Source organism: Amblyomma mixtum, chromosome 4 (assembly GCF_055824585.1).
Source record: "Amblyomma mixtum isolate Tamu chromosome 4, ASM5582458v1, whole genome shotgun sequence".
Classification (NCBI taxonomy): Eukaryota; Metazoa; Arthropoda; class Arachnida; order Ixodida; family Ixodidae; genus Amblyomma; species Amblyomma mixtum.
In genome coordinates this window covers 80,428,162-80,500,250 of record NC_143015.1, presented here as the reverse complement: position 1 = coordinate 80,500,250, position 72,089 = coordinate 80,428,162, and the positions used below count along the sequence as shown (strand labels likewise).

The following is a 72,089-nucleotide window of genomic DNA, read 5'->3' as shown; positions in this document are numbered from 1 at the left end:
TTTGCCAATCACATTTGCTCTGTAAAGTCAGTATTTACGCACTTAGAAAATTTATCTTAATTGCTAATATTTAATTGCAAAACAAAAAAATTGCCTATGATGTGCGAGCCGTCTGGTAGGTGCATGTAAGTGGTTCCCTGGCCTACCTCAAATATTTTATCTTTTTACCCCAGGCAAAGTTAGCCTGGATACCCTGTTTACTGAGCCTTTCTGTATCACTTGTGTGGCGCTGGAAATTGTTGTATATTAAAAGCTCCCTTTCCCAAAGCCTACCAGGCTCTTTGTTTCACTTAAGTCGAAGATGACTATTATTTTACGAACTACGAGCTTATGGCTGTGCTCGAATATGCAATAAAAAGTTGGTTTAGATATCAATAAACATTTTTCTTTACTGGAGCACTAACTCCAAGCGCGCTATTCAAAAACTTTGCACTTACACCACCCTTACATACCCTCAGTAGGGGAACAAATTGTTCTAAGAAGCTAGCGCCTTCAAATACAGAATAAGCCCTGGTGGGTAGAATTCCTATTAATGCCAGCCACATTTTCATCAAATCTGAAGGAAAATTGCGATGTAGTGGGAATTTGTTGCACGTAAAGAAACCCAACTTGCATTGATTTCTGTCTATATCTTTACACAATTTTAAAAATAGGTTCTTTGATTTAGTGGAGCGTTTTTCATGCGTAGCACTGTCAGCGGTGTAGTACATCACAATGCAGCAAAGTTGTGCTAACTAGCAGGTGGTTAACTAGTATTGAATAGTTAACTTCTGAACTATTAGTGTTGTTTCTTTCTTTCTGGAGACTCGCTCAGCCCACCCTACGCAATTTCTACATCCGCTTTCAGAATTCATAGCCTCAGTTTCTTTCGCAGTTTTCAGTTCTGGTTTTGGCTATTTCGCCGAATTACGCGCATTGCAGAAATTGTTTGCCTACCGGCTTTACGACAGATTACATATTCTGGCGCAGTGTACCCAACGTTTGTTAGGCCGCACCACCGAAGGTAACTGCGTTTTCGAAATTCTAAAAACTGATATGGATAATATTTACAGTGTGCTACTTCGCACAAAAAAATGCTGCACTACAAAAATGCGCTTTTCTAACTAAAAAAAAATATTATTTAAAAAATTGTGTAAAGTCTTAGGCGGCACATGCTGTGTGCAGCTCTAAAAAGAATCAAAAGAAAAGTTTATTATTATGAGCGATGGATCAAGAATGCTTTGTACCGTTTACCTTAATCGACAGGTGTTTGTTTTCCTCGCATTTTTGAAACTATCCATAAAATATCGCAAATTGCGACCAAACACGCGTAACCAAATTCCTGGCTTAACTCTTTGCGGCCACAATGAGTGCTGAGTTAAGTGTTCAACGGCCATTTGGCGCAACGCGTTACCTTGAAAGCTGTGGGACGGCCGGACGCCTAATTATACCTCAGAGGAAACCACACATTTCTACGATTTCATTTTGCTATTTCGCGATGTTAAATCTTCACTGTGTGTTCCAAAATACTTAAGCCACCATCGTGAATATTCGCGCTAAAGCATAAATTTTTCTCTCCAGAGAGAGGACTCCTTCCCTGCTCACCTATAGGAAGAAGAGCTCCTAAAACAACTGTACGCCACATTTTTGTTTCTTCTCCACGCTGCCTAAATATACGCGAGTAACTCTAAGACCATAGAGGACACATTTTTGAATTTCTGGAATTGGCCACGTAACTTTTTACATGCATCGCTTTTCACTTTCTAGACACCTAAACAGCATGAAGGCAGATTCGGAAGCTGCGGCGATCTTTTTGTCTCGCAAACGCACATTGCGTCGCCTTATCGGAAGTCACGTTTAAACGTTATTTGTTGTCGCTGAAATGTATTGTCAACCCTTGGACGATATATTCGCCTTTCTCAAACGCTCGAGGTGAATTTCGAACAATGCAAGTTTTTCTTATGTTACACAACGTACTGTTCTGGTTTTTTGACTGCCCTTTGACATTTGAAATAAGCGTTTCTATAGAAAGGACCAAAGCTGCAGCGGCGCTGCTTACCGTCCACGCTCCAGCTGTGAGCAGAGCTTAAAACAAAAACCTAAAAAACTTCAAAATTCTTTATTAAGGTTTGTCTTTTCTTTACCTGCTCCCTCTGTTGCTGGGTCAAGATTCTTTCCCCCCCTCTCCTCGCGGCCAGGATCAGCGACAAGCTCCCGCATTTTTCCACGAAGGATACTGCCCGGCCACGCAGCTGTCGATCATCTCAGCTCAGCTGGACACGCCTGCATATCAGCATCCATGCGATGCCTAACAAAGCAGAGGCCGCATCTGGATATTGTATTTTCCTACCGCTTACATGTTTTGCGCACTCTCCATTTTTTTGTGCGGGTCCCAGTCCCGGGTCCCAGTCCCAGTCCGCATGCTTATTTCTTGGTGTTTTTTTACCTGTATGTTTTTTGTCTCTATCTATTTATTCATCATTCTCGTTCACCTGTTCTCTTTTCAACTCCTATAAACATGGGATAAAAGATCAGCCTACGTAGCTGGATGAACCCCACGACATATTGCCTCCCATCGAGTGGCGCTTATATATATATATATATATATATATATATATATATATATATATATATATATATATATATATATATATATATATATATACATATATATATATATATATATATATATATATATATATATATAAGCGCCACTCGATGGGAGGCAATATAAAGATAAAGATAAAGTCACCAGAACTTGAAAAACATAACAAGATTTAATTATATATATATATATATATATATATATATATATATAATTAAATCTTGTTATGTTTTTTCAAGTTCTGGTGACTTTATCTTATATTAATCAATCAGCTGCCAAGAAATAATTTTTCATACATATATATATAGGTTGCGAAACCATAAAGTACTTGACTGCTTACAAGAGTATATAGTGAAGTATACGCTTCATTAAAGGAAACATATTTATTCGACTCGGCGTTTCGATCGGAACAGCGATCTTCCTGAAGAAGATCGGTCTTCCGATCGACACGTCGAGTCGAATAAATATGTTTCCTTTAACGAAGCGTATACTTCGCTATATATATATATATATATATATATATATATATATATATATATATATATATATATATATATATATGTGTGTGTGTACACCTAATATAATGTACACCTAATAAAATAATCAAGCGCAGTTCGCGGTTTCTCCAAAAGGCTCTCGCATTTAATCTTTTGCTTCTTGATGTGAAAACTTTATGGACATACAAAAAGGCAAAAGACGACGACTGAAAAGTAAAAATCATGACAAGACGGCGTGGAAGTTTTCTTTCTTCTGCCATCTCTTTCACTGTTGCAGCTATGCCAAATCCGGAACGACTTCCCAAACTGCCCGTACTTCAGAATCTGAAGACAGCTACTAATACCATCAACGCTTAAAGTTAGGAGAAAAGATGTACCTACCTGCGATGTCCCCTTTGGGTAAACGAGGCTCCGCGCAGTGACCTCTTCTAATCTAATGCAAGTGAGGTATGTTGGGATTTGGGCGAATGCGGCTATAGTAATGAGATGCTGTGTGTGCTTTACGAGCTCCCATAGGTAGCAGACACGTGGAATGGACAGATTTGAATATTCATACTGCGCTTGTCTCTTAGACCAACTCTCAAAACCTCTCATTTCTCCTTATCTATGCACTGTGTTTCTCTAGGCAACTTTGTGAGCCCTTTTGTACCCACTTTGACGAAGGTCAGGTCATATAATTGGGAGCCCCAGCAGTGGCTCAGAGGTTTTGGAGCTCAGCTGCTGATCCGAAAGACACGGATTTGATCCTGGCCGGGGCGGTCTCATGTCGATCAGGGTCAGTTGCTAAGGCCCATGTACTCTTTGATATCAGCATATATTAAAGAACCCGAAATGGTCCAAATTATCTGCAGCCCCCCAAACCCCCTCACTACTGGGCCCCTGAGAGAGTTGCATAGCGATGCTCAACCCTAGAAAAAGAAACCAAGTTCAATGGTCGCATATTTTGAGCATTTGTTTAAATTTCTAACTACTTATTCCTTTTAAGCATTTAAAACTTTCTGTACCTGACTTCTACAGCCTTTCTCTCCACAGTTCCCTTCCCCAAGAAGAATGCCAAGTCACCAAACTTTTAGCATTGGCTAAGTTTTTTGTTTCGGTAAAAATATGTTTTTCTCTCTATCGCACTTTCATGCCCGTACTCTGGAATGCATGGAACGCGCGGAGTCGGACTGCTCCTCTGCAGCTCTATCGTAATTGACAAATAACTGCGTAACTGACGAGAACTACCGCATTAACAACAAAAGTACAACACAGGCTGCAATACAAAATACGAAACAGCGGAAGAGAGACTAAAATACTATGACATTCCAGACGGCAGACTACAGAATTACGACACACCACACATGACAGACTACAGATTTGCAACACACTACACAAGATGGGCTACAGAAATAAGACCCAAAGCTGACAAAACAATTGCGACATGTACAATATGAAAGGCAAGAGATAACAGATGTTTTCTGTCGTGTATTTTTGTAGTGCATTTTGACTGGGTTTCTTCCTTTCGTATATAACTGGATACTGAAAAGAATTCTGTCTCTCATTTGCAGTTATCCGCAATTATCACTTAGCGGAAGAGATAATTTGCCTCGCTTGATATAATGAGTAAAAAAGCTTAAACATAGTACCTGAACGAGAATGTCGGAAGATGAGCCGCCTTACTATGTCATACCAACTTCTCCCATCAGTCTGCGTTGTTGCGGTATAGCTCGTAGATTAGGAAAGCTTCTTTCAGACATAGCCGACATTTGACAACTTCGATACGATGAAATTACTCCATCGCGGACACGTAAATGTTAGCGGGTCGGGTTTAGTAATCAGCGAGTCGGGCTGGGTGTGCCCAATTGAACTGTTTTCATCGCCATCTACGTGACGACGAGGCAGACAGCACGGAAGCTAAGAGTTCTGTTATTGATGGAATATAGGGACTGGTATAAACAGAGGATCACTTCCGTAAGGAATCCCTTCGAGCGTAAGTTTATACATTTCCCATTATCAACGTGAAAGATTCCGTAGTGAGCAGATTGCTATAATTCCATGCTTCATTCTCGTCTTGCGGTTTACCTGATTTTTCGATTTCGAAAACTCCTGACAGAGCTGAGATCATCTGCAACACAGCTGCGTTGCCAGCCGCCCTTGCGATATGAAGCAGGGATCGAATGTTGGGGATTTTTAACTGTGCTCAGAGTTAAAATTGCCCACCGTGTGCGCGCTAGATTTACCTAGTAGTAAATCTAGCGGATTTGCATGCCTGCGTGTCGGCTATAATCTTGCGAATTTTGGCAATGAATCTTGTTTGAGATAAAATCATTGAGTTGTGAAACTTCATTTATTTGTGTACTTTCATCAGCAGGCAATACAGTCAGTGAAAAGATCCGTCTGTTCTCTATGACCTCTAAGACGTGAAACCTCTGCGTCATATGTCAGAGGAGGTTGGTGATCCTCAGATCCTAAAGATAGAAACTAAAGATTGAAGAATAACAATGGGTTTGACTACTTTTCTGAACCTACATAGGTTAAAGCAAAGTATGGTCCTAGTATATTCAATACAAGAAAATATACAATGAAATGCGTGATCGACGCGCTTCGAGATTACTGGTCACATAGAGATAGGCACCGAGTGATGCGTCATTTGAGCGGAAGGGCAAAAGTAATGCCCCAAAAGAGTGCTTGTCAACAAACACAGTCACGGAAGACGAAAGGCTGCCTCTGACGCATGTGCAAAATGCGAAAAGATCACCTGCGAGCATGACATTTCGGTGCCTATTTGATCCCCTCCTCCGTCCCAGTGACAAGGATATGAAACCAATCATGTGCCATGCGCTGGCTCTGTACTGGCTTGAAAATAACAATAACAATGAGGCTTGGAATTCGTTACCACAATGTTGCATTCTTTGTGGCTTTTTACGGTTACTATGCATTCGTTTCAAGGATTTGGCGATTCTATAAACCGACATGCAAGAATATTTCGTCTGTAAATTTTAAACCTACTATGCAGAACTCACATTGCAGTTTGGATGTCGGCTCTGGGAGCCCGCTGTGTCTGTGCAGTTAAAGGGGTCGTGAAATGTTCTCCGAAAATTTTAAACGACGTGTGTATTTGGAATTCTGACCCTTCATTCTATGGTATACCTTGGTTCGTTTCATCGTCTGGGTTGATTGAATAGCGAAAAAAACTAAATTTCGGTTTCCCAGCGCGCGTCCCCCTCAACTCACAGCAAACGTCATTTTAAGAAGCCAATCAGAGGCTTCTGTCGTCAACACAACATGGCGGCGTAGCGAGGCCTCTTTAGCCATAGTTGACCGAGGTTATAGCACGCATATTGACTCGAATGTGGCACCGTCGTCTGCCCAGAATGGAGTCTGCTAGCTGTCAAAGTCAAGCTGACACATGTGCGAAAACTTGGCCGGCGCGCCCCACCAGTCGCCGCTTGCGAACTGCCACCTACTGCAAGCAGGGACACGGAGCGGCAAGCATCTTTGCGCCGCTAGACTCATGCCCGGCCCACATCCGGTGTAACACTTTGCCACCGCACACCAGCGCCTGCGCGCTGCTTGGCTACTGAAGTTCGCACCAGAAAAGACAAAATGCGATGTTATCAGAAAGACTGCCGGCTGTACTCGGGCGGCGACAAAGCATGCCGGCCCACGTAGCGCGCTTTCGGCAACGGCGCTGGACGCGGGCGCGCCGGGCGCGCCGGGCGACGAACTGCACTGCTCTCTGGCTGCCCTGGTCGTCGCTAGGCCTGTTTCGCATCGAAGCCGCGGTGGACAGCGCTTCGGAAGTAGCCTGGTTTATAATAAAATGCCTGCTTTTGGCATCGCTTTACTGTCAACAGCATCGTCTCACAACAAAAAATATGGTCATTGTTGCGGTGCGCTCGGCAGCGGAGCTATATAGCGGACGCCAGGCGCGCAAGCCGGACCGTACGGCCGGGCAGCGGCAGCTGAGCGGCGGTTGTGACAAGAAATTTGTTCGTATTACAGTTGCTGCTTCTACCATCAACTCGGCATTGTTCAACGATCCTCAAAAATGATCTATTTTCCACACTTCTTGCTCCCACAGTTTATTATTTACGTGAAGAAAAATCCTTAGCTCATTTTTATGAGGCCAGCGGACGGGATACAGGTTTGCCGGCCGGCCTGCAGACTCGATCGGTGTATTTCACATTCGCACCAGAAAAGACAAAACAGCCATGCTATCAGAAAGGCTGCCTGTTATATTCGAGCAGTGGCAGCATGCCGAGCTTTCGGCAACGACGCCGCCTGCGGACGCGCCGGGCGATGAACTGCGAGGCTTGCCGGCGGCCCTGGTCGTCGCTAAGCCTACCTGGTTTTGCATCGATACTATCGATACCGCATCTGAGGTAGCTTCGGAACTGGTCACCGCTGTAAAAGGTACTACTCTCGTCACCCCTTTAACTGTGAACCTGTCCCATAATAAAATAAAGATATGCTCGATTTCCGCGACGCCAGCGGAGCTAGCAAATGCCAGCTATGCGAGCGGCGACCAGGCAGTAAATAAAGCGGTCATGGGATGAAATTTGCTTGTATCGCCGAATTAAATACTGCCAGAAACTTGGCATCAGCCAACGATCCTCAAAAATGATTCATTTTTGGCATTCATCTATTCCAGTGCTTGTTATGATCGTGAACAAATAATACTAGCGTGTTTTTCTGACGCCGGCGGCCGGCATGCAGGCTGACAGGCCGGCCCCGAGAAACGCGCCCCCAAGTCATTATGACGCTGGCGCTCTGCGCGCTCGCATTCTGCCCCTTGTCAGTGCGACGCGCCGCGTGCGGCCTGTCATTGTCAACGGTTGGGCGCAGGCGGCGAGCTGCTGTCATTCGTTGTTACGCCGCTCGCAACGGCACGTCGCGCGCCCGGCAAGTAGCAGTCATGCCGGTCCAGACGGCATCTCACCCCGGTTGCTAAAGAACTGTGCTCATCCTATCTCACAGTATCTATGCCTTATTTATAAAAAAATCTTTGGATACAGGTCTTTTACCACACGACTGGAAAATAGCTCATGTGGTCCCGATTCATAAAGGCGGATCAAGAAAAGATGTGTCAAATTACAATCCTATTTCTCTAACATTAGTTTCATGCAAAATCTTTGAGCACATCTTATACACAGAAATAATGAACCACCTGGTAAAGAATGATTTGCTGATGAAGGAACAACATGGGTTCCGGAAAGGGTTATCATGTACTACTCAACTTGTTCAATTTTATCACGAACTTGTATCTGAAGTTGACCGCGGGGGGCAAACAGACTGCATATTTCTGGATTTTCGGAAAGCGTTTGACACTGTGTCACACCCACTCCTTCTCTATAAACTAAAAATGTTGAATCTCGACACAGCTGTTATAATATCGATTCAGAATTATTTGCTCGGCCGCCGCCAACGTGTAGTCCTAAACGGTGTATGTTCAGATTACGTTGATGTGACATCAGGGGTCCCACAGGGGTCGGTCCTGGTGCCACTCCTGCTCTTAATTTATATAAATAATATTTCACTTGGTATCTCCTCAAGTATACGTCTGTTTGCAGATGACTGCGTTTTTTACAGGAAAATTAACAACGCCAATGATGTCGTTCAACTCCAAACTGACCTAACGCGCGAAAACGAAACCCTTTAAAATTTTCTTACAGCATTGGCGGTAATATTCTGTCTACGGTCAGCAGCTACAAATACTTGGGTCTCGTAATTACATTTGACCTCAGATGGAACGAGCATATATCATATATTTCAAAGAAAGCAATGCGCAAGCTTGGTTACTTGAGGAGGTCGCTTCGACAATCAACACAAGAAATCCGTCTTTTAGCGTACAAAACGTACATTAGACCAATTCTTGAGTACGCCTCAGTAGTATGGGACCCGTATACCCAGAAAAACATAACACAGTTAGAAAGCATTCAAAGAAAATCGGTCAGATTTATATTCAACTGTTATAGCTGGCAAGTATCTCCGACGGTTCTTCTAAACAATGCAAACTTAGAGCCATTAAAATTGAGACGGTATATGGACAGACTGAAATATATGTACCTACTATATCATGATATGCTGGGAATAGATAAGGATGTGTACATTAGTTTAGTTTCTAAGCGCCCAACACGATCTAATCATTCGAAAAAATTAAAAGAATTTTCTTGCAGGACTAACGTGTTTAAAAACTCATTTTTTCCACGGACAGTAAGTGAGTGGAATGCGCTCACCTCGAGAACAGTGGAATGCCCGACGGTCCAGTCATTCTGCGGCATGCTTAACAGTATTGAAGCAAAATAGAATTACCATCGTGTTGTTATGCGCAATGCCTTGAGTGCTTCATATGCATGATTGTTTTCATTGTTTGTACATTTCGTTTCTTGCTCAAGTGACTGAGCATGCGTGGTTGTGTCATGCTGCTGTGTACACGCCTTGTTGTTTTTGTCGCGCTTTACTTTTCCTTACTATTATTACTGCTGGATTTCGTCTCTTATTCTCACTTAAATTCTTGCGATGTTTTTTTTGTTATGTTAGTTTTCTGATGTATTGATATGCCCACTCCTGCCTAAGGCCTCAAACTGAGGCTGGCAGTATCCTGTAAATAAATAAATAAATAACACTTATCCACGATTGGTTTCTGAAATGGGAAATGTCTTTGAATACGGAGAAATGCGCTCATCTTTGTTTTTCCCGAAAAAAAAAATCAAAGTCCAAGCTCAGTATCGCATAAGTAATGAATTGATCCCACAGAAATGTACTTACAGATACTTAGGTGTTATACTAACAGATGACTGTTCCTGGAATGCTCACGTGGATCATGTGGTTACCAAAGCCGGTAGGGCACTAAAATTCATACAGCGGAGTTTAAGGTCTTCGCAGCCAAACCTCAAGAAAACTGCTTTTCTCTCTTGCGTTCGACCTATCATTGAATATGCCTGTATTGTATGGGACCCTGCACATCGGGTGTTAATTGAAAAACTTGAAAAAAATCATAACAGAGGAGGAAGGTTCGTCTTGGGCAGGTACGGGCGTAGGGATAGTTGTACAGCAATGAAAAAAGAATTGCAGTCGGAACCACTCGCTTCCCGTAGAAGAAAATTGAGGCTAAAATTGCTGTACTTAATAGTTCACGGAAAAACGGGGATTGATTCTGAAAGTTACTTCAAACAGCCCTTTTACGTTTCTCAACGACATGACCATTCCCGTAAAATTAAAGAGTACCGTACCAGGACGAACTTGTTTGCAAATTAATTTTTTGTTAAAACAGTGCAACAGTGGAACCGGCTTTCCGAAATGCAAGTGTGCTCTGCAAGTGAAGATGTATTTTTTGCCAATTTGTAACCCCCCTGCTATAACGCCTTCGGGAAAATGCGGGGTAACTCTTGAATAAAGAATAAAGAGCACGCGACACCTCTGCCTGCGGGAGCCCCGACCGTGAACCTCCGAACCCGGTCGTGGACTCGAGTCTTCATCTCTATCGCAAGGGGTGGGTTGACTCGCAGCCCCATCTGCAAATTATGCCTAACCCTCTTCACGCTTCTGGAATATATTTTTCTGCAGCAAAGAACAGAAGCGCGGAACCGATGCGCGCCGCGATAGCTGACTCGTTCGTATCGAGTTCATGTAAACAGAGAGTCGTCGATATGGGCTGACCTTGCTCAGCTCGATTCTCTGACTCAAACCACCGCTGTCATAGAGTTTCTTACTATTACCTAGAGGGAAAGCTGGCGACCCCTCTATGGGAGTTTGCATAGAGGCCCCTCGTGACCACTTCAGCCACCATGGGCGCTCAAAGCATCATGGGGCGGTGAGCTACTTGTTGCGGAACTGCAACTTTTGGCCAAAAAAATAATAAAAAAATAAAGCTGTTTGATAGCTACAAACGTCCTAGCATTCAATATCTTGTCTAATGATTGCAACAAACAAGCAGAAAAGCATTTAAGTGCAAAGTTTGCCCAAAATAAGAGACTAGGTTTGGTTTGGTTTGGTTTATGGGGTTTAACGTCCCAAAGCAACTAAGGCTATGAGAGACGCCGTAGTGGAGGGCTCCGGAAGAGACTACTCGCTCTCCTATTGGCCAAGTAGTGAACATTATAAAAACTAATATTTCGTGCTCAATAGGCGCGCTCTTAAAAGGAAATATGTTTTAAAAAAATTTAGTTGATTAAATACTTCAAAAGGTTTTTAATGGCATTTTGGAAAAGTGAAACCTTTTATTGGCATTGGGTGTATTGGGACGTTGGTTGTATTAACTCTATGGGGAGTCGTTGCGGTTTCATTACTATGGTTTTTGCACACTGCATTCGCGCGAAAGTCGTCTGCGCACACACGAACGGCGTTTTCGGAATGAAACATCTCAGTAGTGCCACTCCGTGTTCCCGAAAAATTACGACTGTGCCGCAACAAGTAGCTCACCGCCCCATGATGCTTTGAGCATCCATGGTGGCTGAAGTGCAGCGCCGCCAGCTTTCCCTCTAGGTAATAGTAAGAAACTCTATGACCGCTGTCAAGGAACACCACCTAGATAGGTTCACGTAAGCAAGGCTATGTCGAGCCGCTGATACTGAAGCCAAGCAGGATGGAGAAGCAGAATCGAAACCGAAACTGGTTTCAGGTCAGTGATTGATTTATGACCACGCGCTGCAGTTTAACAGAGTGCAATTACGCGTGCAAATAATTGGAAAACCTTGTTTCACTTTCTGAATTTCTCATAAAGCTATTATTTTAGGGCAAACGAAAGTTGAAGATATCTCTATATGTTTCTGAAGGTCTTAAAATGACGTAGTCGAGTAGTGCGTGTGCTGGCCGACGGCGGCGCATGGTCGTTTCATGAACGCAAAAAGGCAGCGATTTCGAACGGGCTTTATTAAATGCAGACTCAATATTGAGACGAAATATTTCGGAATCAGCATGTCTAATGTTTATGGAAGCAGTAAAAATTAAAACCGGGCAGCTTCATTTTCTTTTCACAACCCCTTTAACGGAAGGCTCTAGTAGAAGCGAACTACTACTGCCGCTTATGCAATTTAACGTCAGTCGTGACTGTGTTTCCCATTGGCGTGTGTTAATTGGACTATTTAAAACTAAATAGTCTGGGCATAGCTCATGCGGCTTATCTGACATTGCCAGACTGGAAACAGTCCCCTTATGCATACAAAAAAATATCATGTGACCAGGCTGCGACAGCGGTCGATCAGAAATGACCAAAAGGATGCTTTCTAAGGAAACTCTTTAATGAACGCAGGTCTTCCTGAGAGTAGAGCAGTGCTTTTATTGTGGCCGTGGTGCTATCGTACGGGAATAGCAGGAGTGCTCAGCAGTGTTGCTCAGCGTTCGAAGATGAGAATGATGGTCACTAATTCTGGTCTTCCGCACTTTTGAGCACAACTCCTCTCTACAGCTGCATTTCGCTCGGCTCTACACGCGAATAATAGACAAGGCAGCGAGCAACCTCCACCCTTTGGTTATCTGGCTTGCCTTAGACAATGTACAGAACAAGCGGGTCTCATAAAACGGCAGCTCTTCATACTTGAACAGGCTGGTATATGCCGATTTACGCGTCGTTGGAGTATTAGCTTTCATTGTAGTCGTTATGGCGGTATTGCAGATGGAAAGCTTCTAAAGCAGACAAGAAAGCTAACGTTGCAGAGCTTGACATAATACGCTCAAGGAATATGGTCGCAAAGGCCGATTCATGGCGTAGTTTCTATTTCGAAAAAGCATTCTTTTGTGCCGTTAAAAGTAGATATCGGGGGCTAAGATAAGGTCATGAAGAAGACATTTCTTCCCGAGTAAGAACTGTTTCAAAATAGGCTCCCCTGAAATAATGATGAACAGTGGCAGGCTTCACACTCCTGAAAATATTTACGTTCGCAGTGAACAAACAAACGATACATTGGTTTATCGGGAAACATGAAGTGGTGCTTGTGCATTGCGCTGTTTGTTGGCATTGAGCCCTTTCTCTACCTGAAAAAAATTTGGTGCACACTTTGTTACATCAGCAGATATACAGATCATTCGATGGAATACGTGCTTAACACGTATTTACCACGCCCAGGTGGACAGCGGCTCTGATATTCAGACTTGTATGAAATGGGACCCCTCGTAACTCCTTAAGATATGCAAATAAGGTGTGAGTAAATTAAGCAAAACGTACAGGAAGAAATGTGGTGATAAGAGTTGCATTCGTAAAAAGAGCATCTACAAAATTTAATGTTTTCAACAGTGTTTGTTTTTGCAAAAGAGTGGAACCAAAACCCAAACGGTATGTACAATCTGCAGAAACTTGCCTTGCTTTGTTTCGGAGCTTTTTAACTGTTGTCGGCCTGCTGGAAAAGAAGGACCGACTGTTCCACCGCTGCATTCAGAGTGAATAAAGAATAGATTCCTGGGAGCGCTTACGGCTGAGTCTTCACAGGGGCACCGTCACACTATCATCCTCCATTTCTTCTCATTGGTTTCATGAACGCAGTTTGAGATACGGCTACGTTACACGGGTGATGGTTTCCCTAAGTTTGCACGGACCCAAGCAAACAATATCGAAGAACTCACTATTGCCTTGCTTAGTCGTTTTGTGCTCGACGTTTTCGAATGAATTTGCCTAGCTGCTGTCGACCTTCTTAGGATGCAGTTATGACACAAACTGCGCCCAGAACACAAGGGAATCGTAAGTTTTACAGACGCTCAAATTCGCGTATAGAAGCGGATATTCAGGCTCGAGGCTGTCAAACATGTTGTCGTTTGATTATGATCACTGAGTTCCTCGGAACATACGCGTTTGGCAACCATTCGTAGTTTCTCGCTACTAATGAGAAAACGGAGCGCCATTTTTCGAAATTTCTCTCGCCCGCAAACTTGAAAACGAACTTCGACTGATTCCATGGCCAAGTAACATAGCCTGCTTTGCGTTCGTCGTGTTTGCGGCAGCTGACAGCAGTTGGAGTGCTACTCGTTTTGACGGCTCTTAAGTCTGTGACCATTCGCCACGGAGCGTGCACGTTTGTGAAGGGCGCGTTTTGGGAAATTCAAAAGGAAGTCTGAAGGCTTCGCTCGCCCATGTCGAAATGTCGCTATAAGAAAAGGGCAAACACACCTCAGCGTCCCTATGTGTCAGTCACGGAGAAACGAAGCGAAACGGCGCAATCAGGAGTCCACATTCTCCTCTAAGAGTGGCCACAGACTGAAAGAAAGAAGACAATAGCACGCACCGTGTCTCGGAGCCACCGGACAAACTTACTTTACATCCCACTCAGACCATGGCACACGCCCCGAACATCCGGGATAAGACAATTGACGGAAATAAAGCATATAAGAAGATGCGCTTGTTCCAAATGCGCAGGAAAATTTTCGGAATTAAAAGAGTACAGTAATAGAATTTCGTTCGCCTCTACATTCTTCCTAAAAGTATACAAGATGCTCGTATTTCTTCCTCTAGTTTCAGATTCCGTTGAAGCGGCAGAAAGGTGGCTATGAAGCTAAAGTTTAGTTATCATACCGTCAGGTATGAGGACCCTTAAATATGTTTGGTACTTCGCTCTTTTTGTCATTTTTGCTTTTGGGCTTCCGACTTAAGAGTTCGAGTCAGATAAAAAGGTAAAGCACCGATTATATAGCAGTATTTGTGGCTGGCCTGATCTGAAGTAAAATTTTTCATCTATCATTCAGCTGATAAAATTGAAACCGACCAAGCACTACAGGAGAAATATAATAAACTTTTTATCGTGCGTTGAGAATTTTGGCGTTGCAATTAATCTATACTGCTCACTTGCATATCATACAAAAGATTACATATGCAAGGTAGCTAAAGTGCCTCAGTTCCTTTCAAGGGGCACACAGGATTGATCCGTCACAACTTTTCTCTCAGCAAAGGTCAGTTATATATCCCCTTCTTGCTATGTGGATGCCAACAAGGCAGGATAGCAGGCATCTATGCAGAGAAAATTTCAGCCAAAAGTTAAGTTGTCACTCCACTCAAACCTGGGAATCCTAGAAGTAAAAGAACTCAGTGACCACCTCTGTTCAGAGAAAAAACCTAGATAGCCTCTGGCATTGGATCGAAAAAGCTTATGTTGACGGGCCGAGTTTACTAACCAAATCAGTGTGAGTGAGTTTACTAACCAAATCAGTTTACTAACCTGTGTTTTATTTTTCGTCGTGTGCAGGTTATGAATGCTCATTTTGGAGAGAGTGGTTTCTTTGTGGTTAGAACGCGGTAGCTGATCGATGCTGGCTAACTCAGTTTGCCTTCAGCGTCCGATTTGGGTAAAGCTTGTTAATCCCCTCTTCCATACCTTATTGCCATATTCAACCACAAAATAGAAGTTTTTCAGCATAACCGAAAAATTAACGAACAGTGCCACCGACCACATGAAATGGAAGGTCTTTCACTGACCAAGCTAAGAAGCACATTGTCTGCGCAGTTAACTCCAGTCGATCTGTTTTACGTCATGAAAACTTTGCAGGTTATATACCCTCCGAGGGTTTGGGTTCCAACCGGAGTCAATCTGTCGATGCCCTCACTTTTACGACTCCTTCATCACCAAATGTGCAGAGTGGCAATGGTATTTACCACCTTTATATTTTGATTTCAAGGTATTCAGTACCCCTAATTACCACCCGCAATGATATTCAAATATTTACCTATACCGCGTCGGGTGATCTCCCTTCTAATTCGGTAATGACGAATGTATCCCATCCACATGATAGTTGGTTTCCCTGCACTGATAATACATTCCGGAACATGCAACAACGCCTATCAAACAACTCATTTCTTTGGTTTTTGCTCGGTTTTTTGGCTCTCCGGACTTTACGACACTTTTAGGGACATGGAGAAGGTTTTAGGTAGCTCTGTTAATCCATTAACAACAGGTTTCAAGCCGGCAACTCTGCGATATATTGCGGAATCAATGCTGCCGTGAAAGCTTCGCCAGAACAGCCCGATATTTCATGAAAGCTGTGCGAATTCCTGAGTCGGAAAATGAGTTTAAACTTAAAATACGAAACTACGGGGGCAGAATTCGCCCTCAGAGAGAGAAAATTTTATGAAGAAAACTCAACAAAATTTGGCACCGAACCCTTCTTAAACGCTTGCAAGGAACAACTGTTTTGAGCTTTATATATTTAAAGCAGCCCCAGCTATGATTTCTCCTTATATTGCTAAATGCAGAGCCTTTAAAGCTGCTTTGAAATATTGTGCATTTCGAAAATAGCGGTTTTCTGGAATATGCCGGAGCTGCATTCGGTAGTTGTTAAACAACATAACAAGTCCAGCGATCTTGGACAAAAATTTTGAATATAGAAATATTGTGAGGTAATGGTGTGGAAATATTCAAGGTAATGGGCATTCTGCCGATGCATAGCTAAATCATTCTTTTAAAGCTTTTCCACCTCTCGCATCGAGTACTTTAGTCGGCCATAGAAATGTAACTGGGAACGTTGTTGACGCTAGCAAAAACGAGAATATAAAGAAATTCGTCTGCCGATCGAAGACCTGCAGACAAATTGATTGTTATTGTCAAATCTTACAATATACAAAAATGTACGTTCACAAACTCTTTCCCGTTGAAAAATGCTTTTCTGCATCTTTTCTAGGCATTTATGGTAAGAAAACTATGAGCATTTTTGTACTGGTTCATTCACTATGTCACCTGTACTTGCTCCCTTCATGTCAGCATTAAAGTTTAAAAACATTTACTTTCATACCAGTTGCCGGACCTTGGCTGCCAGTTTTTCAAATTTGTGACGAATTCCGTGCACCTATTGCAGCTCTTTCCTGTGTCGCTGTACTAATGGTGGCCCAATTGCAAAAAATAATGAAACAGAAATCACAGTAATACGAAACTTTCAAATTGAGGTATAACTACATTAAAATCACTGACAGAGATTCTTCGCAGTTTTATTGCCAGGACATTTAATTGTGCGCTATCGAAACTTGATTATGTTTTTACAGTTATCTGGGAAGACCTTTATTATGTTTCACGGTTGTATCTTTCAGCATGTGATCTATTTTCATGGTGCTGCATGCAGTTACTACAATGAGGTGGAGTGCTAATAGCTAATATTACGTTGCTCACTGCTCAAGAAGTAACATCGGTTTTGTTGAAAGCAAATAAAAAATCTTCCGTTTGCTGGAAAAGGGAAATATGTTCAGCAAGACAAATGCGTGCTTCAGTTTTGCTCTTTTTGCTCTAGAAGAAGCAATTACTGTCATGATTACTTTAGAGTCACACTCTTTTATACACGTGCAGTGTAGCGCGTATCCGAAATATTCATTCCGCAGCACGCAACAACTTATGAATAATTCTCACTTTTGAAATGACGGTTAATGCAACTAAATTTATATTTCTCTCTATCTAATGAAAGCGGTTTCTTTTGCAGTTGCTATTTTATTGAGACATCTTAAACGAGTGTTTTTCTGCAGTTATTGAGAAAAGTTGTTACCAAGTAAAGGGCACGGTGTAAGATGTTATTCATGCCTTATTGCGAGTTTTAAGCCCACCTATGCCTTCTCGCGCAGCATGCTAATAAGGCAGAAACATGTAGAAGAACAGCAGATTGGGCTAGTTGGTGTCGATTCATAGTAATGGTTCAACAGCGCAAACACACACAGACCAAGAAGGAGACAAGACACACACAGCGCTGAACTTACAACTGATTTTTTATTAGGAAGAAGCACGTCATAATATACACACACGACAACAACACACATGAAAAAACAGCGCACATGCGCAATGTCAACAATCTCATATTACTAAAAAAGGTAAAAAACCGCTTTAAAAGCACGTGTGTATCCACAGAAGCACTAACCACTGTGTAGCATTTTCATTTCCCTTACAGATAATGTTAGAGATGGCGCACTCACGCACCCTTTATCTTTCCTGTCATTCTGACCAGCGCACTAGAGAAATTGCTGAAGCCTTTCACATTAACAGCAAAGATAAAGGGTGCGTGAGTGCGCCATCTCTAACATTATCTGTAATGTAAATGAAAATGCTACACAGTGGTTAGTGCTTCTGTGGATACACACGTGCTTTTAAAGCGGTTTTTACCTTTTTTAGTAATATGAGATTGTTGACATTGCGCATGTGCGCTGTTTTCATGTGTGTTGTTGTCGTGTGTGTATATTATGACGTGCTTCTTCCTAATAAAAAATCAGTTGTAAGTTCAGCGCTGTGTGTGTCTTGTCTCCTTCTTGGTCTGTGTGTGTTTGCGCTGTTGAACCATCACTATGAAGAAACATGGTTTTGTAATGGTTGCTATAAAGCACCAAACTGAAAAATGCTTCTGCACCGTCACATTGCCCACGATTGCTCGACCTCCTCCTCAACTTTCGTCACTTTAACAACCTGTATTTTTCTGTGAATTTTTTCGGTTATATGTTTGATTTCAGGAATTATGAGGTTTAACGACCGAGATCAACTGGGGCTATGAGGGATGCCGTATTGAAGGTCTCCTGATAATTTTGAACACGTGCTGTTCTTTAAAGTGTGATGGCATCGCACAGTACACGCACCTCTTGCATTTTGCCTTCATCGGAATGGGACCGCCGTGGCCGGGATCAAAGCCGCGTCTTTCGGATCAGCAGTCAAGCGCCTTAACCACTGAGCTACTGCTGCGGCATTAGGTTACATGCGCACGCTGATCTTTTACATGAGCTATGTTTTAGCCCTCAAACCAGCGGAGACCGTCTAACTAGCTGTGCTGAAGTTGTCTTGCTTTGTGAGAAGCTAGAAAGCTTGCGCCTCCGTGAAAATCCTAAAAAAGCAAAAGAAGTGATATTCATTATATTTATAAAGATGTTCATGCCTGTCTCTGTAAGACCTCAAGAAATGAAACCTATATAACTTCAACAGTATGGAAAGCTGGGCTAGTTGTAGGGTTCACGATGAAAATTTGTGGGCGCGAACAAACAAAAGACCGAGAAGAAACCACAGGACAAGCGCCTTTTACACAACTATTTTAATGGGACGGCAACAAACACTTAAATATGAAAAGATATCACAGGTAGGTACAGATATAAACAGTTAAGATTCCATGTTATGACTGAACAAACTCAAAATTTACGCAGATAACCTATTTCCTTTTTCGTGAGCGATACTGACGGCTTACTCACGCAAATGTTCTCATTCCTGATTACATAACACATTCACATCCACGTGATTCACTTTCGTGTGGTGGTGGCGTAGCGCTTTTTGTTCACAACAGTCGCACCTACTCAGCATTGCCAAACGTTTCTTGCAGCACACCTTATATCGAAGCATTATTTATCAGACTGGACAACTCTGTTATCGCGGGTGTCGTGTATAGGCCCCCCAATCCAGCTGTAGCCTTATTTCTTCAAAAACTTGAATCAGTACTTTTCACCCTCATGTCAGAACACAAATACCCGGTTATAATTAGCGGAGACATTAACATAGATACCCGTAACGTACACCATAATGACCATGCGCATCTGCTGAATTCCTTTAATTTTCGGAATTTGATTACCATCCCCACTAGAATAACCAGCACATCTGCAACGGTCATTGATCATATCTTAACAAATATAACTTCGAATATAAGTGCAAAGGTATGCAACCAACCTATTTCTGATCACCTACCTACCTATATAACGGTTCAAAACGTCATTAAACCGAAATCAATACCCGCCAAGGTAATTACGAGAAACGATTACACTTTGCTCAGATCCAAAATTCAGTCTATTGACACTAGTACCACATACCATGAAGACGTTGAAACTGAATTCTCCAATCTTATTCACACTCTTACGTGCGCTACAACAAACAGCAGTACGAAGTTATCTGCTCGCTCGTATAAGCAGCCCATTTCGCCCTCGATCACAAAACAAATTTTAGCAGTGCTACAACAGAAGGATTTCTGGTATCACAAATGGAAGCAGCATAAGGATAACAACTATTACTTGAGTCAGTACAAAACAAATGCGCAATACATCTGTTGCAGCTATGCGCACACGGAAAAAGGAATATTACACACGCCTCATTGAACATAGCGCTGGGAACTCCAAAAAACTGGGAAATTGTGAACAGTGTTGGTAAACCGCGCCAACAGACGCTTCCAGCAGTTATTGATCAGAACGTTGTCGACCACTTTAATTCATATTTTACTACAGTAGGGATTTCTTCAGCCACCACTGCAAATAACACAGATGTAAACTCTTCGTTACCCAGTCCACTACCAAATACCTTTTTCCTAAACGACATTGAACTGAGCGAAATACATTCTACATTGGCAACTATGGCTAGCAATAAAGCCGCCGGATTGGATGGAATAACTGTACGTATGTTGAAAGACAACAAACATTGATATTCTCGGTCCTATATTATGCCACGTTCTAAATCACTCACTGCAAACCGTCAAGTACCCAACGCCGCTAAAAACCGCCCGAGTAGTTCCAATATACAAGGATGGAGACAGCTCAAACCCTTCTAGTTATCGACCTATATCAGTGCTCAGTGCTGTTAATATCCTTTTTGAAAAAATTCTTGCAAATCGAATGAATAGATTTCTAGAAAAATACCATATAATTTGCCCACAGCAACACGGCTTTCGGCAGCATCATTCAACATCAACTGCAGTCCAGTTATTAGCCGAAAAAATAAACTGTGCTTTAAATAACAACGAACTTGTGGCTGTGGTCTTTCTTGACTTAAGAAAGGCTTTCGATACCGTTGACCATTCCATCCTTTTGCACAAGCTAAAACACTACGGCTTTAGAGAACGAATTTTCTAGCTGTTTTCTAGTTACTTCGATCAACGTCATCAGGTAGTCGTAATGAATAATGTATCATCGTCACCACAGCGTATACACACGGGCGTACCCCAAGGGTCTGTTTTGGGACCCCTGCTTTTTTCCTTACATGTTTCCGATCTTCCACGTGCACTACACTTCGGAGATATGCTGAAGTACGCCGATGACACCGCTATAATTATTACAGGAAACAACATCGAGGAAATTGAGTCCAAAACGAACTTAGATTTAGCAAGCATCTCTTACTGGTTTTCAGCTAACAAGCTGTCTGTTAATGTTGACGAAACAAAATATACTGTATTTCACTCCCGTGGTAAACAAGTAGATATTAACTGTATGAACATTTCCATTAACAACTCTGTACTGCAACATACACCTTTTTTGAAGTATCTTGGCGTAATATTTTATAGGCACCTGCACTGGCAAAATCACATATCTGCAGTGGGGGCATTAAACTAGTTGTGAAAAACGCGCTTGTCCTGTGGTTTCTTCTCGATCTTTTGTTTGTTCGCGCCCACAAATTTTCATCATGAACTATATAACTTCGTGAACTATGAACATCGTGATACCAGAACAAAATATCAATGCACTTGTGTGAACCCCTTTTGCTGCTGAGAGAAATGTCCTGCCTGAAGGTTCTCTAGCAGAAGGCTGGCCTAAAATGTGTCTTGCTCTTGGCGACAGAACAAAAACCTAACTAGAGCTGTTTTCAATGATATCACTTCTTTTAAGCAGATGAATTGCAGCCTTAAATTGGTACTTAATTTAATCAATCATCACATTTTAATCCCCTCTTCTTGTACCCGCACTGCACGCGTGACATGAACGAAATGAGCTTTGTATGAAAACTGAGTACCACTTGATTACGACCATCACATAAACTGTATTCGTCAAAAGATGTGTTGCCCTATACGTCATCACCAGAAGGACTGCCTACTTGCTCCTCGATTGAAAACTATACACTTTACAAACCGAAAACGGGAGAAGGTCATGTTTTTCTGCGAAAGAATGACGTTAGCGTTTGACGTCGGTATCACCAGTTGCTCAGCTGAAAGGAAAGTGGGCTGATCATCGAGAAAAAGAGTTCCAAGATCATAAAATTTGATCTATTATTAACTTCTTATTTTCTTCAAGTGACTGTGCGCTGGGCGTCTGCAAAATCTCAGCCATACTTTCCTTGGCGTCAGTGCAGTCGACAATTTCCTTGCCATGTGTTTGACACCCTCCTGCCATGCCTGTAGCTCCTGCTTGTCTGACGTCAAAGCTCAACGAAAGACCGCTTTATGAAGCGTAACCTTTTCGCGGCGCTCCTTGCACCTTCCGTGTTGATGAAAGTGATTGTCACGTCTCTAACGGGGTGCGCATGTGTTGTTGTTGGAAGCAGGCGAACAGGTTGCGCTAAAAGGTGAGCAGGAAAAATTAATGAAAGAGAGATATAAAAGCTCGCCTCAACGTATGACACAAAATATTATTTCGGACAGTATAGACGCTGCAGCAACATCACCATGCATCTAGCAGCGCTGCTTACTTGCCTACTAGTATTCTTCGGTAAGTAAGTCTACAGCAACCTCACACTGGCGCTTCGTTGTTTCTTATATCCTGGTAACAAAGTACTTTGCACGATAAAACATGTCCTGATACGCTTTATTACTGTACATAAAGGCCTTTATTTAGTGCAAGCACAGAGTTAACGAGCGAGAGTGCAGCCTGAGGTAACTTGTGAACGTTATCTACGTCTCGGCCTTATCTACGTCTCGGCCTAATGTCGGAACATTGGCAAGCACCCTGAGATTGCCCCCTCCGTTGTTCAGCTCTGTTTGCAAGAAACCCGCCCAGCAGCCCTCACTCTACCAGTTATTTGTTGTAGTGAATCAACAATCCCAGGAATTTGGAACAGCGATCCAGTTTTTTTGAGCACCACTTGGCGCATGACAATAACTCTTAGCAGTAGCGCAGATTTTGGTCTCACAACCTCTTTAGCTGTGCCATGTGGCGTAAACGGTGCTGGTACGGCACTTATGTATACCAGAGGGAAGGAGGGGGGAGAGACTTTAAATATATACGACAGTCTGGACGCTTTGGAGAGTAGCGCTACCGTGCGAGAATGGGAAAACGTATGGTAAAAATGTTAATTCAGCATTTTGTTGATCTTCAAAACAGCTGCATTGAATAAGAAATAATCGAGTTGCTTTTTAAGCCATTCGCTGTACCCGATTTGACCAGCACATCTTTCAAAAGTCGTTTTTTGCGATGAAAAGGATGCCTAAATTTTTGAGTTTCGGTAGACGCTCATTGTTTACGCACTGGGTAGTTTTGCAACAAATGTAAGGCAAGTCAATATGCTTCTGCCTTTGATATCCCCAAGAGCTCACAAATAACCTTAACGCAATGAGGAAACTCGCTCAGTTTTCTGTACGCTTATTTCTTAAAAAAAAGAAAAAATGGGACTTCTTCCTTTTGAGACCCATAGGCTGCAAAATCTTAGGGGCGGGTACTTTAGTCGGATACAAATCAAGAACGCAGCGCCTTTTCCCCGTCAAGCACTCCCCTCCAGCCACTATCGTAGGCCGATTGTCATGAACCTTCTAGCTCGAGAATACAGGGAACGGCAGTTCAAAAGCGATGGTTCCCTGCTTCCATGGTCAGGGACAGTCGCTTGGTGCCGGGAGGGGGTGGTGAGGGAGGGGGGGGGGCGGGGTGAAGCGGCCGGTAGCGGCCTAGGTGATGTCTGTCACGCAGGTGCTGACGGCCTGGAGGTAAATACTGGCGGCCTTGGGCCAGCCGCTCGAGGTACATACGCGTATTTACGCGCCGTGCGCGTGTCGTGTTTCGTGCCCTGTGGGGACTCACAAAAAAGAACACACGCACGCGGTTCCCGGTCACGGTTTTTTTTAGTTGTTCAGGAAAACAGTCCTTCTTGCTCATGGATTAGTGTCAGAATATTAAAGGTGTTATAGTGAACGAACAAAGTGCATTGCTTACACATAGCACATTGAGGCTCATGATGTGGGCGAGGACAATAAAAATGATGGAATGTAAATTTGCAAGGACCCATGTGTCAATAAAAGAAGAAAATGATAAAGGGACTTTTCTTTTAGTGAAGGTGATCGGGGGTGAGATGTCGCTTAATTATTTCTCCGTACAAGATATCTTTCCAAGATCAAGAAGCGATAATCACAATCTCGCGCTTGTATGCGAAACCCAAAACTCCGTATTTTCCGTGCAGTTCCCTAGCAAAATTACTCTTGAAAGGCAAATTCTGCAACAAATGTTCCAGCGTAATCTACTCCAACGCACACAAAGAATCATTCGCGTGTGCCCTTATTGGGGAGAATGGCCTTTTTCTAAGTGAAAGGCCTTATGTTTTCGGCGAAAAAAAAGCGCTTTCGTCAACCAGATAAAGTGGCCAAGACATGAGTTCGTATATAGAAGCTTCTTGCTATCTCCGCGAGATATAAGAAACAATCCGAAATCGCAAGCGTCTCGAAACAACACAATAGTTGTTACATTTAGCCATCATAGGAGATTCGTGGTATAAACTAATAGTAGCGGCCAAGTGTGTGTTAGTTTATATTAACGCCTCTTTTGTGCGCATACTCCATGCGATCGTTTTCACCTGGAAGAATGAAATTAGGCTTACATTGCATTACATTTGTTGTAAAAAAACCTTTGTGTTCAGCAGAAGGTTCATTACCTTGGTAAGCAATGACGTTGCAGTCTTGGAGGGCTACCGGTTTAATCGTTGGAGCAAAGGCGAAGTAAAGATCTGATATTGAGAACCTAGTCTCAGGAAAATAAAGGAAGTTTTGTTACAAGGTTGCAAAATTTACAAATTTAGCGCTGAGCACATTAATCTCCCTAAATGAAATTGCGACTATAGATTCAACAAGCATGAAGATGGCTAATAGAAAGAAGGAAATACACACGTCTTTCTTCAAACAGATATTGAATTATAACGTAGATATGCCCTATTTGTTAAGGTCTAATCGGCGAAGACACATTTTGGTTTCACTATATCAAACCCGCTTGGTCAATATATACGGTGAAAAGTCATTTCGTTCGCCATATTAGCAGGACATGTCAGCAGAACTCTTTACGCAACGTCACTTGCCAGATTTTTAACTAAATATTCGCATAATATGACATCTGCGTTTGTGTGTTGACCCAATGGGTAATACAGAATGTTAGTGATGAAAACAGGAAATGTGATGTTCAGTTCTTTTCAGAGAGAATTATGTAGAAAGGTATTTCAAAAAGTTTGTCTCCATGCGGCGCCCTTAGTACTAATCACGTAAAAATGCTGGCCGCATAATTGTTCCAAGCTTCCTGAAAAATATTCATAGGGCCTTAAGCTACCCATATTTGAGCAGTTACTAACCGTCGTCTCTCACGCAGGGTCGGCAGCATGTCAAGACCTCACGGAAGAGGGTATGTGAACTATATGTTGTTCTGCCATAGCTTATGTATCTACAAGCCCTATTGGAAAAAAATCTCTATAATGCAATAACCTCGTACAAACTTTATCACAAAATATTATGCGAATGTCGTATAATGTTCTTCATTGGTTTAAACATTTGTATTATATTTTACAACCACTTACGACATTCACATTAAAGAAGCTGTATTAGGTCATTGGATCACAGAGCTTTTAAGGCGGAAGCCTTTAATGCGTCATCGTTGTAAGCAGGAGCTGTCGACAGAAATGTCACGCTTTTCAATTGGTCGAAACGGTCGTGACGTCACAGTGCGCGAATTTCAAACGGGGCCAATTGCACTTCTTCAGCTACTAACCATGCAACCAATTAAAGGGATCGTATAGTGATGCCCCAAGTGAGTTTGACTGAGTTTAGCTAACTGCTTACTTAACCAATTATCTAATTAACCTTTCTAGTCAGACCAGATGAATAAATAAAACCGAGTAAGAAATTGGCCGAGCTTGGGAATCGAACCCCGGTCTCCGGTGTGCGAGTCGATCACGCTACCACTCCGCCATGCCAGCTTTTTTTTTCTTTCTTTATTGCCTGTCTTTGGCTCATGACATTGCACAACAAAAATACACATAACGCTATATACATACGACACTGTCGTGGTCAGCCAGCACGAGACTGGCTTCGTCAGCTTAAAATTCCCGCAACATACACAACGGCTCTAGTCTTGAGAGCCACTCGGAAGGCTCCGCAGCTGCTTTTTGGATTGCAAGAAACCAGTCCATGCTTTCCCGAAAATAAATTCGGGCCGGTCGTGCGTCTTTGTCACAATTGTAGCCTGCCATTCTGGAGCGCCATATACAGTGGAGGGCCAAGAGCATTATGAGATCAAAAGGTGCCCCATCCTCATTATCAGTGCTTAAATAGCGAATTCCGTGCGCGTCAAGTGGTAGCTCTTTTTTTATGGTCCTTTGTAACACGTCCCAAAAATAAACCCCTTCCCAGCAATGCAAAAAAACATGGTCTATTGTTTGAGGCTGTTTACAAATTAAGCAGTTCGATCCCCACGGTAAAAAGAAATCCTTTCCCTCTAGAAACTTTTTAACTGGTAGCGTCCCGGTGTGTAACTTAAAAAAGAAAGTCTTTACTCCTGGTGGCACCTGCATTTTCTTCACCCTTTTTAAAACATCCCCTCCCGGGCCTCCACTGTACAAGGCACTGTACATGGGCTCTGGGAAAACAATATCACAAAGATCATTGTACAACTTTTTCCTTTTGCTTTTCCGCAAATAATCGGTGGAAAAACGTGCCGAAAGAAACCGAACGCTTGCTACAATCTCTTTGTAGTTTGGAATGAACATAGGCGCGTCTAGTAAATACGCTGTCTTCGTTCACTCCCATCTTCCTCCCTTCCCGTTACGGCGAGGTTTAGGTGTCCACCGAGATATGAGAGACAGATAATTTCCTTTCCTCAAAAACCAATTTACCGACGAGCAAAGCGTATTTGTCCGCGTTTCAGATTGGCCCAAGTTGTCGTGACGTCACCGCGCGCGAATTTTGACGGGTGTCCAGCGAAATATGTGAGACAGTTACTGCGCAACTTCCTTTCCTCAAATACAATTTTCAACTAGTGTCTACTGAGATATGTGAGACAGTTAATGCGTAATTTCCTTTCCTCAAATTCAATTTTCATTTTCTTCATTACGGCCGCTCTTTCTTCTTTCACTCACACTTCCTCCCTTCCTGTAGGTGCGGCTCAGGTGTCCACCGAGATGACCGAGAATTACAGCCCCATTTCTTTTCCTCAAAAAGCGTTGCGTTCAAAGGGCAACGCATCGCGCCGAACGGGTGGTGGCGTTCCTTGGACTCCGTGGCAGCGCTACAACACGCTGTCGCGTTCCAATCCTAAAGGCGAAGCTTAAGCGTCATTAATTGGCAGTTAATTGATGCACCTACACAATGTGCAGTGAACAATCGCGTAGCAGAATGCAGCACTCAGGCTTTCGCCTTTCACCACTTTAGCCGCTAAAGTTGCTCGTAATTTTTTTTTCGCAAGGATGGTGGTTATTCAGAGTTCGGGCTAAACTCGGTACTCTATGTTCGGTGTAGTTGAAGGAAAACGTACCATCCGTTATATAGGTTACAAGTTGCAAGCAACCATCATGATTGTGGTTATGAGGCCCCGCAGAAGGAAGCTCAAGATAGTCGACTTAAGAACATTATTTATTCTCTATCTCGTCGCAGATATGAAGTAACAGTACGAAATGTTTCAGATGTCTCTTTAAAGACGTTGTATAATTGGTTATGCATGGTGCTGGCCGCACTCCTTCAACCTGTGTTGGCCAAATCGTAAACGTAATCAGGCGCATTTAATTGTTGTTATTTTTTAAGGCTAAGAGGCTTGTGAACCTAATTTTCATCCCATTTAACACTGCATGTACTATGAAAATTTTGTCGTTGCTTTGACGCCACACTATTTTCTGATTCACATCGATGAAACGACCGCTGAAGTTACTTCCGCTCATTTTCGCTTACTATCAGCGCATGAACAAAGCGTGAGCGTCATTTTTTAACCGCCCAGAAAGTTTTCTCTAGCGTGCGCCTCGCATTCTTGATTGCCACTGCTATAGCCACAAGCGTCTTTGTGTACCACTGTGGTGCTGGCCCCGCATTCTGGGGCGCCTGTGTGAGGCTGCCAATGTGTGGCGTTACCGGCACGAATCTAGGACGATAGTGTATCATTTACCCCTGTGTTTACTCGAACCACTTGACCGCTTTTCATGAAGCATAAGACGAGGGCGAGGACCTTAGCAGCTTTTATCGTGAGCAGCGTTTTCTCATTGAGGCTGCTTTTTCATGCCAAAATATGATGTCTGACAACACAACTTTTTCAGATTCTATTACGGGCAGCGATTTGAACATCACAGATGATATCGGTGAGTTCAAAGAGCTTGCGGGCTGTTAACGTCCGAAGGCGACTCAGGCTTCAGGGACGCTGTAGTGGAGGGCTCCGGAAATTTCGACCACTTGAGGTTCGCTAATGTGCCCTGATATATTACAGTACACGAGCCTCTCGAATTTCGCGGCCATAAAAATTTGAACGCTCCGGCCGGGATCGAACCCGCGTATTCCCGGTCAGCAGCCGAGCACCATAACCGCTGAGCTACCGCGGCGGCTGTTAAAAAAGAAATGTGTTTACACATATCGCGAGTCTCAGCAGCGCTACAAGAAAGGAAAGAATATAGGGCTATTATAAGCTACTGAAATGATATCGATATATTTCGCTGTAAAATTTGGCGGCCGTGATGCAAAATTTCTCTTGAAACATTCTTTAAGATAGTTTTATTCCTGTCTACTTTTTCGGTTTCATTTCATTCACCAGCTATAGCTTGTATACCGAATCCAGCCACAGACGCCGGTTTGGTGTTGGCCCTCAAGTAAATTTCAGGTACGAGAGCAAAGGAGAGAGTGTAATGAATTATCTTCACGAAATACACACCCACGAAGCAAACACTCAGAGAGTCGCCGCGTTGACTCAGTAGTTGTAGTGCTACAGCTGCTTACCCGAAAGGCTCTGGTTCGATTCTGGCCGTTCGGTGGGTTTTCGATGGAGGCAAAGTGCTAGAGCCCTGTAGGTTGCGAAGCCAGTGGACTGTAAAGAACTCCAAGTGGCACGAAATTATGTTCCACCCTCCATTACGGCAACCCTTATAGACAGCCTCGCTTTGCGAAAGAAGCCAGAATCACCATTCTAAAGAACACGATGCTAGCTAGATTATTCGGTATTGATTTCACAAGTTAAATTGGGGAAAATCGCATGAGGCCCTCTTCAATATTGAAATTTATATTAATTTAATTATCTGCTATTTATTTCTTTATTTATTTATTGTTCGCCTCAGATGCCGCAATAGGGCGACTAAATGAAGCACATTGTTTTTGGTAATCCTCTCTTTTCGCATTTAAACAAAAGAATGGCACTCCCTCAGCTAGACACATTTTTGTCAAAAATAACTGCTGAAATATTTTTCGCAGATGAGAAAAATACTGCATTTTTTATGCCTACGCGACTAATATAAGATACTTAACATTACAGAGAAAGAGTTTCCTAAAACAAAAAAGCAGCAGGTTTTTGGAGGATATTTCCTTATATTCTTCAAATTAATCAGGTAAAAGCATCACTCCACGGTTCGCAAGAATTCTCTCGTTTAGGCAGCCAGACGGCATAAAAAATATTTTTCCGAGTACAAAGTGTCCAACATTTATCCCTATAAACGAGCATCATTTTTAAAATGGGATTAGCGGCAGTGTGTTAACGTATTGATTCCTAGAAGATGAAGATCTTGAAAATACAGATCAAGAGCATGCTAAAAATACAGCACAAAAATGAACTCCCGAACAAAACCCCGCAGAGATCTTGAAGCAAAGTCTTTCTAGAAAACTGTTCACAACGGATCTTGCTGCAGTAGGTGCGTATTGACCCGCGGCGGCCATATATTCTACGGGAGGTCCATATGCCTTTTGCTTACTTTGCTTGTTGTCTACTTTTGGTTGGGTTCGAAAGCGGCTGACTGTAATATGTTCGCTTTTCCCAGCGCGTCCACTGCCTCCTGAGGTTTTGCCGATCAATGGTAAGCCGAAACGTACTGCACGGTGCATTTCATTAAGTTGGAAATAGTTATTTCCCGCACCAAATTTGGCGCGCTCGGAGAGGATTTCTTTCTTGATATCTCCGACAGCTTGAAGAGCCGTGCGAAGGAGCGCCTGAAAAAAGAAAACTAAAGCAGTCGCTTTAATCTCAGGCTGTAAAATTATTTCCTCTTACTGTGGTTCGTTAAAGTACGCTTTGTGGCTGAGCACATCTGCGCTTTTTTGCTTTTCGTCGCATTTGCAATGTGGCTTGCGCGGACAGCAGTCTACCATGTTACTTACTGCTTCCCGGCAGAACTCCGACGCCATTAATCTGCCACCATGAATCTATTTAGTTAATCTAAGGTACAGGGCGACAAGAAACTGCTCTCTGTACAATCAGAAACTGTCAGCTTGAGGCCTCGAGAAGCTGCGGTTATTATGTTGGGGAATTTAATATTTATATTCTGCCCGTCATTTGCGGGCGGAACGCGAGCAAGTCAATGGAGACACGAACAGAAAAATAAGTTCGTGTACAGGAGAAGCGCACTACTGGCTCAGATTGACTTCGAAGAAGGGAAGACTGCCCCAGAATGCCTATCAACCTTTCTTGTATTTCGTCTCCCGGAGCCAATATGTTGGTATTTTTGCGTTGCCACCTTAGTTTTCCTGTTCGCGTTTCATTCCTTATGACAGTACAGTGTGCAGTGATATATGACAAGAAGAATATTATCTGGAATATTTAGAGAGAGAATGAGAGCACATCACTCAGAGGAAAGGCTCAATATCACGCAGAAAAAATAAACTTGGATGCCACAGTTAACGAGGCTAGAAAACGGACTTTTTGCAGGAAAGAGGGAGATGACATTATGACATTATGGAGATGAAATTACTATGTAGCTTTAATACATCACAATGCCATTTAAGTATGCATTACAAGAATTGATATCATCACTTCCTGTTACATGAAGTACTAGCCTGACTGCCTTTAAGGCATTCCATTGGTAAGGGCGTATTTAACTCAGTACAGTTTTCTACGAGGTGAAAAACACATTCTTCCTCTTCTCACCGAAACTAGGACATCATCAATCCTAGCACGCCTAAAGCATACCTGTCGTGATTCATGCTACGGAAAGTACACCCAAACAGTGAAAACCGTTTACACATCTAGAGTCCGGACTTTAATAGATGGTACCGATGAACAACGCGAAACTGATGACGACATACAGTAGTGGAAAAAGGTATGATATTTCAGTTTTTCTAATTTAACTATTTATCGCACTAAAAATTACCCACGAGGTTGGTGGAACTACAATTCCGCGTTTTTTTTACGCAATAGTAACCAATATTCATCATCGTATTAAGCAACAATATCTTTTCCCAGCCAATGTATTCAGGAACTGCTTTCTGTGCTGAGCGCAGGTATCGGTGGTTGTATGTTTTTATTACAAAATGAGAGAACAGCTCCAATGATGCCTTTTCAGAATAAGCCTATGCGTCGTTACTACAGAAGCAAGACTTTCCCAGCGATCTTTGCTTTGCACCATCGGAAAATGAAGTCCAGGAAGCTTTCAGCGAACATCTAATCCAAGTTTCCCCATTTATGCAGTAGCTTCTCGATTCGCTGGTCGGCGCTGCTGGCTTTTGGTCCCTCGGACGATTCTTATCAAAGATATTCAACTGAACTATTCTTAGTAGGCTGGCTTGGTCACTGTGTAAGACCCATCGTCATGTTGATCGAATAATTTCTCGAAAACATAGAAGGATGCTCCAGGTATTAATTCCGTTGAAGCACATATCGAAATCCCCAATTCCGTGCCTGTGGATGAATAAGCTCTTCATTAATGCTCTGATCAACCCCATTCCTTATGGTACCTTAAATTCTGTTAAGGAGATAAACTCCATGACTGAAGAATCAGCCCCGTGCCATTACTTTCCTGCCCCTGTGATTTAAATTGGAAGCTGCTAACGGGCTACATATGAGTTACGTTTTGGATGACGTATACAACAAATCCCATCATACTCGCATAACAAGAACTTCGATTCGTCCAACGGAATTCCTCGTTTGCATTTCTCACCAATCCTGACGAGGTGCTCCTGTACATACAAGGTTATAGAAGACCATTTTTTTGTCTCTGACGTGCGGAGTTTGGGCTTTGCTCCTCTTGTTTAGTTCAGCAAATTGCGCATGGTTTATTCAGCCACGTATTTACTTTAGGGTCTTATAACTGGGCCAAATCTCAAGAAATGTCGATAACAGTCATTGTACAGTTTTTAGGCTTGCGCTAAAGATGCCTTTATCGACAGGTTGGCTGGCAAATTTAGCATGTCTCCTGCGAAGAACGAAAGACCAAGCCCCCTCTGTGCCTACACGTCTTCAAAACTTCTTAAGGCGTAGATTGCGCTACTCTTAAATCTACTTAAAGCTGGTGGTTCTTTCTCCGATTGTTGTGGCAACGAATTAATTCCATTTGAGCAGACCTAATGATGCTATTTAACCACACACTCCACACACTGGTTACAAAATAATGCAGTATTGCACGCACCGTCCCCTAATGCTCCTCCTGCAAGAAAAGGGCATCACTGCATCTGGATACACTCAGAAATAGCAAATCAATCTTTTCTACTAGCGATAAAAGCTAAAGGAAAATCACAAGGATCCATCGAAAATGGCACCGATTTCTGTGATATCTGGTCGCTTCACCCCGCCTCGCAATAATGGTATGAACGAGGCGGGGACGCGTACAGCATTTTCTGAACGTCAGTCGAAGACCAAACACTCAAAACCTAATGGGATGGCTTTGAAGGTATCTTCAATCTTCCGGGTGCCGAAATTGTCGCTAGCCTCGTTCTTGCGTCTGGAAGCCTCGTTGCCAAATTTTGTTTCGGTGTAATGAGTTAAGAATTCGGGCCATCTCACCGCTAAAATGTTCTTTCCTTTACTGCTGCGCAACTCTTGGTCTTCAGCAAGTCGTTGACTGAGCTCGCACTGCTGGCAACTTTGCGTGGCTGCTTCCTTTACTCATTTATTGAGGCATCCTCATCTATCATTACATACCTACCATTTTATGCCCTGCGGCAACCAACATCGCATTAAAAAAAGAAACCGTGGGGCACTGCGGCTGCAGAGCAACTGATCAATGCCGCTTTACTGAATCTTTTAGTGCTTTTCGAACAAAATCCGCATGAGTTAGCTGTTAGTTGTGAATGGAAGATAGAGCATTTCCTGTGTAAGAATAGCCTGAACTGAAAAGGAAGAGATTATCTCGTTTTCCGAAAATTTGGAATACCGAAGAATTTTGTGACGTTACTATGTCATTGGAATGAATTCCGTCCTTCAATGAGGCTCGAGCTGCTCAGTTTTCAAAATAAGAGGCAACTGTGGCTGCCCTATTCCTGTCAAACTTCCGCTCCCTTGAATGGGCACTTTAATAGAAAAAGTCTGTGGAAAAGAAACGATTTTTTTTTCAGGTGGTATGTGAATATTCAGTAATTTTAGGTACCGAAAATGGTGTACTCCTATTTGATTATTCAAAATACTTAAATATTGCTTACAAAAAAATATTCGAAACGAAATAAATGCATACTTATGATTTCGAATAATTAGCGCGAAGTTCGAACAAAACCAGACGTATTTTTCTTCTAAGCGTATTCCAAAAAACACGAACATACAAGGTTGGTACCATGCTGCCGCGAGGGTACATCGCCGCGGTGTAGTCCATTCGTGTGAAGGCGTATATAATCTTTATACATGGGCTCAATGATTGGAGACCATGTATAGATTGCAAGTCATGTATGAGTGCAGGCCGCAGGCAGGCTCAACAAGCCCCGCGTATCTTCCTGACCTCGGATGCTATGCCTCATACGTCTAGTACGTTCCATGTACTAGATAATAATAATAATTGGTTCTTCAGGAAAGGAAATGGTGCAGTATCTGTCTCAAATATATCGGCGGACACCTGAACCGTGCCGTAAGGGCAGGAATGAAGGTAGGAGTGAAAGAAAGCGAGAAAGAGGTGCCGTAGTGGAGGTCTCCGGAATAATTTAGACCACCTGGGGATCATTAACGCGCACTGACAACGCACAGCAGACGGGCGCCTCTTGCGTTTCGCCCCCATCAAAACGCGGCCGCCGCGGTCGGGCTTGAACCCGGGTACTCCGGCTCGGTAGACGAGCGCCTTACCCCTCGGCCGCTGCGACGGGTGCACTACATAGAGTGCTAGTTTATTCCGTTGCCAGCAGCAAAAGACACCTTTCATATGAAGATAACTAGTCAAAGGTAAAGTAAATACACTGATGTCTTGTTGAGGCCGAGAAATGAAAATTGATGTTACGTCTTTTAACAGGTAAAGCTATAACTGTGAAACAGCAGCTCTTCGCTTTTTCCTGCAGTTGCCCTGAATATTCGACGACCAGCGAATATTCGTTAAAATTATCGATTAGATTTCGAATCGGTTCTCTCACTATTCTATTCGATTTTGACCTAAACTCTTCTTATTCAGTTCGGTAGTAAACCTACCTGATTCGAATTTGATTCAGTAGATAAGAAGCGCTATTCGTGAACGCCTAACTTTTAAGTGCGAAAGCACTACTGGCCACGTATCTCCTCAAATCCAACTGTTTGCGTGAAGCTTCTGAGGAGAATAACTGGATCCCTGCTTCAGTGGACACCTCAATCTTGCTTTCATGTACGTGACGGTGGCGACCACTTGTAGAAAGACCATGCTTTCGCACAATATTATGTGCTTAGCGCAGCTAAACCACCAGTCGTTTTTCTTTTAAAGCTAACATGAACCTTTAGTTCAGTTAAAGAAAGCCTGAAAAATGCAAAATATACTTTGCTGAGTACTTTTGCACATTACCCTGTGCTATTCTTACCTTGTGTAAGAATCGCGAATTATTTCCCGTTTTCTTATTTGGCAGGATTTATTTCGCATTTTGTTTGCTGTGCGTAAAAAAGAATTTGTGAAATGGAGTAAATAATTCCTTTACTCCTTAAGCCTTTGATACACAGAAGCGTATTTTGCAATCTAACGCGCTAAAGAGACTAATATGGTTTGAGTGCGCTCTAAACAGCATGGGACAGGTAAAAGGAAAAAAATATTGAATTAGAAACAAGCTCCGCCTTAAAGGTATGAGAGCGTAAGAAAGCGCAATTCCCATGGATGCACAAGGTCGCTCTCTACATTCACATATCGCTGGGAGTCCACACACACCTCTTGGCGCATTAATGCAGCAGTTAACCTATGTGCCACTGATCTACGGTGGCAGGTGCTACCAGTAGTGGGCATTGTTGTGACCCAGGTAGCACTACCCCGGCGACCAATGAGTAATTTCAGTGCCGCTGGCCAAGTTGGACAGTTTACTATCTGCTGCGCAAGTTTTGATGACGCCGCAATGTCACGTGACCCAGCTGGTCCACCTGCCTCCTAGGTTGCTCCCTGGGGACCACCTGCCAGAGCCATGCCGCGATTTTTTTGCGCACAACGCCGGCGTCGAACTTTAGGAGAACGGGGCATTTCACGCTAAGGCGTTAAAATTAGCTTTATTCATTAGTGAATAATTAAAAGCTCTTCCTGGGCAACGCAGGACATTTGAGTCACTACTGAACAAAGCTGCTGGTTGAGCGACACGTTGCTTTTGCACGCACTATTGATGACAGAAAGCTTCTGGACTGCCTAATTCGATTCCCAGTCGGCTTTACTGCCTTTTGATCGCGTCACGTGGATGTGCAGAAGCGCACGACAGCACTTGATAAGAGCTTGGCACAACATTAAGCTCCTCCTTTGGATTATTGGTTTTGCGATGGTTAGTTGCGAACTGAAGACGGCAATGACCAGCGAAAGAGTTATCTCGCTTGAGGTCATCATGAGGGTCACACTAGTCGCTGCAAGTAAATTTCCTGAGTCGCTTTTGTACACTGAACCACCATAAAATCAAATATTTCCTCGTTGGTAGAAAAAAAAATGGTCTTTGACCTCCTTGTCAGTGGGTTGCCTCTGTAATGTTGAAATCTCCATCTAACTATAAACACTCATTTTGTCACCTCAAGTAGACACAGAAATTGGTGACTTGAATGCACTTCTGAGTTATGTAAGGAGAGCGCCAATTGTGAGAGCTCGCGTTCTTTGACATACCCGCTCTTATACAGGGTGTTTCATGCAAGATTTTACACAGTTTCTAATAATAGACTTTTTAAGTTAGAACAGGCCGTTTTTCAGCAAACCAATGTCAGGTGTAGTACTTTAGAATACATGTAAGACGAGCTAACTAGCAGGATTGTTAACAAATATTGAATATTTAAGTTGTAGCTACTACTGCTAGGCTCCTTGTTTATTGAGAGATCCTTAGCCCACCGCAAATAATAATAATAAATTAGCCCGCATCTCCACCAAAAGATGTTACGGGGATGTTACGGTATTACCGTTACGGTAAGTCCATATTGGTGGCTGCTCTGAGATGGCCAGCACTCAGCTCAGACTCCGAGGGCCCAGCTACCCACTGTCAACGTCGTCGTCGTCCAGCGCTCCGCCACTTCTTCGTTCACGATTCGTTCGCTTATTGAGTAACCAGTTCACCGTTAACAATATGCATACAAGTTTTTAGAATTTCGAAAACGCGATTACCCTCGGCGCTGTGGCCTAATAAGTTTTGGCTATTTCGATGAGTTATGTCCATTGGAGGGGTTGCTTTGCCGGCAAGCTTCCCGAAGAAAACATTTTTGCGCGATGCCGGCAAAATATCTGGCCCACAGCACCCAGGATAACGGCGTTTTCGAAATTCTAAAAACTTATTTGGATATCGCTTACGTTGGGCAACGCCGCTCTCAACAATTAAACAGCCTAACGGGAACAGTTAAATGTTAACTATTAAATATTAGTTGCCTAGCATGCTAGAAAGCCCATCTTAGCTGTATTCTATGTGTACTACACCGCTGACAATGCCGTAAAAAGCGCTCATGTAGCTCAAAAAGCCTTCTTTTAAAATTTTTGTAAACTCTTAGGCGAAACATTCTGTATAGTACCGATAAGTGCCTGATGTTGCTCCTGAGCAACATCATTACTAACATTTCTTTAAAGATTACTAGTCTGCTCTACTGCACACGATGTTTTCTGTCTGATAAATAAAGCGTAGCATATACCGATTACTCGAAAAGTTTTCGCTAGTAGACGAAACATCGGGCCTTGCGTAGCGGTGTGCTCGCGGATCCTCAGAAACCAAAAATGATTTTGCTGTTGAGCATGAATTAATTAGTGCTGCCCTCTTTTTTTTAAGCTGTTCAGGCACACGTCCTTCACGTATATGTAAATTGCGCTAAATATTTGAAAGTTTGCGATGCGACTAAGAAAAAAATTATTTTTCGAGTTTTTACCACTGAGCATGGTTGGCCGTTAAAGAGTTCTGTTTCTGGCGCTTTAATTTCCTTAAGAATATCTCCTCGCTCCAAAAATCTGAAAAGAAATAGGACCAGTATTTGCCAGTCTCTTATTATGCGATTTTTCTTGTCAGGCTAGGAAGCAGAAAAATTCTCTAACTATAGTTCACTGCGGTTCTTTGGACATGTGTCGCCTTTATTTAACAAACTCAGTAAAAAGGGTCCATTTGAAATAGTTAGCTCATCATCATTCCGCATTATATCCGTTCATAAAAAACCTCTCCGCAGCTGAAGTGGAAGCTCACAGATCGAAATGTAGGGTTACAACCACTTCAAAGTCCGCTGTCATAAAAACTGCCGTTTCTACGAGGAAAACATTAAACCACAATCAGGCTTCGTTCAGTCATAAATACGCGACAAGAAAACTAATAAGTTAATGTTCAATTAACCCTTGTCGCTGGCGCTTTCCAAAAGAAGGACTCCGTCAGTGTACGTGACCTCATGCGAGGCAGGTGGTCACGCTTCGAAAGCTTTCCTGTCAAAGGAGGTGCTCCTGCGCTTCCTAGGCAGCACTGATCTCAACTAAAGGCTGAATAGGCGCATTGATGGCGGGCTTCCACACATTCACCGCTCTCCTCATTCGATGCTGTTACAGGACGGCATTTTCTAGCTCCCTTCAGCTTCCCTGGTGCAGTGTAGCACGCCAAGTATTATGGCTGGAGCTTACAAGTACTTTTATGCGTAGCATATTGCAATAACTCAGTTCAGCCCTGGGCGCGGCCGGGCAGCCACCAAACCACGTGACGTGACGTCACCAAACCACTTAAAAAAGAAAAAAGAAGAAAAAACTAGAAAGAAAGGAAAAAAGGAAAAGAAAAAAAGGAAGAGAAAGGAAAGGACGCCTGAGCATGGTGGCGGTTGCCACCGCCCGTTTCAAAGGGGGCGCTCCTATCCATCCATCCATCCATCCATCCATCCATCCACACGTCACGGAGGAAAAGCTGCTGAGAAAATCGAGTGCCGCCAAGCAATACTTCGCGCAAAAAGACCGCGCAATATGCAACGCATTCTTGGCTTAACCAAGCTAAGCCTGGGCATCTTTTTTTGATGAGTAATCCTTTCTTTGGGCATAATTAATTCGATTTCGATCAAGGTGGGTTCCTTATAAAACTGTGAACTAGAACTGAATATAGACCACGCCAAGTAGATCTCAATATAGGAAGCAGTTTTGTATTTTTTTCTGCCCAACAAGGCCCAAAAACATTTGGGATGTACTTGGCTTCTTTAACATTGTGACTTTTGTTTCTGGATTGAGTTTAATTCATATCTGTTAGGCCTCCAAAAGTAGCTTTTACTGCTAATACAGACTAAAAAGTTTAACCTTACTTTTGTTTTCAGGGACGGAACAAGTTGGCAACAGCACAGGCGATGGTAAGCACTTGATCGGTAGTTGACGTAAGAGAGCATACTCAAATGTCTGCTCGATGGTCACATTTTCCCCGCCGCATAATCAGAACTGCAAACATCTTTCATAACATTTTTGTAGTAAAGGTTCCGCCACTGATTTTATTAGAGGTATGAAAGATTTGGCAAGCGCCAGGTAATTTTTTTCTTAAGTGTATTTTTCTTCATAATAAGTGGCGTAGCTACTCATGAATTCTGTTGTAAGCCTTTCTAAATACTGTCTGCATCGCTACTTCTCTAGCCCCTGGAAAAAGTAATACACGCAGCATCCAAGAAGCCTGCAAATTTCCTTAAGAGTACGCTGTATTTTGCATCAACATGTATCCGCATAATTTTTAGTTCTTTCATTTCAGTGGTGAAAGTTGCGAAAATTCATTTTGGGCTTCTCGGTACATGTGGTTCTTTGCGACAATTTTAAGTTTGAGACAAAACAGCCGATTCTATGTGCCTAATATTACATGTCATTATGTATTTTATTTCCATAGGTAGTGCTATAACTGTTGCCAGGCAAGTAAACTGCGACTGTGTTAATTATCGCCCTGACATACATTAGACTTCCGAGTGTATACGCGCAGATGAACAAGCTATAATTTTCTCGAGCAGCTTCTCGTTTCTAGATATGATGCCAACGGCACACAAGGCTACATTCCGAATCTCTCGTCTACAAAACTGCAAAACATGCTTCAGAATAGCAACTCAGTAGTTTTTTAGGTGTACTTGTTCGTTCATAGGTAGCCGCGTAATGCAAGAAAATTGCATTACTTGCCATCTAAGAAGCCTCTTTTGATAAGACTGTAGAAGGTGGAATATTATCGAGAGTGCCCTTATTATCATTCTGGTCTCTCGGCCGTTTGGGCAACGTTCTTGCTGTCCAGCAGGTCTGAATGCGACGGAATTCAAAGGGGAGAGCGTTCGCCTCAAAGCAGTTGTTTTGCTACAGGTATTGTTTTCAGCTGCGGATTAATTGGCCCCATGCGCAGTAGAACTTTTTTCACTTTCGGCCTCGGCAAGAATAATAAACAGATCACTAAAGGGACTCAGAAAGTTAGAGAGGTTTCTTGCATGTATTAGAGTGGTGAATCTCTTTGGATAACTGAAGTTCTACTGTTTATCTTCTTTCAAAACGTTATATTCATGATATTCGCTGTTTGGCTGGTCTTTCATACCACTTCGCTGCCTGTTGCTAATGTGAACATGACGCGCTATCTTATTTAGGCACAGAATGAACGCAAAATTGTCAGGAGATTCCAGCACTACTCGGTGTGCGATTTGCTAGGCTATACGAAATTAAAAACTACTAGCTAAGGCGCGCGCCTTTAGGGGTTATTGCAAAGTTAAGGCAACGGTACAGTTTGTCGGATATCATTAGCGGGCACGTTAGAAACACTACAGCTACCGGCCGACAGCAACAAATCTTGAACGCTTACGAACAGAATCATCGCAAACATTCGAGTCAGAAACAGGTGATTAAGTTGATTGCAGCAACAAACTTCCATCGCGATTGTTAGTGGAAGCATGAAAAGGAAAAAGAAATGTGCGTGATTCCACTGTACCCGACGGCTTTGTACCAATATGGAATTTGATTAGAAGCTCTCGGTTTTCGCTGAGTAAAGGACAAAATAATCAAAGGTGTTCGTTTTATTTTCCCGATTTAGAAGGCACCGAGGATTCCACCCCAGAACGTAAGTCACTCGAACTGTAGTCAAAGCAGAAAGTTGTTTCAGTGCCAAAGCACGGTTCACAGATGCTACTGAAGCCTCCACAGAGAAAACTGAGCTCTCAATTTTCTTAATATTTTCCATATTTGTATCTTCAAACTACGAACGTTGTATATTTTGATCATCAACTGGCTGCACTACATTGTATTACTTGTGGGTTATTACTTCGTCGCAACTGTTCAAAATGCGATTTCATGAGTAGGTATTCGTTACTAGCTCAGGTTTCAATGAAAATAGTTGACTTTCAGAGCATTCCTGACAGAATTTCACGCAGCGAAGCGTTTTCAAACCAGCCGTTTTTCTTTCTCGGGGTATGAAAGCAACCCTTGATGTGGATGGTCTCATCCACTCTGATGGGTATTGAAAGCTGATGCTCAAAGAATTTCAGAATAAAGTTTGCATTACTAGACTACTTTTCTTTCTAGAAGCACTTCTGGACCTTGTGCACTATGCAACTCTGTCTTCGGTTTTTATAATTCGAGCCTAACGATACTTTCGCACGGGAACTAATAAATAGCATGAAGTTTTTTTTTTTTTAAATTGCAGAATTTATACTTTCTTTGTGCAATTATCCGTTAAAACAACGCTAAAGAGAATGGAACGAAATTCCATTTTCCTTGAAGTAACCAAACAGGCCGCGATTTCACTTGATAGAAATTCTACAATTGTTTTGAAACATTTAAGAAGCGGGTTTATATACCTACAGGTGCAAAATAGAATTTCAGTTTACTCTATTCATATCGTTGTCAATTAGAAGACATGGAACAAAAAAGCAATTTCAAAGTCAGGCTACCTCAGCCTTCGACATCAGGAGTGCTTGAAGTTAACTATCGTACCTTAGGAAGCTAGTGCGGTACCAAAGGAACTAAGCGCAATGTTATCTAACCCCGACGTGGTTTTCACGACTACGGCAGCTCTTTCCGAGAATCAGTCAACACAGCGTGGAAAAGCACCTGACAAGACCTACGCAGATGCAGTAAAAAAGAAGCGTGGGAAGTCCGTTGGTTCTTCTCCTTCATCAAAGCTGCTGCAGCGCACTGCACAAGACCCGACAAACAGCGTCACCCGCTCTGAGCCTAAGGCGCCACAACATGACAGGAAGATCAGCGACAAGCAGCAAACCGGAAACTCTGAACAAGATATCACAAGCCTACTCATTCCGATGCTGTTTGCAGCCATCAAGGCTCTTATCCGTGCAAACCCCTCGTCAGGAGGACTCCCAGAAGTAGAAGCTGTCCTTGCAATGGAGCCGTTGGTGTCGGTCTCCTACGCTCCGCAGGGGCGTAATACCACACTTCAGTAATCATGGCTTCAACAGCGAGAACTTCGCCGCAGCTGACAATCCACATCTTTCGTACATGCACCATTTTCCAGTGGAACGCTCGCGGGCTACGCTCTAAACTCTGAGATTTCCGACAGCTCGTGCGAGCGTACCGCTTCCCCTTCATAGTCATCTGTGAATCACGCGTCGAGGAAACTTTCCGACTCCACGGATACTATTTCCATCATTCACAACGACCAGATAACGTCAGTAGATTGTTGATAGGCTTTCACAAGGATATCCCGGCCTCATCGGTTGATGTCCCGCCTCACAGCGACAATGAATACGAGTGCGCTGTCACAGTTATTGCTGGACTACAGTACACTCTGATTGGAGTATATCTTGAGCCAGGCACGCCATTTGATGCTATGAGAATTGATAACTTGATAGCAAGGACGCCCTCACCGCATATTATTTGCGGAGACTTCAATGCTCATAATGAAATTTGGGGCAGCTCACATACATGTGCCCGAGGTGCCAAGCTTGCAAAACTTCTCTCCAAGCATTCAGTTCAGCCATTAAATGATGGCAGCATCACCTACCTCCGAGGCCCGACGACTACCAGCAGCATCGACGTGACATTTGTCACAAGTTCCTTCGCCCACAACTTTGGCTGGTGCACTGATTTAGAGACACGCGGAAGCGACCATTACCCAATCCTCATATCGCCTTCCCATGCGCAGAGGAACCCAAAGAAATTCCTTACAAAATCTACAGACTGGGACGCATACAAGGGCGCTGTAAGCAGAGGAATTACTGCGGCAACTCGCAATAAGGAATTAGCATCAACAATGGCGTATTGCCTGAGAGCGAGTACACAAATTACAACTAAAAATGATAGCCTACCTTCAAATGATGACACATTTCAAAGGCTCTGCGCTATACGCAGGCGAGCTGAAAGAAAAGCTCTGCGCACAAAAAGCCTCGATGACCTACGTGCATGCCGACGGGCACAACGTCACATTCGACGCTATATGGATAAACTCAGTCGGCAAAAGTGGCGTGACTTTTGTTCTACGCTGGATGTGCGCCAACCAGTAACCAATATTTGGCGGATAGTTAGAGGTATGCGCACGCCACCTCAACAACTCCACCCCTTCGCTGCACTCTCCCTTCACGAATAAAAATCTATAAGAGAAGTCTCAGAAGAATACTGCAGGCTACTGTCGGCAGGGTCAGGGCATTCGACACTCTCCGCAAATGGTCAATCAGGCATCCCAAAGGCGGTAGTGCCAGCGTTAGACCTGCCTTTCACAATGGAAGAACTATCCACAGCTATCGCGGAGACAAATAGACACACGTCTCCGGGTCATGATGAGGTGACCTATGAAGCCATTGCAAAGCTACCCCACACCTCCCGTCTTCGACTCCTGGAGTATTACAATTCTTCCTGGATGACTGGTGAGGTCCACACGGAATGGAAGCTGGCGAAAATTGTGCCTGTTTTGAAACCCTGTAAGCAGCCAACAAGCTACGCATCATTCCGGCCCATTGCCCTACTCAGCTGCGTAGGTAAGCTCATGGAGCGCATGATCAGCAAACGCATAACTTGGTTCCTAGAAAGCCGAAATGTGTTCCCCCAAGAAATGAACGGGTTCCGTCAAAACAGGTCTGCGACTGACAATATCATCTCCCTCGTCTCATCAATTGAGGAGTACCTTCATGCTAGGTACATCCCGACAGCCGTTTTCCTAGACATCAAGGCCGCCTTTGACTCTGTCTTTCACCATGCAATTCTCGCCGCCTTTGCCAGTCTTGGCCTTGGAGGAAAGCTACACAAATGGATTGGGCATTATTTGAAAGAACGGCAAATTTTTATGACCACTCCAAACGGTCCAACACGCTTTCACGCAGTAGAGAGGGGCGTACCACAGGTAGCGGTGCTCAGGCCTCTCCTGTTCAATATTGCCCTTATACACATAAGAAGAAACCTTCCGCGAGGGGTCCGCATAACAATTTATGCTGATGATATCTGCATCTGGACCGCATCACGCTCGCGCTATATCACCCAGCAACGTCTACAGAGAGCGCTATTGCACATTTCGATGTACCTGGCTTCCAGAGGTCTTCGTCTCTCGCCAGAAAAGAGTGTTGCAATGGCGTTTACAAGAAAAACGATGACCCGATATCCGCTGCTCCTAGGCGGACGATCGCTACCACATGTACGATCTCAGCGATTCCTGGGTGTTGTAATCGACTATAATCTGTCATGGACACCTCAGATCAAAAAACTCCGCGAGAGGATCACTGCAGCATCGCAACTGTTTAGGTTCATGGCGGGAACAAGGTGGGGTAGCAACTGCCGATCAATGCTTCTGCTTGAAAAAGCCTACGTTGAAGGAACCTTGCGCTACTGTCTACCAGTGTTTCAAAGATTATCTACATCAAGCAATAAGTCTCTCGTTGCCGCACGGAAAAACTGCCTGCGAATCTGCCTTGGCCTCCCAAAGGGTTCCTCTGCATCAGGAACAGTAGCGGAGGCAGGATGTCTCCCACTAGAGGTGATTGCCGCCCAGGAAACTATGCGTACCCATCTCCGCCATGTTCTTCAAGGGAAGAAGCACTTCCTGCACCGTGTCCACCTAACTCACAGCAACTCTAGCTTTGGCCAGGCAGTGCAGCTCCTGCCCATCCCTACTATTAATCAGCCACAGAAAATACTACCTCTGGCCTTTCCTCCATGGACACTCTCTCCTGTAAAGGTGAAGAAGTTTGTTCCAGGTGTGAATGCAAAGAGCCGCATGCCACGGGCAGCGCTTCTGCAAACTACTCTCGCCTACTTAACGGAGGAATATAGAAAGCACACCCATATCTTCACCGATGGTTCAACTACTAAAGAAACCTCTTCATGTGGCCTTTATGTGCCCTCAACAGGCCATGCCCTTTCTTACCGGCTGCAGGGGACGACATCCTCTACAACAGCTGAGCTTCACGGCATTAAGGAAGCTCTTTCTTACATCCTGCGCCGAACCGCCGACCGTTGGGTTATCTTCACCGATTCGAAAGCATCTCTCCAGATCCTGGCCAACCTGCTGAAGAAAACGAATCACCAGCCAGTTTCCCTGGACATCGGATATCTACATCATTTAGCTATTGCCGCAGGCCACTGCATAACATTTCAGTGGGTACCTGCTCACTGTGGCACTCAGGCTAATGAAAAAGCAGATGAAGCGGCCCGTAAGGGCCATCAACATCGGAGATACATTAGAACTTTTTTTACGAAATCTGATGCGTCCCAGGTGGCCAAAAGTTTTGCTTCCGAAGAAATGTATCGGCTTTGGAGTTTGCCGACATATCAGTACCAATTTCTTCACTCAATCGACCCACATCTTAGATCAAGACTCTCACCCAGAATTCCTCGACATCTGGAAACACTTTATCATCGACTTCGTCTTAATGCTGCATATACAAACGGCTTACGATACCGTTTTAGACAAATGGACAGTCCGCACTGTGACAACTGTGCCGCGATAGAAACTGTGGAGCATATCTTGCTTGAGTGCCCTGCATATGCTAACGAGCGTGCGTACTATGAACATTGCATGCAGAAGCTCTGCTCAGTGCCCCTTATAATGGACAAAGTTTTAGGTCCCTTAGCCTGCCTTAGGCAACAGAGACTTGCAATGACTTTTCTATTCACATATTTAAAAGACATTGGACATCTCGATAAGCTTTAAATTCACTTGCACGTCACCTTCATGCATTCTTCATGCAGTGAACTTCGTCAGCCCATTTGACGGACTATGCACTCCATCACTCCATAGGTTACATCAATACTCGCCATTGCATCCTTAGTACCCATTTCATGGCCGCATTTTATCTTCGTTTTTTTTTTTACCTCTTCCACTCTGCTCTCCTTCTGTCTTTATCACCCAAATTCCCCTCCCTACGCAGAGTAGCATGCCAGCGATTTTTAAACGCCGGCTAAATTCTCTGCTCTTCATTAAAGAGTCTCTCTCTCTCTATCTATCTATTTTGGTATAGAAAGGTTGGTTCTGAATGCACCGTTATAAACGTTCTGGACTGGTACTGCATTTCCTGGTCCAGTGCAACAGACGCGTTTTTGAACAGCTGCAACAGCAGGGACTTGTGGCTAGTAGCAGTTTATTATAATTTCTGCTTTCTTAGTGCAGAAGGCAACATGGGACAAGAGATTAAAATAAAATGAAAATCTTCGGTACCGTTGCATCGATGATGCCTTGGGAGGTCACGACATGTGAAAGTATGACTACAGAGAATTGATTGGCCACCAGGAAAAAATAAATGCACTGTTATGAAAAAAAATTATTCGTTATCCGGCAATTAAATGGGGGGTAACTGTCTCATCACTTCTCGGCGGTCACCTCAACCAAGCTTTCAGTGAAGGGATTAAGGTGGCACTAAAAAAAAGGAACACAGGAAGCTGTGGCGTAGTGGAGGGCCCCGGAACAATTTCGACCACCTGGGGATCTTCAACATGCACTGACACCGCACAGCACACGGGCGCCTTTTGCATTTCGCCTCCACCGAAACGCGGCCGCTGCTCTCGGGTTCAACTATGGCTCAGTAGCGTAACGTGTACTTATGAAAAACGTTTCATTATAATGAAGTCCTAAAAGCTGCGATAAAAGTCTTTAAGCACAGCATGCCTCTCCCGTGCAGGGGCGTGCGATGATTTAGTAGAAAAAGAAAAATAACTCTTTGCCGATGCCGAACTTCTTGTTAGACATTTAATTCTGGATATGAAGCTGTGACGAGGCTATTCATATTTTCACTCCCCATTCACTACTGTTGATGATTCTTACCTGACGAGACCGCCCAGGCGAAAACGTATTTGTAGCATTATTTATTTTTTACAAAACGTAACGCATTGCAATGCATACATAATGCACTCATTTTGTGCTTCGTTCTTCGTTGAAGGGAATGCTCTATTTAGCCTACACTTTGAGACAATGTTATTCAGCTATTTCAACCTTAGTAAAGTCGCGAAGAAGATAGCGATGAGCTGTAAGGAAATTCGCTTTGACTAGCGCCAAACGCGAGATGTTGAAATGTTGCTGCTTTTGACAGGCTAAAGAATTTCTGCGTCCTTTCTGTCATTTCTTCTCTTACTGATTCAGTGGTACAAGGCGCAGAGAACGTGGTGAAAGAAAACGAAATATGGTAGCAGCCAGGTTATTTAATCCTGTCATTCATTTCAGTGCATAATATACTTCTGCTATTTTCGGTCGGCGTGCATCCTACGCCCATTTTTCCTATGTTCCTGAAGCGGCTGCGTTTTTGTTTCACATTCTTCAGCACAAACAAGGACTCGTACAGCTAAAATGCAAATAATATAAGGAGTGGAACTGTGTGCCATAATTATAATTAACAAATAAATTAATCTATTTTAGCACAGGAGTGATTACTGGTATATGGCTAGATAAGTTACAATGTATTTTGATTTTTATCCAGACATGCATGATTGGTCGAAATAGTTGTATTTGTTTTATCGTGTAGCGCAGCAGCGTTGCGTACCCCACTAAGTGGTGAGAATTTTGGGCTTGTTAAGACTTCCCAATGTGGTAGCTAATAAGATGCTTCTTTCTTTCTCCTTCAAGAACCTATTATTCTCGGGAATGCCACCGAAGGAAGTAAGTGTTTCATTTCAAGTACTCATTTGCCTAAACGGCAGTACCATCACTTAGGGTGCGCACACCACAGTCAGTCCTACTACTCCTAATGTGATGGCTGGCATATTAAAATTATTGCAAATCTGATTCATGAAGTTCGAAGAAAAATATCGAAGGAATTTTTTGCAAAGTCACACTTGGCACCGCTAAAGTCAAATCTAAGCTATTGCACTTTATGGAGATGTTTTTCTTTTCTTGCAAAGCAAGCCTCTCATCGTAAGCAATTGTGGCACCTATTTATACGTTTGGAAATAAACTTTCAGAAAGAATTTCTCACTGAACTGCCGACACTTGGAATTACTGCAGGCTGGATCGTGATCGCTTTCTTGTACACTGTGCTGTTCGCATCTTGGCTCTTACCCTTAGTGCTGATAGACGTCCCAAAGAGATAAATCAGGCCTGTTAGGCAGTTGCGTAGGCAGCTACGAACTGAAATAATAATATCCGTTTAACTTCCAGGGAAATGATCTCGAGGTAAAGCAGGCATGCTGTCTTTTCGTCTAGTACGACAAGACCACACTCTTTTAGGAACCTGACAACCATCTCGCATTGAATAATATCACCAGAAAAACCATTCCGGGTGCTTCGCAGATAGTATAGCCTGTCATTCTATTCTAGGTCCACAGTAAGCCAAGACAAGACATGCAGTGCTGGGCTCTGAGGGAGCCTGTTGGCAACGTTACGGCATAATCGTTGTTACCGCACACCAGTTTACCTTAAATAGCTACTTTGACCGGCTGCTTGTTTACCCCGCGTTAAGCAATGGCTAGCCCCATTAAATGACATTATTCCTAAAACGACATGAATTAGCTCTGTTACTTAAACAACTGCCTTTCCCCGCAGGTCCCAGCACTGATGCAATAACCACGACGAGTGCGACTACTACTAAGATAAACATTTCCTCTACAGCCGAAGCCACATCAGCAAGTAAGCCTTTCGGAGAAATCTTCCATGTTGTATATCAGCACTGCAATTGGTGCAGCTGCATCCTTTTCAGCTGAAGGACTGCTGGTGTATTTATAAGCAGAGGAAACTCTCCTATCGTTAATGCAATTTGCAGCACGCGGCTGAAGCTATCACGGCATCCACAATAAGTAGCGATACCAAGCTCCCTTTTTCTTAATTTTCACTCGCGTTCTCCAGAGTAGGAATAACATTTACATATTTCAACTGGAATCAGTTGTTTGATACAGTTTCTACTTTTTGCGACTGGTGAACTGCTGGCACGCATATCTTCAGTTGCCTCTACTCAGGAACGACATTGAGCCTTGCTACAGCGTTTTCGCTGTAAAGCTTTGTTTTTCATTACAAATGCGACGGGGTCCGCAGAGTTTTGTAAGAGCGCTTTCCCATCGTATTCAGACGACTACTTCCATTTTTAGTGATTAAATATGCAAACATCGCTAAACAATTGCATGACCATGTAACTTTCAACCAGCCGTAGTTAGATCTTTGTATACAGGCTTCATGCATATTTCGTATGTCTGATACTGCGGATGAAATGACGCTTAGATTTCCTTAAAAACTTCTGAATGGCTGATGTACAATGGTTGGCAGGCACCAAGTGAAAAAAAATATTTAGAATACCACTTCCGCTACGCATCATGTAATGGTCAATGACGGTGTCAAAGCGCTAGTCTGCAACTTAAGAAATCAACTAGGCATGCCAGCTTCTACAAATATCACCAACTTCGAACTTGTATTTTTTTTCTTAATTTTCCTTCGCATAGGAATAAAGTGTTCTCTCTAATATTTCAACCAGGAATAAAGCGTCACAGACAAATTAGTGTTTTGATTTCAAATTTGCTATTTGATGTTCTTATGAGTCCCTTTTGTTTCCTTTCAAGGTACCACACGGACGAAACGCACCCGTAAGTTACAGACACCGGTTACTCTTTGATAGTTTCCTAAAGGTTTAGGCTATTCGCGGCAAAGATACCTTGCCGCAATAGACCTGCAGCGGATGTAGCATACTTAACTCCTATAATAAATCGTTACGCCTGGTCACGTTACAATGTACTTCCCTCCTATTGACTCACTATAGACAACGGTTTGCCATTATGTGGCAGGTAAAGCCGCATAGATTAACGCCAAAAGTGAAGAGATTTTTGTTACGATGATGTTGATTTTTATGGCTGAAGGGCAGATGTATCCTAAGAACTGCATGGCAGAAGGCGTTTTTCTTCTACACGAGGTGGGGACAAACACCCATTTTGCAAGCATTTGGCCCACTTCAGCCGAGCACTAGGCCAGAGGAAAGCTTGTACGCACTATATCGCAGGTGGGCTCAAGGCGGCACTAGGGAGGTAACCTCGCACCTCCCTTATACAATGCAGATGTGGGAGTATGGGGCGTATTAATCTCGGTTCCACTGTCGCGTTGAGTTTGATTTCCGGGTCCCATATGAGACTGAAAACATGATTTTAGTTTGATTTTTGTCGTGGTCAGTGCTGCAATCTTTGCCGTGTTGCAAGATTTGGTATTCTTAGAGTGTAGAAACTCCGAGGTAGAGTTTAAAAATCTTTCTTCCTGGGAAATGTTTCTTACAAGTTGATATCCTCCACACAAGTGTCTTTAAATGCACTTTGTTTGCTTTCTTTTCTCGATTATAACTCAGGGCGACCACGGCCAACCAAGACGACTAAGCGTAAGTAGATCAATTTTTAAAGTACTTCTCAAATTATTACGTGTTTATTCCAAACGCGTGCACAAAGAAAAGTAAATACTTTTCGAGGTGCAAACAAAACTAAATGAACGCTGAGAAACCATAGCCAATTACGCCAAAATGTTGTAGATAGATGTACAAAAATTGTGGTGTATTTCTGACAATTCACGAACATTATTCTTTATCCAGTCTACTAGTCTACTATCCACTGTATCAGCAATTACGTCGGTACGGCCCTGTAAGGTCACAGCTTGGATCAGGCGGTATATAAAAAATAAAATAATAAAAACTTCTTATTGAACCAGTGAAGAAAAAGGCAATATCTTATGCGGTAATTTTTCTGGTGCAGCTAGAGCACGAAATTGTTCACCTGTCGAATGAATGGCCCTTCGTTCCCACTGCCCCTTTGTATTTTCTTTCCTTCCTTTGTATGTATTTTTCTCCCTTGCTTTCAGGCCCTCACCCAAAGGAAGATGATAAATATGGTAAGTTGCACAATAATTGAGTACTTTAGTAGCAACCGCTGAATAATTGTGATTTAACAAAGAGGACGACATGCTAGGGTCCTCAAAAGAAGTTAAATTAATTGTTAACCACACAGCGATGTTTAAACATGTTCATTGGGAGTTTGCTTATTAAATACATGACGCGCGCACATATCGTGCTGCGGACTGCGAAAAATGCGAGGGGCATATCCTTGCAAAACACTCCACGAAGGTTGAAAGTTAAATAGATTCAGCATATGTTCGCGGACGATTCGTCAAAAGCGCAAAGTCGCCAAAGCGAAACGTGAGGAATAACATGGTCCGACTCGTTAGGTGGGGATGTTTGTTCCGTGAGCAAAAAGCTCTCAGGCACCGCGGCCTTGTTAGCTTTTATCTCAGAGAAGTTATAAGCATTGTAGGTAAAAAAAACACGGGCTTGCAGTTTCATTTGACATTTTAAGTGTAAATCCTCGAATGGAAGTGAGGCAGGTGTGAAGCCAGAAGTCGAAGAGCCGGTTATTCCTACAGCATTATTTGCATTCGAAGAGCGCCTATTCTGTCATTCATCTCCTTCATCTCGTTCATGGCGTTCATCTGCACACATAATTACCATTTTGATGTAACAGATAGGCAGCAGCGCTCATAAGCTCCTCTGTGGGAGTTTTTTCTTGCCAATACCCTTTATACTGAAATTATGATGGTCTGAATAGCTGCCATATGAGAACCTGTAGATTGCAGTAGTGCGATAGGTCCTGCCGTGCATGGGCCGGAACCGGTAAAACATTCAAATGGCTGAGCAGTGTACAGTGGGAGACAAAACTCTCCGGACCACGGGTTCCTCTAACGAAGCCGATAGCTCTGCTATTGTTCGGCGGCTGGGGACTACACTTGTGGAGGTAAAAGTTAAATTTTTGTTCTTTCATCTCCACAAGTGCGGTATCCAGCAGCTGTCTGATTGTAGAGCTATAAGCTTCGTTTGAGGAACGCGTGGTCCGGAGACTTTTGTCCCCAACTGTACAATCTGGTAGACACTATTGCAATTGATCTCCCAGCTGAATGAAAGACCTTTCAAATGAGTGGCACAGGCGTTGTACGCACTAGTAGCGTAATGTTACTGATCATCATTTTCTGGTAGAAAAGCTGCTGCTAAAGACTATACTGATGTACTGATTAAGTGTACTGGCACAAATTTATTTTTCAAGGTTGCCACTACAACATTGCAGTGAACATCCTAACCAAGCTTGCGCTTAAGATTCAACTATACTGCAGAATATTTCGCATTCCATGTCTACGATACATGCCTGCTGCCTATGCTGTTTATATCAGGGTTGTTAAAAGGCGGAGACAAAAGCACATCCTGCGCCTTGTGGTCAGAGAAATGAATGAATCCCCAACTATTGGCTTAAAATTTTGTATACTGAAATTCAGAATATTCGAGCCAACTTGGATTTGTTATTTGGAATGCCCTAACAAGAATAATCTGAGTGAGAGTTCCAAATGGACCCACAACACCTTCACAGATTCCACAACGAGGTTATCCACTTCTCATAAAAGCCCGAAAACAATCCTGCTGTGCACTTTGGAGGTAACATGCATGCAACCGAACAGTGCCGGTTTGATGAAAGAATAGTCTTCAGAGAAGCAGAGATACATGATTGTGCATGTTCTAGTATTGCTTTTAAGAAGGCGGATTTTTGAGCTAGTTGCCCATTATTATTAGTAAACTGCAGCCGAAAAGAACAGCGACAACAAAGGAACACACGAGGAGGACAACGATGATACTGCTTCCCGGCATCATCTTCGTCGTCCGAGTGTTCCTTCGTTGTAGTTCTTTTTTTCGTCTGCAGTTTACTCGTCCTAGTATCGCATTTCAAGAGCGTTGGCAGTTTTTACTTTGCATCTATCATTAATACATCTATTCTGAAGGCTATTAAACATCCCTGATAATAAAAGACGAAAATAGCAGAGTGAAACTAGGTGTGACTTCGGGCAAGTTGACTTTGCGATGCTTGAATATGTATGTGTAGAAACACCTAGTGAGAGCACAATGGAAGAACAACAAATATAAAATCTCGAGTTATAATGCGAGCTATTACAACATTCTATCCTGAGAGAGCTTTATTAGAAGTTTGCTTGAAATGATTTTTTTTCCAGGAACACTATTCGACAGTAAAGGCTGTGAGCACAAAGTTCTTCAAAGCAAACACGATTTGGTGAGCAGAAGGCGTTTCTTGTTTTCTTGTTTAAAAAAGAGCAGTATATATTGGCATTGCTACTTTAGAATACCGGGGTACACCCCGGCATTCTGTAAATATTCTCCTCTTCCTAACAGTACACAGCTACCTGCACAGGAACGTGCAGAGGGCGGACTTACCCGATTGTTGATGGAACTCCATGCTTACATGTAAGTATTTGACACCTAAGTGTATGTATAACCGGGCTTAGTGCTTTTTTTAACGTATTATAGCGTTCGTTACTAACATCACGTTTTATGCCGGGCGGCACACTTAGCGTCACCAATAAAAATAAATAAGTGTATTGTACTTGCAGGATCAGCAAAAATTTTTGCACCTAAAGCTTTCCACACTTTACAAGGAAGCAAATATTACGAACACGACTTCCATATTATTCACAATAATATTACAGGTTCTAGTTAGACATGAAATGCGAGACTAAAGACGAAAAAGCCAAATCAGGGTCTCTGGAATGGACGATTGATGCCCACATCCCGAGATTCATGATGGGTCATGCTGGAAAGATTATCCTTCGCTTTTCTGTGCACTTGTACTTAGTAAATGCCGTCATGAAATATATAACACGTAAAGAGCCATACTACTTATCTTGGTTGCGTACACTATCGCACTGTCATGAACTATACTTGAGTATGCTACCTTTGAGTAGAAGTGTGCAGACTGTTTGATGAATAAGGTAGTAAATGCGAAGTTATAATGCGGTTATTTAAATATTTGTGTGCTAGGATTTGGCTTTTAATTCAACGTGCACAGAGGAGTACCCGAAAATGTGAAGAAACGTGAAACAAGACCGTAAATGTTCAAGAGATTCACCGAAGCACAGCAATAAGATTGCTAACAAAAACAGACAGCTTCCCTATACGCATTTTATTTCGAGACAGTAGTTCATGCCAGAGAAGAACAGAAGACTACTTCAACTCTGGGCAGTCGTTCTACCAACTAGGCTAACCTGGACTGAACAGAACGGCAGAACAATGACTTTCGCACACTCGCTTACCTTGCCCCACCCTGCATAAAAGCTGTGCAGAGTGCACAGCATTAAGAGTTATTCCATGCATGAATGTTTGTCTCCTGTTGATAAGAACGTGGCTAAGTGATATGGCAAGGAAATCAATTTTCTTTTTTTTATCCGGGAAAGTATTTTTGGGCACCTCTTGGAGAAATTTGTCGAAAAAGGAAAGCAGCTGTGTCCCATAAATTTTACAATGCACTCTGTGCCTAGCTTAGAAGCGGCTCGTGTTGGAGACCCATTTTTATTGTAATTGCTTTTTCGGTTGAGAGAAGAAGAGTTGCTAGAGCGTGCGACTCGAACGCGCAAAAATTTCGTCAAAATACAAAGACGGTGCCGCAGTGTTGAAGTGCACGGGGTGCACTTGTGAGCCTTTGTTTCGTGCAACAAACCTTTTCAAAACTAATTTATCACTGACAGAAAGTAAAAAAAAAACTCGCAAGAAGGAGGGAATGTAAATGAGCTAAGATATTTATTTCATTTATACGCGATTCTTGACTGACAATAAAATTAGGAAGTTAGGTCCACTCATCATAGCAATTAGTAAGAATGATGTTTTTGAAACCAAAAACAGTACGCTAATGACGAATTTTTCAACTCACAGCCTACTATGGGCGACAATTTGCATAGTAGCAGCTGTTATTAAGTACCCCCAATTGTACAAAATAACGAACATTGGAGAGCATAGGTTTTTAAGCATCTTGGCATTTATTAAACATATATGAAAATTACACTTTTTTGCTCAGGTGATAGGGCAATGGATCAAGCATGGAATTTTTTTTTGCGTTCATGCACAATGAATAAGTTTCAAGGACACTTTGGCACCTGCGCACCGACAATTAGTATACCGGCAACAACGGGTAAATGTGAATAGAACTACAATGCAAGTTTGCTGAAAGTTTAAATGATGACAAAAGCTCTCACTGGAGAATGTAGTCCGGCTGCCTCGTATTTCTACTCAGTGATGCATCGTGTCCTCTTCCCAAAAATAATCATGAATAACCGCACCAACATCCCCGCTTCTTAGAGAGGGAGCCTACAACGTCCCAAGTACGAGAAGTCTTGCAATGATTTTTTTTTAGATTATTACACGCTAAAGAAGCACGACAGCTTTGAGAGCACACAATGCTGGATGCCTATAGTTCGATATGGGCGCCATGAGTGTTTTGGTCTAGATTTAACATCTGCCGTCGTGGTGAAGTATGGAACCCGTTAACCTGTGATAAAATACCAGTTTTGCTGCTACGATACCGACAGGGAAAGCTGTGTTGTACTGACGTTACCATTAGTGTTTCACGAACTGTGCTAACAAATCTACGTTTTGCAGTTATTGGACTGAAAATAGAAAGCGAAAGCAGAAAACTTGGAGTTCACTTTTTAATATCTTTGTAACCATATTGGCCTTGTTGCATCATCATCATCATCAGCCTGACTACGCCCACTGCAGGGCAAAGGCCTCTCCCATGTCCCTCCAATCAACCCTGTCGCCAGCTGCGGCCACCGTTTTCTCGCAAATTTCTTAATGTCATCCTCCCACCTAACTTTCTGCCCCCCCCCCCCCCCCCTGCTACGCTTGCCTTCTCTTAGAATCCACTCCGTTACCCATAAGGACCAGTGGTTATCTTGTCTTCACATTACATGCCCTGCCCAGCCCACCTCTTCCTCTTGATTTCAACTAGGATATCATTAACGCCCATTTGTTCTCTCACCCACTCCGCCCGCTTGCGATCTCTTTACGTTACACCTATCATTTTCCTCATTTTTTATGTTTGGTTTGTTCATAGAAGGTTAGAAGGTTGCGGGCATTTACCGCAATGAAGCTTAGCTGCAAGCAGCAGAAGCTATCGTGAAAGAATTCCTAATGCTTTATATAACTCCTTTATGTTGTACTATTCAAGCTGTTTGTGTAACTATCCAAAATGCACTGTTATCCCCTTCGTTTTCTGAGACTTGTTCTAGCTTAGCATAATCACTGCCTAAATTCCTAACTACCCAAGCCGATGCACTCACTTTCTGCTTGTTTGTGAGATATATGCACACCAGCATGCGCCAGGTGGTGCCCCGTATTACATAATACCCACTGTCAATTTTCCTGTTCACTTGGCGTGAAGTTAGCATGACGGCAGCATAACAGGAAAGGCGCAAGTCACCATCACAAAAACTACAGTATAGAAGGTCCACACGTCGAAGATAGCCTTTACCATTCGCCGTACGCACAGGCACATGAACGGCTTCGATATGCAGCCACTAATGATGTGTGGTCGCCAAAGAGCCAGTGTTCCGGTCGCTTCGCATGGAGGTTTGAAAGTCGCGGCAACGTTACCGAGTTAAGGAATTATTGAAGGTAATGACCACTTTTACCGATGCATAGCAATATCTTTCAAAGTTTGTCTACAGCTTGTATCGAGTAGTGCAGTTAAGGCTGCCATAGAAAAACAACGGGGAACAATTATGGCTATAGCAAAAGCGGTATTAGCATAAAGATTCCAGCTGGCCGTGGGGACATCTGCGAATATCCCCAATTATCCCCAATTGTTACAATGTCCCCAATTGTTACAGTGAAATGTAACGATATATCATTAGATTGCCTTCATAATCTATTTCTTTTTGTAAAATTGGCTTTTCCACTCTTTCTTGGTATCCAAGAAGACAAAATGGATCCGAAATTAAAAATGGATAAAGGGTCCTTACATAATATGCGTCTACTGTTTGGGCCTACGGAGAGCATGTGAATCTTACTTATGTAGTCATCACCATCTCTGTTCTTTCTCTTTCTCTACTTGTGACTTTCTTTTTTCTCTTTGTCATAAGAGGCCTGCTCTAGAGTAGCGGTCGCTTCTCCGCATATTATAAATTAAAGGTAAACCACGGGGGCAAAAAAACAGCTGATTGATCATCATTGTTCGTTATTGCTGTTGACCCGAAGCATAAGCTAGCCATTTTCTTTTTATTTCAGGCCGTGCGAAGAAGTCCTAGACTCAACAAAGGCGGTAAGAAGTGCTTGAAAGGAGTGTGTCGTCGCGGACGATGCCAGCGACCTTTTAAAAAGGAGGTTAAATGTCAAGTCCCGAAAGGCACCGTTCATTATTATGATGACAATGGCGGAGACTATAACTACAATGACCACATAAACCATGGTACCTATTACGACTACGATAGCAGCTATGAAGACGGCAGCTCCAATAATGATTATGCCGAGTGAGCATGAAGACTTCGTGCCAATAAAGTGTTTTACGAGTCAGAAGCTTGTATGTGGAATAAAAGTTGTTTCTTGGCATCAGCCTTTTTTGTATACACGTTAACTATGTGAAACAAGTGAAATAGTGTGCCTAGTGTTAGCTGAGGGCAGTATATTAGACTGTAATCACATTTTCCATGCGTAAAAAATTTTGCGCACAATATCGATCATCGCGATCAAGAGCTGAAGTCACAGCGCTGGCCATGATGACGTTTGAGTCTAGGTGTGCGGGATTGAGACAGTCAAGAGAGATAGTATCGTCCGGCACAGTAGCACAGAGTCTGTATGGTCATTTCAATTTAACAACGGTGCGTGTGCGGAGCAGCCTTGTCGCTGCCAAACTCATCCGAAATTGCTACCTAAACTCCAGGACTAATGCCGTCGAATAGTATGCACAAGGCACAACCTTACACCGCGGTGCAATTGAAGTCTTGGTGCTAGCACGCGTCTGTATTTTGTTTTTGGAAACCTGCGTATGCAACTGTTTCTGCTGACAAAAGGCAGTGTTTTCCAACAAAAAATACTTTTATAGTGAACTGTGTGTTCGTCGCAGCATAGTCTTTTTCTGCACTGTTCACGATGCATAGGCTACAGAACTCAGATTGGAAGGCTCGAACCGTTCATGAAATTCCCGCGAATACCGCATTGCGCATAACCACAAGGTGCATGTAGCATATCAATCTAAAAATGGCGCCAACCTTCTTTAAAATTTTTGAATGTCCTCTAACGCCTGTACATAAGGTTGTATGGTTGCAGGCCAAAGAAGATGGACTATGAGAAGTGGCTAGTGTGCCATTTAGCGGAGCCAACAGTACCAGAGAGAGAAAGGTGTCTGGTGTCCGCAAGGTGTCGTTCGAAAAGGTCTCGCTCAGCCAGGATTGAGCGGAGCCGTCGCGGAGCTTAGACAGCACGCTGTCGACATTCAATTGGGCATCTACCAGATTCCGATCTCCGTGCGGTTGTCGTCGTTTGTCGGGCTGTCACAGCACGCTTTATGCATATGCCCCCCCCCCCCTTTTCTGTCGAGTGAGCAAGTAATAAGAGACGGTGAAGTTGCATATCAGAATGGTGAACACGGAATGTCTATGGTGCGAGCCCTATAGCCCTATGCATCAAGTACAGCCATCGCGATCAAGAGCTGCAGTCACAGCGCTGGCCATGATGACGTTTGAGTCTAGGTGTGCGGGATTGAGACAGTCAACAGAGATAGTATCGTCCGGCCTGTTCATGAAGCGGAAGTTTTGCTTGGAAGCATGCTGGAGCACCTTGAACGGAGCATCGTTCGATGGGCGCAATGCCGTACGGGCAGCCTCATAGTCTACGATGACTTGCGTGCAGCAGTGAAGATCAGGGCTGGCACAAACACGCCGACGTTACTGTCATTGACGTGATGGAATGAAAGCGCTCATTGCGAAGCGTAGACGGCTCCCTTAGTTGGTTAGGCCCGTTGGTGCGCTTAACGAGGCTTCGAAATATTTGGCGGCTACATGTAGATTGTTGCGAATTTAAGATGCGCGGCAGACGAGTATCCTACAAGGAACCGATGTGGGCAGATGTAGGACACGCCTTTTAGCCCCTCCACAGCCTATGCGCGACCTATAGAGGTGCGACCTTTTGGGCTAGCAGAGGTTTTTCTAGCCTAGAGCCCACATTGATGTTCCATCTGCCCTGAAGTACCCGATAATCTACCGAAGTGGGCTAGATGTAGGAATATGGCATGAGGTAACCCTAGCAACACCGACATGGCACCCATGTAGAACCAATAGGAGCAAGCCCAACTAGCGCTGGCCTCGTTATTCCCAACAGGGGGATGACGTAGGTACTACAAGGCTTGCTTCAGTCTCACTTGGCCATGTGGGACCCACGAGGGCTGCCTGTTGTGTGCTACTTGGGGAGCACCAGTAGCTCCAGGTACTTTCAAGATCATAGCCAACAATCGCTCATGAGAGAACCACCGACGTTTGCCTTGCTGTAGCAGTTACATTCAGGTCAACAGCATCTTCGATTTTGCAGAGATCACTCAGCGTTTATCCCTCTTGCTCAAAAAAGCGCAGAGCAACGAGGCTTGCTCATTATTTGTTTTCTTCGACGACTTTCTCAGTACACAAAAAAGCAAGCTCGAGTAATTAATCTTTGCATTGTGTGTAAGAGAGATTAGAGTTTCTTTTCTCTTTAAGTAAACAATCTACACTCCCGTAGTATTCACTGTACATACATTTGTGTGGAAGTCATGGTTTCTTCTACAAGCCAGCTATGTCTGATGCGTCGTCTCGCCTAGGTGGCCTTTTTTCGGCACTATTAAACGAAATTCTTCATCATGTGTAAAGAAAACAATTCCTTAGACACTGAAGGAGTGCCTTCAGAAAACAAGAGAGAGTAACACCCTCCCCCCTGTAGGGGGTTTGTAGGGGAATCACGGGGTGTAGATGGAGAGCACGGAAGAGCACCAAGTGTCACCGAAGTCCCACTAATCACTTCCTGAAAAGGCATCAAAAGCTTGGAATTTTTTCGTATTGCCAAGACATGATGAAATTCAGTATCCCGGGCTCTTCTTGAATCCATAAACCACTCGAACAACTTTTTTTTTTAATTGGCGCACAGTTGAATTTTGACTGATTTTGTTAACAGCCGGAGAGTTCCTTAAACATGCGCAAGAGAACTTTGGCTGCTCACATTTTACCGCATCTTTAACACTGCGTTCATTTAACTCCGTCTTTCTCAATTTTTCTTTTCACCTGTACTACTTGAAGCACGTCGTTTTGATACAGATGGGAAATGCGTATATGAATTTTAGCACATAGTATAATTTTTGTAATAGGGGATGTTGCAACCATTAAAACTGTTTTAATCCTATTAGGGGCTTTATAATTTGTATGAATTAATAGAAAAAAAATGGCTGAGGCTTAGCTTAGGTTAAGCCTAGTCAGATGAGAAGCATTTGTCGCCGAGTTGCATATCGAGCACGCCGCTTGGCTAGACGTTCTTCGCGCTCTTCATCAGTCTCTGTAGCACGCCGCAACTTTTGTTTCTCATTCCAACGAGCAGCCCTGTCTCCAGGAGGCATCTCTATCCCGTGTACGCCTAGCAGAGGCAGGCGCACACCCTTGTATACCGCCGCTCCAGCATCACGTGTTCACTACAGCGCACCTAGCGGCAGAAGCAGGAAACACATTGGTCGCGACGCCTCGCGCGACGGCGCGAGCTGGGGCCCCGTTTCTGCTATGTCGTTATGTCACGCATCACGTGGTCCTCCTTGGTCGCGACGCCTCGCGCGACGGCGCGAGTTGGGCCCCCGTTTTTCATCTGCTGTGACGTCACGCATCACGTGGTATGACATGGAGGTCACGAAAGGTCAATGGTAACGACACCGCCGCGCTCGAGGAGCTGGGTAGGGCTATTTTAGTATGCTTCGCATAATAAGAATTTCCGTCTTTATTCCACAAGTGTCCACCTCTACGGCAGAATAAACGTGGATACGTCTTCACTGTTACCCCGAATCCCTCTAGCGAGAGTTTTGAACAGCTAAATTTAAGCCGGTGTGGATGTAATACTGAAGACATCCATAGAAGGCTTCTTGGAATTCACAGAGGAATACTTCGGGCCCTGGTTGATGCCAGCGCAGACTTCTGAGTTATGAGCCGAGGTCTTGCAAGTGAGCTATAAAGGTTATCGCATTTCGGTATGAACCCCGAATCTTCCTCCCTGGAGGCAATGTAGTGACGCCATTTCAAGTCAACACAGCTGCAATACAGATTCGTCGTTGCCTGTTCACTGGATGCGCCGTGGTGTTGGCCCAGAGCCAGAGGGGTGTGATGTTCGTACTGGGTTTCCAACGTTAGTATGATGAGGTCATTCACATCCGATAACTCAGGGTGACGTTCTCTACTCTGGGCCACATTGTTGACGACAGCCAGCCGGACAAGACATTTCTTACTTCGGAGGACACGGGACACTGCTGCGACGACCAAGCATGTTGATGACTGTGGATTGCGACAAAAGCTGCCCACATACTACCATCACGGACGAGAACCTGTCGTCACTGATGAGCAGGCTATCTTGAAGGGCCCGAGATATCGCTAATCTGGAAAAAAGCCAGCTCAGCTTATGTTGACAAACTTTAGCAGGTGATTCCTCGCTGTGCCAGAACAAACAGCCCATTTCGATAGGCTATCGAGCAAGTCTTCTAGTACGCGTAATCGGTGCTCAACGAAAAAGCAAAAGCCTAGTACGACACTTAAGGATGACCGGAATCTTGATCTACCAACAGATCAGAAAAAAAACACTTGCAAACAATCATAGACAATTTCCGTGATTACTTTGCGACCACCTCTGAGATGAGACATGGTTCAGCTGCGCAACACTGCGTTAAGGTTTATGAAAGCGAAAGTACTAAGCTGCGAAACCCCCATCGATTGTCTGCAAATAAACGTGAGGCTATTGCACACAGGTTCAGGAACTGCTTCGGGATGAAGAATATAGCCGTCATACAGCTCAAGTGCTTAGCCTGTAGTGCAAGTTGCCAAGAAGAAAGGCTAGGCACCATTTTGCGTGAACTATAGATAGTTGAGTAAATGTAGGAAAAAAAAATGTTCCGGTCAGTTCCTAACTGATCACTGGCTGTTTCGCTTCGTTCATGCTAGCTAATTTTAACCCGTTCACCTCCACAGTGCTTGCCGGCAGGCCGAAGTGGATGCAGGCAACCACGAGAACATTCATGACCCAAACGATTTCAGTATTTAAAAGTGCTCCTAATCGGCTTCCATTTCGCTTCTGTACCTTCCAACTAACAGTGTACATAGTCCTACGATGTCAGCGCGCTTGCATCAGCCGACTTTGAACCTTCGTGCACATGCACGAATTTTTTCCCGCCTGCTGACAGCGTCAGTCGCTGGGACGCAGCGTTTGAGTGAGGCAGTGCGCAGTGCTCTCGTCGGTTTTTTATTGCAAGGAAAATGGCGGAGCGATAGGAGCAGCGCTGCTGCATAAAATTTTGCCAGAAACTGAGTGACAGCCAAGTGAAAACCATTCGGAATATTCAGACGGTTTTCGGTGACGATGCTATGAGCAGCACATAGATTAAGCAGTGGTACAACTAGTTTAAAGACGGCCGCACATCGGTGGAGAGCGAGCCACGCTCCGGTCGGCCATCAACTTGCCGAAATGACCAGGTCATTGGCGAAGTGAACGCTGTGGTGATGCCGGACCGTCGTGTGACTATCCGAGAAAATGTGAAAGAGGTGGACATCAGCAATTTTTCTGAACATTCCATTATCACCGAAGTTTTGGCCATGGAAGGAGTTTCGGCGAAATTCGTGCCTAAGCTACTCACGATGGAGAAAAAGCATCTTTTTTAAGGCTCACAGGACTTGCTGGATTCCACATACAATGACCCCGACTTCATCAACACCATAATCACTGGTGACGAGTCTTGGGTGTGCGGGTACGACCCGGAAACCAAATCCCAGTAGTGACAGTGGAAGCATTCCACGTCACCAAGACCAAAGAAGGCCTGCCAAATTCGCAGCAACATCTAAGTGATGCTGACTGCTCTCTGTGACTCCCGCTGTGTGGCACACCACGAGTACGCGCACCCCAAGTACACACCGCACAGGGTCAAGCAATGACCAAAGAGTACTACACGGATGTCCTCCGTCGCCTACGTGATGCTGTGCAGTGCAGGAGACCGGAGTTGAGGTCAACAGGAAATTGGCACATCCATCACGGCAACGCTCCTGCATATCCCTCACACTTGATTCAGACTTCTTTGGCAAAAAATCAGACTCCTGTAGTTCAACAGACTCCTTACTCTCCTGATATGGCTCCCTGCGACTTCTGGCTGTTTCCCAAAATTAAGAGGCCATTGAAAGGAGCGCCATTTCAGACAAGAGAGGACATTATGGCTGCAACGACAGTTGAGCTAAACTCAATTCAGAAACGGGCCTCTTCGGAATACTTCCAACAATGGCAACACCGCTGGGAGAAGTGTGTAGGGGTCCCAAGGAGACTACATTGAAGGTCCAACGCTCCGGTTATGCCAGTTTTTTTTCTTCAGCCAAAGGTCGGATACTTTTCTATCAGACCTCGTATATCAAGTAAAATGGCAGTCATGCCTGCTTGGACCTAGACAGCGTTGTCATTTTTTCCTACACGTACGAGGAGCACCTCTGCCACTTTCTAGTAGTATTGGAAGCAATTCTATCAGCTGACCTGTCTATACAGCTAGAGAAATGCTGCTTTGAATTTCACAGTAAAAAAAAAGTCAAATCCTTCAAGTACCAGTAATCCACACGAATCCGCACACGGGAGTCGGCTTAAAGTCCGTACTATCGATGATTTTTTTCTCAAAGGACATCTGAGCGTAGTTTAAATGCTGCTTCAATGGCAACCATGTTGATAACTTACGCAGTCCATATGGCAACGCGGAAGACTGCCGAGACTTCGATATCCGTGAAGAGCGGCACGCGCATTCGGACACAGGTCCCACATAGCTATGCATTCAGACACAAGAAAACGTAAATACATTCGATGCACAATCACTGAATGTGAATGCTTGTCCCATTTTGCTCGCCTAAATATACGCCATCTAAAAAAGACTGCAGAAAACAGGGTGGCAATGTTGCCAGAAAGGAAAAAAATCTAGAAAATTCATCCCTTAAACAACGACTACAGGAGCAGCAGGTACTAAGAAGCGGCGCTTATTTAGCACTGTCGTTATAGGCATCAGACAATATATTATTTTTAGACTGAACTAGCAGGGTGACCTCTTGTCTACGTGATTCAACGTCGATACGGAGGGTGGGGCAACATGTTCATATTTTGGGTGGGGGACCATCTGAATGGCGATATATTTTGCCGTGTACCAGTGGAAAAACTTTTTCTTTCGTTCAGACTCAAAATTTCGGAAACCATCAACCACAATCCTTTTAAATCTGCCCATGAGAAATCCGAATGAGCTAAATGATTGCAATCATTGATAATACCCCATGGTTCTATGAATTACACGTTCTCGAAGTATTCTTGCGCCCTATATTCATGCATTACTCCTTTTGATACGATATCTGCGTCGCCTTTTGTTACTTTAACTTTTCGCACACGTTACCTGGGTCGTCTCTCCTTTCATCCCCTGTTATAGTGCCTATATAATGCCCGCTAATACTTTGAATCAACACCAATGTAGTATGCAATTTGAAAGCACTGCTTGCAACCTACAAAGCTCTGCAGGGGGCACGACGCCGTATTGGCAATGGAGCGCTTACCTTTCACACTGTTCCAGGCTGCCCTACTCCTTGGCTCATCGCTACCTTGTTTGGCATCGGACGTGGTCTTCACCTGCCCAGTTGAGAACGCGAATCAACCCGCGGATTGAACGCAACAGCCTTGCATACAGATCCATCTGGAAGGAAACCTGTTCTTCGGCTGGCAACCGCGGTCGTTCATCACCAGCGATACCACTATCAGTGCCGGCCACACGGAATATAAGCTGCTGCCCGTGAACGCCCCTCTGGGGCACGACGCCCTGTTGGCAATGGAGCGCTTACCTTTCACACTGTTCCAGGTGAGTTACCTTGATCATTGCACTTGCCTAAGAAGCAAGAATCGCTGCTTGTTTTTGGTGTCGTGCCCCAGAGAGTGGTTATTTGCCCTAGAAGCATGCGAGGAAACTGTGCAACATTGCTTAAGTAGTTTACTCTTAATTCTTTCCGGGGATGTGGAAACGAACCCCGGACCTGATTCTAATGACATCCTGGCTACTGTGCTGGAGACTGTACAAAGGATCGAATCCGGCCAAGATGGAATTCGAAGTGATTTCAGAGAGTTGAAGCAGTGGCAAGCGTCAGTAGACATTGAACTGAAGCAGTTGTCTTCTAGACTTCGCAGTGTTGAAGTGGACGTTTCAGATCTAAAAAACAATCCCGCTACGTCTTCAGCTGATTCTCCTGGTGCAGTTTCCAGCGTCATCTCTGACCAGCTCAGAATTATTGAATCGCGTTGTAATGACGCGGAAAACAGGCTGAGACGCTGCAACTTGCTTTTTTTCGGCCTTTCCGATGACATATCTGAGACATGGCCAAGTGCTGAAACGAAAGTGATTGACCTGTGCAAGAATGAATTGGACATTACAGTAGATTCATCGCAAATAGAACGGGCACACCGCATTGGTAAATACGACCCGGAAAAGTGCAGGCCAGTGATGGTAAAATTCACATTGTTTAAGGACAAACAACAGATCATTGGGAACAGCATCAAGCTGAAAGGAACTAACTACGCTGTGCGCGAAGATTTTTCCTTTCAGACACGACTGGCTAGAAAGAAGTTGATCGAATTTGCCAAACCACAAAAAGTTCCGTACGAGCTAAATGTCGATAAGCTGAGAATAAACGATAGTGTTTACGTGTACGACGCCGCTACTGACACCGTAAAACTATCTTCCGCATAGGTAAGGTGTTGCTCGGCTACACGTGTCATCAGGAAAGAACGAACATCTTACCGCAATAACACCGCGCAATCGCAGCTCTCCTTACTTTTCACTAACATACGCAGCATTCTTCCTAAGCGCATCGAATTTTGTTCATACCTTGACAATTGTGAATGCGACATTTTAATACTAACCGAAACGTGGCTCCATAAAGATATTAGGAACAATGAAGTCTTGCCTGATATGGACAGTTTCACTATCTACAGAAAAGATAGGAGCGACAGAAGGGGAGGAGGGGTGTTGATTGCTGCTAAAAAGCATATAACTTCTTTTCCCGTTGATATTCCTAGTAAATCAGAAATTTTGTGGGTTTGCATCGCATCGCCATCTTCCAAGCATCTTCTTGGAGTTTGTTACAGACCACCAGATAGTCCGCAATCATTCGTCTCCCATCTACATGATAACCTAACTGAAGCAAAAACTAAATTTCCAAAAGCAAGTATTTTTTTTATTTACAAAATACTGCGGACACTGAGTCCAAGCAGGGTGGGCGAACAAAGTCAATCAAGAGACAAAAAAAACGCAACATTTCAAAAAAGAACAACACAATATAGAAAAAATAATTGGTTAAAACTCTTGGGATAATGGTTTAACTAGCTCATTCCAATCTGTTATTGTGCGTGGAAAAAACGAAAACTTGTAAGTGTCTGTTCTAGCGAATATAGGGGTTAGAGAACTGGGATGGTGTTGACGAGTTTGTCTGGTTGGTGCCGGCGTTAAGTATGATGAGGGATCCAAACCAAGTTTGTTATGTAATAAAAGAGAAATAAATTCTAACCTAAGCTTTCTTCGCCGATGTTCAAGTAGTTCAATTTTATTAATCTCCATTAAAGTGGTGGGAGAGTCAGACCTTGCATATTTATTAAAGGTAAACCTGACAGCTCTTCTCTGTATTCTCTCCAGATTTTTTACGTTAGATTTAGTATACGGGTCCCACACTATGCATGCATATTCGAGTTTAGGTCTAATTATTGAAGAATAACAAAGTAGCTTAATTTTAGAAGGAGCATTCTTTAGTTTATGTCTTAAGCAGCACAATTTCCTAAATGCCGCAGAGCAGATATTGTTTATGTGCAAGTTCCACGATAGATTGCTACTTATTGTTACTCCTAGGTATTTGTAGTTGGATACTTGTTGAAGAGGGAGGGAGCCTAATTTATATGTGTAGCTATGAAGTATGGTTTTTCGGGTTATCGGCATATATACACTTTTGTCAGCATTCAGAACCATGCCCCATCGGTCGCACCATTCAAAAACGTTCTTCAAGGCACTGTCCAGGTCACTTTGATCCTCCTTATTTGTAACTTCTCGGTATAGAATGCAATCGTCAGCAAACAATCGAATATGCACTGGTGGGTTAACAACTTGAACAATATCATTGACATACAAAAGGAAAAGCAGAGGACCCAAAACACTTCCTTGGGGAACACCGGATGAAACTGGAAGAGAGCCCGAACGTTGTCCACCCACTTCAACAAACTGTTTGCGATCTTTTAAGTATGCAGTAATCCATGTCACTAAAATACCAGGAATGCCAATTTCTTTCATTTTAAAAATTAGTTTATCATGAGGAACTTTATCAAATGCCTTGCTAAAATCTAAAAATATTGCATCGATTTGGCCTTTATTATCTATACAAGAAGCAAATGAATTTATTACGGTAATTAGCTGTGTTACCGCCGAGAATCCTTTTCTGAACCCGTGCTGGAAGCTAGTTAGCACGCGATTTTTTTCTAAAAATTCGTTCATACAATGTGCAACTATATGCTCTAATAGTTTACAGCACGGGGACGTCAATGATATGGGGCGGTAGTTCTGCAAGAGAAGACGGTCTCCTTTTTTATAAACGGGGACAATTTGGGCTGTCCTCCAGTCATCAGGTATTTTACCTATTGAGATTGAAGCGCGAAAAATTATTACAAGGAATTTAGCCAGAGTTTCAGCATAGCGTCGCAGAAATGCGTTTGGAATGTTGTCAGGGCCACATGACGTTTTGGTTTTCAGGTTCAACAGCATGGAAAGGACACCAGGGTAAGTAATAAAATTCACTTCGGCGGGATAATACACTCGGCTATTGTCGGTACATGAGCTCGGGGCAGAAAATACACTTTGAAAATAACTATTAAAATGCTGAGCAATAGCCTTTGGATCACATACCGCAGTGTTGTTCACCAAAATTTGTGTAACTGCTTTCTTTTTTTCACTAATATAATTCCAAAACTTACTTGGCTCGGTTTTTATAAAGTTTTGAAGGGATGTGTTGAAGAAATAGTCCTTTGAATCACGTAAGGCACGTGCTAGATTGTCCAGTAATTCCCTCAGCACATCAGGATCTGCGCGTTTTTTCTTGAGCCGTTTTACCCTTCGCCTCATTTGAATTATATTGCGTGTCATCCATGGGGTTTCCTTTCTTTCTTTTTTGTGCCTGTTTGGTACAAAAGTATCGATACAATACAAACAGATTTTTTTAAAACTGACCCAGAGTGCGCAGACATCGGCGTAATCGAAATCAACAAGGCAAGTTTCAAGATGTTCAATGACAGACGCGTCGTTGGCACGCGAATAATCTTTAAAGTAACGTGAAGATGAGTGTTTCTGTTTTGTTTGCCGTACTAGAGGAAATGAAGCACTAACCAAGTGGTGGTCAGACAGACCTTGTTCTACAGAAACAGTAAAATTCACAATGTCGCGAGGGACGAACAGCAAATCTAATATCGAATTAGTGGAACCGACATTACGGGTTGGTTCCTGAACTATTTGCGTCAGGTTGTGGGTAAGCATTATTTTAAACAATATGTTGGCTTGCTTTGTGCAAGCACCGAGACACTCAAGAAGTTCCCAATCCACACCTGGCAAGTTGAAGTCACCCATCAATAAAATTTTACTGTTTTGGTACTGTAAGAGATGATTTTCTAGTTTAGTTAAGTAGTCGGTTCCAGAACTAGGGGGTCTATAAAGAGCATATAAAACAAAGTTTTGTCCCCAACAGGAGAGTTTCACACATAGGCATTCGATATCATGTACGTCATCTTGTAAAACAGCTTCAATTTGTTTCTTAATTAGGACAGCCACTCCACCACCCCTAGATTCCCTGTCTTTTCGAAATACAGTGTAAGCAGGAGGGAAAACGTCCTCATCATTCACATCACTGTGAAGCCATGTCTCAGTAATCACTGCAACGTGCGGATCATGGTGTAACAGCGCTATTTCGAGCAAGTCTGCCTTATTAACTAAACTACGCGCGTTAATGTTTATTATGCGCAAATGTTTGCTCTGATATTGCAAATCACGTCATTCCTTGTCCTGCTGATCCACTCTCTTATCCTGGTAGACTATCTTTACGCGTTTATTTTGTGATTTATCCCAGAAAAACATATCTTTATCCACTTTTAGCTTGTCATGAATAAGGGTGACCTTCTTTTTTTGATCCCTCTCTTCTTTCGCGCCATCCCAAAGTAGTTTTCGTGTCAGCAGCGTAGATTGCGAATAATCATTCTGAATTGATATTCCTGAGCCTTTTAGCTTTGTAACATTTTCCATTATGGTCTTTTTTTCTGCAAAATTCTGAAGATAGAGAATAACAGGGCGTTTGTCGTTCCGACGCCCCAACCTATGAATGCGCCCGATAGATTGGCAACTGACTTGAAGCTTGTCCTCGAAAACTTCTTTGATTATTTTATCTTTCAGCGTAGCTTCTGTTTCGTCAGGTTCCTCATTAATACCGTGAATGATGAGGTTGGACCGTCTGCTTCGATCTTCGAGATCGGTTAGTTTTTTGGCTTGAAAACCCATTACATTTTCTATTGATTTCAAAGTTTTGTGTATTTCCTGAGGCTGCTCGGTGAAGGTTGTTGTTTCATTCAGCTTTTTCTCCATTTTTTGTATCAGGCTCTGCAGATCACTTACCATATTTACAGTCTTAACTAGCTCTGCTTTCATTTCACTGATTTCAGCTTGAAGAGACAGCTGGCCATCTAAAATTTGTTCTATAACTTCCTTTTGAGTGGGGCCAGGATTAGTTTCGATGTCGCCACAAAGGATCAACTTGCAAGCAATAAAACATTCATAAGCCAAGGCAAAACAACGCCGGGGCACGGCAAGACCACGATACCTCGGCAATCGCTGCGAATGGTGCTCGAATAGCTACCAACCTGCAGAACGTAGAAGAGCGTCCTCGTAAGTGTCATGTTCGGCCCAGGTCCGCCGTGCCCACTGAAGGTGAATTCTTGTGTCGCTGCTTTTATACTCGTGAGCTCTGATGACGTCACAGTTCGATGGATGAATGCAGTCGCTGGAAGAACAGTGTCATCAAATGACGACACCGAGTCTGATGCGTTGTCGATGTGAAGTTGATTTCCATCGCAGCCACAGATGTCATCGAGCCACACGTGTCCAGTTCGTAACGCGGCGGAACCCAGGATAACCTGCAGAACGTAGAAGAGCGTCCTCGTAAGTGTCATGTTCGGCCCAGGTCCGCCGTGCCCACTGAAGGTGAATTCTTGTGTCGCTGCTTTTATACTCGTGAGCTCTGATGACGTCACAGTTCGATGGATGAATGCAGTCGCTGGAAGAACAGTGTCATCAAATGACGACACCGAGTCTGATGCGTTGTCGATGTGAAGTTGATTTCCATCGCAGCCACAGATGTCATCGAGCCACACGTGTCCAGTTCGTAACGCGGCGGAACCCAGGATAACCTGCAGAACGTAGAAGAGCGTCCTCGTAAGTGTCATGTTCGGCCCAGGTCCGCCGTGCCCACTACTACTAGGTGACTTCAACTTTCCCGAAATTGACTGGCCGAGCTTAAGTTCGAGAACACGTGATAGCACTAATTTTGTTCAACTAACTCTCGATTTCTCTTTGGTCCAATTAGTCGAAAAACCTACCCGCGGAAACAATAAGCTTGACCTCGTCTTCTCGCCAGTCCCAGACAATACAAGCCCTATCTCTTATTCTGATGGCTTCGGTGATCACGAACTGCTTAATTTCACGATTTCCATGCCTTCATGCGCACGTGCACAAACACATAAACGTATTTTTGATTAAAACCGCGCTGACTACAATGCCATTAATACCGGGTTACAATCCTTTTGTGACACATATCTTCCGACTTTTTCTCAGCGTTCGGCCAACGATAACTGGGTTTTGTTCAAAAATAGTTTACTGGAATTAGTACACCGTCATATACCACTGCTCACCCTCAGCACGAACGCGTCTAAACCATGGTTCAACAGGATGTTACATGCATTAAAAAACAAGAAAAAGCGACTTTTCAAAGCTGCCAAACGCCTTGGCACACCGGCTTCATGGCAGAAACGCAAAACCGCCGAAAAAACATATTGTAGTGCCATCTGCAAAGCAAAGCTTAAATATTATTCCCATGACCTTCAATCCCTTATGGCACACAACCCTAAAAATTTTGGAAAACGATATCACCTATTGATACTCCGGTTCATGTTTCGTTGTTGGATAACACTGGTGCTCCAGTTATAGAAGAAGAATGCCCACTTATATTTAATAATTATTTTTCTTCAGTGTTCACACAGGAAGACCATTCCACTACTCCACCATTAGTAGATGCCGATTACCCGATTACCAGTACATGAGTCCCATAGAAATAAGTGTCTCCGGTATTGCAGCATTAATAAACAATCTCAAGATTTCGACTTCTGCTGGTATTGATGATATTAATACAAAAATTCTCAAAAGCACTGTGATCCATTCAAGCAATATTCTCTTCCATATCTTTCGTCAGTCGCTATCAACTGGTGAAATTCCAACGGATTGGAAAATTGGTAAAATTATCCCCATCTTCAAATCAGGTGATAAAACGAACGCGCAAAATTATCGCCCCATATCTTTGACATCTGTCCCATGTATGATCCTCGAACACATCATCGTATCAGCAGTGGCGCAGCATCTAGACAGTAATAATTTCTTTTTTTCTAACCAGCACGGGTTCAGGAAAGGCTTCTCTTGTGAGACTCAACTACTGGAATTTACTAACGAGCTACTACACAACATGGACGAGAACTTCCACACAGACTGCATATTCTTAGATTTTTCAAAAGCATTCGACCGCGTTGCGCATTCACGCTTAATAGGTAAAATTACTTCCCTCAACGTAGACTCACTAACTACCTCATGGCTAAAGAATTTCTTGTCTTTTCGTAAACAGTTCACAGTTGTTAACGCCCACTCATCTCCGTTTAGCGATGTTCTATCTGGTGTTCCTCAAGGAAGCGTCCTGGGCCCGCTGCTGTTCCTGATTTACATTAATGATCTCCCATCCAACATTACATCAACCATTCGCTTGTTCGCAGATAACTGCATAATTTACCACAAAATCCGATCACCTGCAGATCATCTTGCACTTCAAAGAGACCTCGATCATGTAACCGCTTGGTGTTCATCATGGCAAATGTCACTTAACACTGAAAAATGCAAGTTAATGACATTCAGCCGCAAAAAATCTAACTCTTCGTTCAATTACATGCTCGATAACAGCTTAGTCTGTGAGGTGTCTTCTTACAAATACCTCGG

General features: G+C 43.4%; 1 protein-coding gene across 6 annotated transcripts; it reads left to right on the top strand.

Moving 5' to 3' along the window:
- Positions 1-22,269: 22,269 nt before the first annotated feature.
- Positions 22,270-57,114, top strand: LOC149347164 (uncharacterized). Of its 6 annotated transcripts, XM_089586903.1 has the most exons (14): positions 22,270-22,387; positions 25,235-25,267; positions 28,161-28,202; positions 29,859-29,894; positions 38,666-38,698; positions 40,387-40,413; positions 47,350-47,382; positions 48,265-48,348; positions 49,269-49,292; positions 50,039-50,068; positions 50,542-50,571; positions 52,726-52,784; positions 52,904-52,975; positions 56,789-57,114. In XM_089586903.1, the coding sequence occupies exons 1-14, from the start codon at positions 22,345-22,347 to the stop codon at positions 57,032-57,034; spliced, it is 792 nt and encodes a 263-aa protein (XP_089443029.1). In that variant the 5' UTR covers positions 22,270-22,344; the 3' UTR covers positions 57,035-57,114. The 6 variants fall into 6 exon arrangements, with proteins under 6 accessions (XP_089443029.1, XP_089443031.1, XP_089443030.1 ...); XM_089586905.1 differs by lacking the exon at positions 29,859-29,894; XM_089586904.1 differs by lacking the exon at positions 40,387-40,413.
- The last annotated feature ends 14,975 nt before the right edge of the window (positions 57,115-72,089 follow it).

Bases quoted from the DNA above. Each gene is read 5' to 3' on its own strand.
- LOC149347164 (XM_089586903.1), top strand. From the start codon at position 22,345: ATGCATCTAGCAGCGCTGCTTACTTGCCTACTAGTATTCTTCG. The intron at 28,203-29,858 runs GTGAGTTCAAAG...CGCTTTTCCCAG, and splicing joins GAACATCACAGATGATATCG to CGCGTCCACTGCCTCCTGAG. The intron at 29,895-38,665 runs GTAAGCCGAAAC...TTTTGTTTTCAG, and splicing joins TGAGGTTTTGCCGATCAATG to GGACGGAACAAGTTGGCAAC.